General features: G+C 40.7%; 1 protein-coding gene and 1 long non-coding RNA gene across 3 annotated transcripts; one reads left to right on the forward strand and one right to left on the reverse strand.

The window, feature by feature from the left end:
* Positions 1 to 4,427: 4,427 nt before the first annotated feature.
* Positions 4,428 to 57,419, forward strand: Nup155 (nucleoporin 155). 2 transcript variants are annotated; one of them, NM_053952.2, is given in 35 exon segments: positions 5,859 to 6,080; positions 8,218 to 8,355; positions 9,265 to 9,361; positions 11,145 to 11,215; positions 11,969 to 12,061; positions 12,740 to 12,906; positions 13,536 to 13,641; positions 15,152 to 15,225; positions 16,715 to 16,806; positions 17,738 to 17,835; positions 18,402 to 18,554; positions 21,922 to 22,022; positions 25,364 to 25,534; positions 27,058 to 27,168; positions 28,165 to 28,259; positions 30,389 to 30,477; positions 31,054 to 31,116; positions 32,149 to 32,296; positions 35,144 to 35,210; positions 36,441 to 36,556; positions 38,383 to 38,480; positions 40,055 to 40,185; positions 41,846 to 42,037; positions 42,937 to 43,075; positions 43,892 to 44,027; positions 45,407 to 45,560; positions 45,763 to 45,867; positions 46,475 to 46,629; positions 48,294 to 48,423; positions 49,275 to 49,388; positions 50,512 to 50,632; positions 51,136 to 51,246; positions 54,728 to 54,864; positions 56,421 to 56,527; positions 57,218 to 57,419. In NM_053952.2, coding segments are annotated over 35 exon segments (4,173 nt in total). In that variant the 5' UTR covers positions 5,859 to 5,926; the 3' UTR covers positions 57,357 to 57,419.
* Positions 33,730 to 35,767, reverse strand: LOC120100734 (uncharacterized). The gene is made up of 2 exons (XR_005500725.2): positions 34,210 to 35,767; positions 33,730 to 33,992 (listed from the first exon to the last, which is right to left on the reverse strand). It is a non-coding gene; the product is annotated as an uncharacterized LOC120100734 (long non-coding RNA).
* Positions 57,420 to 72,089: the final 14,670 nt, after the last annotated feature.

The raw sequence follows: 72,089 nt of genomic DNA on the forward strand, positions 1-72,089 counted from the left end.
AATGCTAGATTCAGTTCTCTGATTCTTTTATCTTTCAGATTTATTTTATGTCTATGAGTGTGTTGCCTGCATGCATGTGTGGGCACCACATGTATGCCTGAGACCCTCAAAGGCTAGAAGATTGTACTGGATCTCCTAGAACTAGAGTTACAGGTGGTTGGGAGTCTCCATGAGGGTGTGGGAAGCAAACCAAGGTCCTCTAGAAGAGCAACAAGTGTTTAAAAAAAAAGTTATGTGTATGGGTGTTTTGCTTGCTTCTGTCTGTACCCCAGGAGCACGCTTGTATCTGTAGAGGACAGAAGAAAGCATTAGACGCCCTGAAAGTGGAGTTATAGACAGTTATAAGTCTATATGGGTGCTAGGAATCAAATTCAGGTCCTCGGGAAGAGAAATAAGTGCTCTAAACCATCTCTCTAGCTGGGTCATCTGTTTCTGATGGGTGGAAAAAAATAACCATTTATAACAGATCAGAATTTTGTGGAGTATATAGTGTCTGTGCAAATGTGTGTACCTATTCCTGTGTGGAGGTCAGAAGTCAGTGGCAGGTGGCCTCTATTCCTCCACCTTATTTCTTGGCCCAGGATCTCTTACAGAACCTGGAGCCCAAGACTAGTTGGCCAGCAAGACCCAGTAAGCCCCAGGATGCATCTGTCTAGTCACCACTTTCCCCGAGTGAGATTGTCCAGCTTCTTACATGGATACAGGGGGTCTCAACTCAAGTCCTTGCAGGTGACGGTAAGCGCTTTACCAACTGAGCCGTCTGCCCAGTCCCTGAAATGGGTTTTGATCTGCTCATGTAAGAACGCAGGGGTCCTGAGCTTCTGTGATCGATAGCCTTCCAACCAGTCAGTGGGTGAAGCTGAGCTAGAGCAAAAACCAAGGCACTGGCAAGCAAACCATTGTTGTAGCCACTATGTGTACTTCTGGCACAAATCTGCTACAAGGGAAACACTTTCCATTAAAAATGGCTGTAATGAAGTAGCATTCATTAGGTTGTGTCCCCTGAATATGGCTTTTTAGTACTTGGTCGCCGAAGTGAAAATTATACACCATGTACTTCTGATAAGAATAAAAAAATGACTGTAATTTATAAGAAAACGACTAGTAATTGGGTTGTTATATGTCTCATGAAATAACACTTGTATCTGCTAGACACTATATTCACACACATACACATAATTTTTAAAATGGAAATGGCTGAGTTTGACCATTGGGATCATTATTATGAGAAATATTAGAGCAACGATGTTAGATCATTCCATTTGTGTGGTGGAAATCACTGGAGCATCTATTTTATGTCAACTTACAAACAACCACCTGGGGACTGGAGAGGTGGCTGGGCTAATAAGAGCATTTGTTGTTCTTTTTTTTTTTTTTTTTTTTTTTGTTCTTTTTTTCGGAGCTGGGACCGAACCCAGGGCCTTGCGCTTCCTAGGCAAGCGCTCTACCACTGAGCTAAATCCCCAACCCCAAAGATTTATTTATTTCATGTATGTGAGTACACTGTCGCTGTCTTTAGACACACCAGAAGAGGGCATCAGATTTCATTACAGGTGGTTGTGAGCTACCATGTGGTTGCTGGGATTTGAACTCAGGACCTCTGGAAGAGCGGTCAGTGCTCTTAACCACTGAGCCATCTCTCCAGCCCCTTGTTGTTCTTGAGAAAAGATCGGAGCTAGGTTCCCAGCATCCACACAGTGGCCCCAAAACAGCTGTAACGCGGCTCCAATGTATCCAGTGCCTTCTTTTGACTTCTGAGGACACTAGAAACATGCATTGTGGTGCATAAACATACATGCAGGCAAAACACCCATACCCACTAAGTAAATGAATCTAAAAATAAATAAAAATAACTACCAGGCTATAGCTGTGACCTACAAAATAAAAGTAAACTAACAGGGGAGAACATAATGGCTTGGTTTCAAGTCAATCATAAAAGTTTGATTTTTTTTCTTAGTATCTTAAATCCTTTATTTTGCTTCATTTCCTCTAATACCACATTTCTGAAAGGGTGTATGGTACCTTGAGGTAGGCATTCAGTCGTGCTATCATAGAATCGGTACCCTATATAAATATGGGTAATATAAATGTCTTAAAATCAGACATGTTAAATTAAATGTTACCTTAATTATTCAGATTAAGGAGCTGCAGAGATTGCTCCATAGTTAAACCGCTCTCTGCTCTTTCAGAAGACCTGTCTGGTTTCTGAGACATTGAGCAGCCTACATCTCCTGTACCTCCAGGTCCAGGGTGTCAGTTGTCCTGTTTGTGTCTCCATGGGCATGCACACATGTACACATGCATGCACACACATACATAACTAAAAATAAATCCTTGTTTTCATCTTAAGCATAGGATCCAAAGGATCTCTCCTCAGCAGTCTGACGTCCTGAAAACATAGACAACTGGTAGGGATTAGCGGAGAGCTCAGGAACAGCAGTATTAAGAAAATAGCAAAATGTTGGGAAGTCCAAGAATTTTTTTTTTTAAAAAAAATTTGGCTGGGTGTGGCAGATGACAACTATAATCACAGCTACCCTGATCCTTGAGGTGGGATTGGGGTTGCAAATTTGTATCCTGTGCAGGCTACGTGGTGAGTTCAAGGTCAGCCTGACCAATGTAGTAAAACCTAGTCTCATTACAAAAAGAAAAAAGAAAAAAATATACAGATCTTAGCTGCTTTGGGCAGGTGATTACCCTGTCTACTAAAGTGTCCTTGTGTTGAAAACAAAGCCTCCCTTCTCATTGCTCCTATATGCTACTGAATTCTGTATATACCCTACTAGAAAATCTATAGCCAATCCCATTATTATAGTACTTTTCATTTTCTATTTCTGAAAAAGGGTTGATATCAAAGATGAAAGGAGAAAGATCATCATGGCCAAATTACTTAAAACAAGTGAAAGACCACCGGGGTGTGGAAGACCCCCACTCAAATCTCGAGATGACACAACCCCTAAGAACTCACGAGAGGGGCTGGGGATTTAGCTCAGTGGTAGAGCGCTTACCTAGGAAGCACAAGGCCCTGGGTTCGGTCCCCAGCTCCGAAAAAAAGAACCAAAAAAAAAAAAAAAAGAACTCACGAGAAACCAGTCTTGATGTAATAAACAAGAGGTGTATTTGAGGGACCAGAGCTCTGGGGACGACACGTATCTCACACAGGAGACAGAGGAGTCGACCCCAAGCCCAATTAGGGGAAGGGATTTATAGGGAAAATTACATAGGTAGTTGGCAACAGTCACACAAAGCAATTTCATTGGTTTGTAACTTGGGCTCAGTTCAACTCTAGGCCACCCTGCTTTTGGGGCAAGCTGCCGCTAGTTCTTGGTCTTCTCAGGACTGTTGAGTCAGGCCTTATTGAGGCCAGATGGTTTGTGGTGGCTATAGCCAGGCTACCTCCCCAAAACATGTTATGTTATTCTTTGCTGTGAGGTGCACTTGTCCTCACAGCAGGGTCAGTGGGGGATAGTTTAAAATCTTTATTCTTTCACAAGCAATTAATTAAAGCAAGCTATGTATTTGTATACTGTTTGCCTCCTCCTAAGGAGAGGTCAGCTTTGAATATGAGGAAGACAAGGCTTTTTAGAGCTCAGCGGGTAGGCTGTTGTTTTAGAACAAAATCTCATGTGTTTGATTTTACCAATGAAGACTTGGGAGTCAGATGCTGGGGTTTAAGCCTGCTGGCTCAGAGACAGAGAAAGCACCTAGCTGACTGTCTTCCTCAGCTGATAATCCAGAGCAATGCCCCCCCCACTCCCACTAAAAAAACAAAACAAACGAACAAAAAAAAAAAAAAAACCCTCCTGCCAACTGAATGTCCCTCCCTTCTACTCCCCCTGCCTCTCAATGGTTTTTCTGGACACTTGCTCTGCCTCTTGACCTATGGTTGACTTCATTTAATCCTATTTATAACATTCAAGCAGAAAGCTCTTGAATTAAAGGTATATCCTGGGGGTTGGGGATTTAGCTCAGTGGTAGAGCGCTTGCCTAGCAACCGCAAGGTCCTGAGTTCGGTCCCCAGCTCCGAAAAAAAGAAAAAAGAAAAAGAAAAAAAAAAGTATATCCTGAGGCTGAGCCACACCACAACTAAAAGCAGGCTTCCCCCAGACACTAACACAATATCAGGGTTCACAGTGTGATCAAATAGCCTGCAACGGTAGGGGGTCTGGTGGACAAAACAGGCGGTATTAGAGGAGTGGAATGTAAGCATAAGTCAGTTTCCTCCTGAAACAAAGACATGGTTGTAAGGTGGGCATGACAAGGTAATTATAACAAGGTAGGCATAGGTGGTCATAGAACCTTTGTTTGTTTGGTTTTTTGAGAAATGGTTTCTCTGTATAACAGTTCTGGCTGTCCTGGAACCTCCTTTGTAGACCAGGATGGCATTGAACTTAGAGATTCAGTCTGCATCTGCCTGCCAAGTGCTGGGATTAAAGGCACGCACCACCACCTCCTGGTCATTTAATAACCTTTTGAAACAAAGGTAGGGTTGCCAGATGATTACAAACAACTTTTTGGAACAAAGGCATGAGCTCCATTCCTGGAACAAGTGTTACAGAACCATTTGTAATTAAGGCTGGGAGTTGAGAAAGAGAGGTTTGATCATAAACAGGAACAAAGCTTGTTTGTTTTTATTATAGATGGCTTTTAAGCCTAAAATGAAGGCAGGCTGATTCTTCAAAAGGTCTCAGTACATAGCCCAGTCTGGCTTCCAATTACAGGAGTGTGCCTCTATGTCTGGACTTCATGATTCATTTACTTTGTCTCTGCAAAAGTGTCTTAGTTTGTTATTCCCAACAGTAGGCATGGTGCTCGACACAGTACCTATTCAGTTTCCTAGAATTATATGATCTGTTGAATGCATACATTATTTAATTATCAATCCTTGTACTTTGAGATGAGAACAGATGAATTAGATGAGTGCCCTCCCAAGGCAACCTGGGTAAAAGCATACAGCAACAGCAAATACTTCTTTTCTTCTTTTTCTTGAGACAGAGTCTCAAGTTTACTACAAACTTGCAACACAGCCGAGGATGATCTTTAACTCCTTATCCTCCTGCCTCCACTTCCCAAATTCCCGGCTCCACCTATCACACAATAATCTCCCTCCCTGACCCCGTTTTTGTTTTGTTCGAGATCAGGATCACATTCTGTACATGAACTCACCAAGTAAACTCACAGTAATCCTTTTGCCATAGCCCCCCAAGTACGAGTATTAACAGGCGTGAGACACTCCCCAATGGTGACCTCCAACACAAAAGATTTCACAGTGATTGACCACAAAGCCAATGACAGAGATATGCACATGGAAAAAAATCCAATGAACTTTTAATTCACCCTATTGTTTGAAATGCTGTGAATTTTTGGCTCAGAGGTAATCTGTTTCTAGAATCGGGACCAATTTCTAACTCTTGTTAGAAGTCATTAGGGAACCACGATAATGGATGGATGTGTGCACTCTTAAGCAGAGGCAGTCGCCGCATTCCAAAGTGGGGGTGGGGCTCAAGGCAAAGGATCAACACGCGCGAGGTCACCACCGCACAGCGGACTGCAAGCACCCACCAGCAGACTCCTGCCCTGGGAGTTCCTCCTTCCTTCCCCTTCCTACCCCGCCCAGCCCTCTCCTCCAGTCCCCTCCCCTCTCCTTTACCTCTCTCCCCTTCCCCTCCTCCCTACCCCAGGCAATCTACAAATTCAACTCTAGTCTGCTCTCTCGCTCCTTCCTCAAAGTCCAACCCTCAACCGCTTCCTTTTTCCGTCCCTGAAACGGCGTCTCAGGGACGAACCGGAAGTGCGTCATGATCTGGCGCCCAGTTATTCGTTTGGCGCGCGCGTCCGAGAGGAGGATTTTGGGTTCTCTTGGTTTTTCTCACGGCTCTTCGCGGCTTTGGAGTATTTTTGTAACGCGGTGACGACGATTGTCGACATGCCATCTATGCTGGGCTCGATGATGGTGGCCTCTACGTCGGCCCCCTCCCTGCAAGAAGCTTTGGAAAATGCGGGGAGGCTTATCGACCGACAGTTGCAAGAAGACCGCATGTACCCGGACCTTTCTGAGCTGCTCATGGTGTCGGCCCCAAGTGAGTGATCGGTCCATTGGATTGGACGCTCTGTTTCCCCGCTAAAGGATTCTAGTCCGATTCAGGGGTCTTAGTCCTTTTCTGTACACTGGTGCCCGCGTGGATATTCAAAGATTAGGGCTCGGTTTCTTGAAAATATGACGAACAGCAACCACCTTTATTGCTTATTTTGTCTTGTCTACACTTTGTTGACTGTAGATACTCGAAGAGGTAAAAGCAAGCTCATTAAATCCAAATGAGAATAATCTCCTGGTCCATATTCCATTTCTGTACATTTCTTGCTGCAATTATGAGCTACTCAGAAAAGCAAATGAGTTAAAATTTGGAAATCTGCCATGTTCTCTCAGTTATGTCACGTGAGATTCTGGAATTGACTAGTAAAGAAATATAGGAGTCAGAATTTGGCTGACAGAGAATAGAACAAAGTATATCCGCCAACAAAGGAGATAACTTGGAAGTATTTGCCTTAACTTTAAAACTTGTAACCAGCTAAAGCTTTGTGGAGTTGCATTAGTTGCTACAAAATGTTTCTAGTGAGATGAAAGTTGGAGAAAAATAGAGAAATATAAGATATAGATGAGACTTGTGAGCAAAAAATGGGGGTAACTTAAACAGAATAATCAATGGAAAGTAGACAAAAGTACAAGTGTAGGAACTTATAAAAATCTATTAAGAGTTTTTTTTTTTAATTAAACCAGAAATACTAGAAGCAGCCAGGCAGTGGTGGTTCATTCTTTTAATCTCAGCCCTTGGGAGGCAGAGGCAGGAGGATTTCTGTGAGTTCCAGGCCAGGCTGGTCTACATACAGAGGGAGCTCCACAGCAACTAAAGCTACACAGAAAAGCCCTGTCGTCAAAAACTGAAAAGAAAAATACCAGAAGCAAAGCTATTCTTTGAACTTGACAACTGCTAACAAATGAACTTGCCTTATGAGTTTGACCTATTAACTGCTGTTGTCTTGATTTGTGTGTCCGTGTGTCGTCATCACCCCTCCCACCATGCTTCACTTAAATGTGTGATCTCTTTAAATGTGTGATCTCTTTAGTATGCTTTCCTTCTCACACTAATCCCCTTCTAGCATTTTTTTCCCCTCTGCCTAACAGACTCCTCCTAGACAGGTTTTCTCTGTGTGGCCCTGGCTATCCTGGAACTCCAAGAGATCTGCCTGCCTTTGCCTGGGGAAGTGTTGTGTTAAAGGCATGGACATTGAAGCCTGGCTCCCAGTTCTTAGGGAAAGACTCTAGTTCTAAGTCAGGCATGGTGGTGAATGCCTTTCATTTCAGCACTTGGAGGGCAAAGGCAGGAAGATCTCTTTGAGTTTGAGGTCAGTCTTTACGTCTTAGTGAGTTCCAACCTGACCAGAACAAAAAAGTTAGACCCTGCTCCAAAAAAAGGAAGTCTTTAGTTTCTTTGACATTTTTCTGAACCATTCTGAGTCTCACCGTCAAAGAGGTTATTCTTCCCTTTTGTATTTTCACTGCAGTTCCTATGAGCATTGTTCTATTGAAATTGTATTTTGGATTAAGATTTATTTTTAGAAAGAACCCAGTGAAGAGGGAAACAGTTATGTAAGTGAACCATGTTGGGGCCAGCATACCCATGATTCAGTAATCAGTATTTTTTTTTTTTTTTGTTATTTTCTTTATTTACATTTCCAATGTTAGTATTGACATACCAGAAGAGGGCATCAAATCCCATTACAGATGGTTGTAAACCACCATGTGGTTTCTGGGAATTGAACTCAGGACCTCTGGAAGAGGAGTCAGTGCTCTTAACCGCTGAGCCATCTCTCCAGCCCTAACCTTGAATTTCTAATCCTCCCGATAGTTAAGAGTACAGGCATATGCCACTCTGCTCTGTTTTATGCTCAGCTGGGAGTCACACCCAGGGATTATTGTCTCTAGACAAAAGCTGCTGAGCTTCAGTCCCACTCTTGATAACTTTTTCTCGTTTTGAAACCAGTAACAGTCCCATCCTGTAACAGTGAGATTTCTTGGGTCCAGCTTGTGACAGGTCAGGACTCCTTCTTTTCAGAGACTTTAGAGGCACTGGGGTGACTTGACTTGCTTATCTATTTCTGGTTAATGAGTGGCATTTTATTGTTGTATATAAATGCTTGCTTTTATCATTTTTGTAGACAGTCCTACTGTTTCTGGAATGTCTGATATGGATTACCCTCTGCAAGGACCAGGTCTACTGTCAGTACCGAGCCTTCCAGAGATCAGCACCATCCGAAGAGTTCCCCTCCCGCCTGAGCTGGTTGAACAGTTTGGACGTATCCTACTGCTTTGGATTTAGCTAGTTGATAACTATTAGACTGTGCTCGCTTCGGCAGCACACGTACTGAATGAAGTTGGATAACTGTTAGGTTAGTCATTTTCATGATTATAATTCTTGCTCTATGTTTACATAATGTTTGTAAGTTATTTAAGAGTTATCTGGAACATAAGAGTGCCTGGGTACTTTGTTTTCTTTCTGTTAGATAAGCACTTGTGTGGTGGCGCACACCTTTAATCCTAGCACTTAGGAGGCAGAGACAGGTGGATCTTTATGAGTTCAGGTCCAGCCTGGTCTATATTAGTGAGTCTAGGACAGACAGACAGAACTACATAGTGAGACCCTGTCTCAAGAGTGAATGGATAGTGGAGTAGTTGGCATGAATAAATATGGTGGTACATGCCTGTCACCTCAGCAGTCAAGAAGATGAGGCAAAAGGATTGCAGCTTTCAGGCTAGCCTGAGCTAATAGTGAGACTGCCTCAAGAAAAAAGAAAACTGTTGGCAACTGAGAAGATTCAGCAGTTAGAGTACAGGCTGTTCTTATAGAGGACCCACATTATAGGCCCAGCACCTAAGTGGCTCACAACTGTCTGTAACTCCAGTTCCAGGGGCTCCAGTGCCCTCTTCTGGTCTCCATGGGCAGACAAATGGTACGTAGATAGACATGAGGACAAAACACATACATAGATGTGTGTGCGTGTGTGTGTGTGTGTGTTTTAAGGGGAGAGGGAAAGAGAAAAGATAGCAATGTGGACAGAAGCCTCATGGGTACCAGGCAAGCTCTATATCACTGAGTGGTAAATCTAAAAGATTGTTTTAAATCATAAGTTTTAGTCAAAAGCTATTGAACAGATTGAGAAAAACAATAGTTGAACTCTTTGCACCTTACATTCATGCTTCCTCAGACATGCAGTGTAACTGCATGATGGGTGTTTTCCCTCCTATCAGCAGAGCTTGGCTTACAATTGACAGTGACATATTCATGTGGAACTATGAAGACGGGTATGTATGGAAGGCCGGTTTGGGACCCTCCTAACCTCTACTGTCTGTTGCAGCTCATGTTGTGCTCATCTGAAGTCAGTGTTTGCCAGTGCACCGCAGTCACCTGGTGGTGGGGGTGGGCGTTGAAGTGTGGGCTGGGGCTGGGGAGCTGGCTCAGTGGCTCAGTGCTGGCTGTGTGAACAAAAGCCTGAGCTCTGATGCTGGGGTCTTACTGGCCAGCTGATGTAGCTAAAACACTGAACTCAGCTTCCGTGAGAGAGGTTGTCTCAGAAGTAAGGTAGAGAGTGAGAGAAGACACCCAACATTGACCAACCTCTGACTACACATGCACACACATGCACACTCATTCACACACGTGGATTCTGTTTGTAGCAATTTCTCGAACAAGGTTCTTGGTCTTAGTGCTGCCAGAGCCTACTCATGGCAAGCACTCCACAGAGCTACATTCCCCACTACAAAATACCACTCTTGTTTTTTTGTTTGTTTGCTATTTTTTGTTGGTTTGAGTGTTTGCAGTCCTGGGGATTAAACCTAGTGTCTCATGCATGCTAGGCAAGCCTTCTCTCATTGAGTAATGTTCCCAGCTTCTGAAGTACTTCTCTTGAGAAGCAAGCATTAATTCCAGGTTGGTAGTCTGTAGAAAAGACTATACACTGGTATTTTTGAGCCATTATTTGGTACTTTAATTTTTTATTATATTTTATTTCTTTTGTGTACATGTGAGGAGGAGGTTTAGGTGTGTGAATGTGTACCACAGTGTACATGTGGAGATCTGAAATTTTTTCTACCATGTAGGTCCTTGTGATGGTTCCTTAACTGACATTTTAAAGACTTTTTCCTTGCATTTCTATGGACTAGGATTCTGATAGGTATTGAAAAGATAATTTGATTGTTTCATGGTTTTTGACTTTGTGTCCAATTAAATATATAGAACATATAAAGGCCCAAGTCAGTGTTCCTTAAATAGAGCGGTTGCTCACTTGGCTTGAGAGGTAAATGTTGTTTTACTTACACTCCATACTTCAGTTATTCAGTTGCCTGTTTTGAGTCATATATATTATCCCTATTGAGATAGGAAACGTCATAAGGGCTCATGCAGCTGAGCTGTTACTCGCATTCACTAACTGACGCTCCTTCTAGAATCAAGCATGTGTACACGAACACACATCCACTCACATTCTATAGAAAACTTCCAGCTAAAACTATTTAGACGTTTCTGTGGGTGTTTTAGTCATAATAACAGTGATCTGTGGTTGTAATTGAACTAAAAGGTCTTCACATTAGTAGCATTTTTACTTTCAAATTTAACATGCACTCATTTAACAAATACGTATCTTGAGACGTGGCTATGCCTTGCCTCCCCTTTGACTAGCGTACAATGGGTAAGCATTTATTATAGCAAGAGTTGGCTTTTGGATTGTTTGTTGCTGTAGTGATCTCAGTAGCTTGTGCTTCTGAATTCCTTTGAATTTCCGTCTCAGGATAGAGAATTAACAGTAAGCTTTCTGAGTCCAGTCCCTGTCTTAGCAGATTGGTGGACTTGATGGTCATTGCTTGCAGCCCTGTTGGGCGGTTGTTTGGAGGCCGTATACCTTTACTTGTTTCTCTAGCTCAGCCTTACGCACGTCTGTATGCCTGGGTGTTAATATTAATTTTGCCCTAGTTCTGTTTGCTATTTTAGATTTTTAGTCTATATCTAAATTTATTTCAACTAATAAAGAGCATTGTAAGTATAATTTAGTATATGTATATATGTAAACATGTTTTCTTTACTTTTGGGCAGAGGTGATCTTGCCTATTTTGATGGACTCAGTGAGACAATTCTTGCTGTGGGGCTTGTGAAACCAAAAGCTGGTAAGAAGTAAAACTATCAGAATGAGATGATGACTGTACTGTCTCCCAGTGTTTTAGAGCTGAATCAGAAAAAATCCTATTTTTCTAATGCTTGGCAGCGACCACTCTACTTTTATCTATATGAATAAGTTTTTTCCAGTAGCATTTGTCATTTTGTGTCCAGCTCACTTTATTTAGTACGAGTCTTCACAGATAATATGTGTTGGGTGTATCTGAATTTCCTTTTTCAGCTAGGTATGGTGGCGCATGCCTTTAATCCCAGCTCTGTGTGGGGGTGGGGAAAGGGAAAGCAGCTCAGTGTCTTCAGCTAAAATACAATATTGAGGCTACCTCAGGCTACCTCATGTCCCCAAACCTTCCTCCTCCTGTACGGCATGCGTATGCTCATCTTGCTGTCTTATCTGTTGAAAGACACTTACATTGCTTCTATCTTTTAGACTTTTGTGAACAGGTGTTCCTGTTACTCTAGGCATACAGATACAGATGTTTATAGTTCTGTAAACCAAAATCTATTAAGACACTTTAAAATGACAGTAATTGTTGAACCAGTTATTTTCTGAGTTAGTTTTTCCTGCTGTCTATGTACTTTAATGCTTTAACATTGTAACGTTTAAACATCAGAATTTGCTGAACTGGATTCAGACTTGTACTGTTTAATTAGGAGCTCACTCTAATGATAAAGCCATATTTTTCTCATGTCTAAATGCTAGGTGTTTTTCAGAAGATAATTAGCCTATGTCTGCTTTGCCATAGGAATCTTTCAACCTCATGTAAGACATTTGTTGGTTTTGGCAACACCTGTGGATATAGTAATTCTTGGACTCAGCTATGCTAATGTTCAGACAGGTATGGCAACCCACTCATGTGCTAGGTTTTTAAAAATAACACCATGTTGAAGATTAACATTATAATGCTTACGATACCAGATCCTCACAGTAGTTTGAGTTGTTTTTTCTTGGATATTTTACTGTGTGTTATATATATATACTATAGGTCCGGTTTAAAATGAATTACCAAATTATCTTGAGTGAAGCTGTGTGTGCGTTGCTAGGAATTGAGTTCAGGGCCTTGCATTTAGAATGCAACCACTTTACTACTAAACAATATCCCTGGCCAATGAGTTAAACTTTTAAAAAATATTTATTTGTATGTTTTGTGTATGACTGTTTTGCCTGAGTGTGTGTGTGTGCACACATGCATGGGGATGTGTATGCATCCTGTGTGTTCCTGGAGCCTGAGGAGGCTGGAGGATGATGTTAGATCCCATAGAACTTAAGTTACGGGTGTTTGTGAACAGCCATAACTCTGCTGGGTGCTGGGAACTGAGGCTAGGTCCTCTACAATAGCATCAAGTGCGTTTTAACCACTGAGTCTGAGTCAGCTCAAGCCTCTCAAGCTTTTATGGTAACTTTGTAAAATATGTAATTTGGGATATTTTAGTAAAAATTACCAGTTTTCAACGTAACGTGAAAATCATTTTCAAAAAGCTAAGAAACTGTGGTTGCTCTTGTTGCACACACACAGGCTCTGGCATCCTTAATGACAGTGTGTGTGGTGGCCTGCAGCTGCTTCCAGATCCTTTGTACTCCCTTCCCACGGACAACACTTACCTTTTAACTATCACCTCCACGGATAATGGCAGGATTTTTTTGGCTGGAAAGGACGGCTGTTTGTATGAAGTAGCATACCAAGTAAGTCTTGACGTTTACAAACTTTTCTTTGACTTTGGTTTAGTAGCAAAAGCTTTTCTTTTAATTTTCTAATTGCATAGCATATATTACTAGAATGTTCACGCATAAGTTTAAGTATCGTCTCCCATCACTGCTTCACACCCACAGACCCGGTCCTTCCTAAGCAGAAGCTGTTTTTCTTGCTGGGACAGTTGTCAGTGTTGTGGAACTCAGCGCAGAGCGTTACAACTGTTAGACACACACTGTGTCTCTGAGCTGCACCATCAGCTCTGTCACATGACAACCCGACTGGTGCTTGTCTGTAACCGAGTCCTCAATGGCGTATGTGGATTTACACACATGTAAATTGCCTGTGTATGTGTGTTTGTGGATGTACAAGCAACAGTACACTTTCCTAATTGTATGTCCTTCCTTAGGCTATTGTTACTTGTTTTCACAATTAGCTTTTCATTAGATTATGTTGTGTTTAGTAGTTTTAATTACAAAATAAAACTCAGTAGGTAATTTTGAAAAGTATGTTTTAGTGTGTTCACAATCACTGGGCAAGCATGGAGACTGGCAGACTTTAATAAACAAACATGGGTGCCGTTGTTGTTACAGCTTTACAAGTGTGCTGTTTTTCCTCCAAGGCAGAAGCAGGCTGGTTCAGTCAAAGATGTAGGAAGATAAACCACTCCAAGAGCTCGCTCTCCTTCCTCGTGCCTTCCTTGCTGCAGTTCACCTTCTCAGAAGATGGTAAGTAGGAGACACAGTTGGCAAACAAGATTTTCATGCTTCAAGACTTAATGTTTTCTTCACAACTTTCCATCCTTATTTAAACTGATTGCCATTAAATTTCATTTGTTCTATGTCTATGAAGTCGCTTAAAGACCAGAGGCATTATAAAGCAGAAAAAACATGGATTTTATCCTCAAGTTAATTATTTCTTAAAAACTTTGGTTGTTCCTGGATCATATGACCAAAACAGCTCTCTACTTAAACCAAAACGTGTATGGGTGTCTGTCTATCTGTCTGCATACATGCAAGAGTAATGAAAGAGACTGATTTGCATATGTGATAAAGGATCCAGGACAAATTCCCTGTTAAACTCTATATTCCTGAGTCTTAGTGAATGTGAAAAGATAAAGATAAACTTGTGGGATTAAGGCCTGGGTCAGCACAGCCTGCCTAGAGTGTGCTCCTTACCTCTGACTTGTCCAACCTGGATGTCATGCTTCCTTTTTACTGAAAAATTAGGAGTGTAATAGTCTTTGTGTTTCTAGCATATGGTTAATTTGTTAAGTATTACTGAATGAAGGAATAGTCTAAACTGGGCATAGTGGCACATAGGTCTAATTTCCTATTGAGAGGTAGAGTCATGGTAGTTTTTGTACACTCAAGACTAGCCTGGGCTGCATAGCAAGTTTAAGGCAAGCCAGAAGTGTGTGGCGAGACTCTTGTCTCAAAAACAAAATTTTAAAGATTGATTGATTGATTGATTGATTGATTTTATGTATATGAGTACACTGTAGCTGTCTTCAGACACCAGAAGAGGGCATCAAATCACCCATTACAGATGGTTGTGAGCCACCATGTGGTTGCTGGGAATTGAACTCAGGATCTCTGGAAAAGCAATCAGTGTTCTTAACTGCTGAGCCATCTTTCCAGCCCAAAAGTCATAATTTTAAAGAGTTAAACTTCACTTAGAAGACAGAATAAGGGCTGGAGAGATGGCTCAGCGGTTAAGAGCACCCGACTGCTCTTCCAGAGGTCCTGAGTTCAATTCCCAGCAACCACATGGTGGCTCACAACCATCTGTAAAGAGATCCGATGCGGGGTTGGGGATTTAGCTCAGTGGTAGAGCGCTTGCCTAGGAAGCGCAAGGCCCTGGGTTCGGTCCCCAGCTCCAAAAAAAAGAACCAAAAAAAAAAAAAGAGATCCGATGCCCTCTTCTGGTGTATCTGAAGACAGCTACAGTGTACTTATATATAATAAATTAGTAAATCTTTATTAAAAAAAAAAAAGGAGACAGAAATAGTTGTTTTTTGTTTTAAGACAGAGTTTTGCGGGGCTGGAGAGATGGCTTAGTGGTTAAGAGCACTGACTGCTCTTGCAGAGGTCCTGAGTTCAATTCCCAGCAACCACATGGTGGCTCACAGCCATCTGTAACGGGATCTGTTGCCCTCTTCTGGTGAGTCTGAAGATAGAGACAGTAAACTCATATAAATAAAACAAATTAAGTTTCCTTCTCTTGTTTTACTTTTAGATCCTATTGTTCAAATTGAAATTGATAATTCCAGAAATATTTTGTATACCCGATCGGAGAAAGGAGTGATACAGGTAAATATGCATATTTGCTACCATTTAAGATTAGAAAAGCATTCCTGTTTTATTTTCTAAATTTTTTTATTATTTTTTTTTCTTTTTTCTTTTTTCCGGAGCTGGGGACCGAACCCAGGGCCTTGCACTTGCTAGGCAAGCGCTCTACCACTGAGCTAAGTCCCCAACCCCTATATTATTTTATTTATTTACATTTCAAGTATCATCCTCCTTCCAGGTTTCCCCTCTCTCTCTTCCCCCTGCTTCTAGGAGGGTGCCCCTCCCCCTGCTTCTAGGAGGGTGCCCCTCCCCCTGCTTCTAGGAAGGTGCCCCTCCCCCTGCTTCTAGGAGGGTGCCCCTTCCCTCTGCTTTTATGAGGGTACTCCCACACCCACTCCCATTATTTTTAATTTAAAAAAATTATTTGTGTGTGTGTGTACGACTGTGCGCATGCACACCTATGTGACCCAGCCCATATGTGACGGGAGAGGATTACTTAGAGTCGGTTCTCTCTTTCTGCTGTAAGATCCAGAGATGGATCAAGGTGTGAGGTGGTCGTGGCCTGTGCCTTTAGCTAGTGGGTTATGTTACCTGTGTACATCCTTGTGTTATGTAAGTGTTCAAACTTCCTGTGACTGTTGTTGACACAGGATTTCTTGTAACTCAGACTGGCCTTAAGTGTGTTCTGTAGCCAAGGGTGACCGTGAACTCTTCTCCTGCCTCTGCCTCCCAATTGTCTGGCATTGCTCTTGTGCATCACCATGCTTGGCTTCATCTGTGTGCTTTTCTGACACACACCTCAGACCATTTCCTAGGCCACTTTTTGTTGTTTGTTTATCATAGTGAGATTTCTTTTTTTTTTTTTTTTAAGATTTATTTATTCATTTATTATATATAAGTACACTGTAGCTGTCTTCAGACACACCAGAAGAGGGCATCAGATCTCTTTACAGATGATTGTGAGCCACCATGTGGTTGCTGGGAATTGAACTCAGGACCTCTGGAAGAGCAGTCGGGTGCTCTTAACCGCTGAGCCATCTCTCCAGCCCCCATAGTGAGATTTCAAATATTTACTGTTCAGTAAGTACCACCATAACTCTTCTTTTTTTTTTTTTTTTTTTTGATTCTTTTTTTTTTTTTTCGGAGCTGGGGACCAAACCCAGGGCCTTGCGCTTCCTAGGCAAGCGCTCTACCACTGAGCTAAATTCCCAACCCCATAACTCTTCTTAAGAAGATATGCTGGGCTGGAGAGATGGCTCAGCGGTTGAGAGCACCCGACTGCTCTTCCAGAGGTCGTGGGTTCAGTTCCCGGCGGCCACATGGTGGCTCACAGCCATCTGTGAGGAGATCTGATGCCCTCTTCTGGTGTATCTGAAGACAGCTGCAGTGTACTTATATATAATAAATAGATAAATCTTTAAAAAAAAAAAAAGAAGATATGCTAACTTAATATAATGTAGACGTTATATAATTGTGTCTAAAGGAGAATACTTTATTACTTTATTCCCAGGTTTATGATTTGGGCCATGATGGACAGGGGATGAGTAGAGTTGCTTCAGTTTCACAGAATGCCATTGTCTGTGCTGCTGGGAACATTGCTAGGTAAAGTGTACTTTACTGTCCGTATTTCATTTGCCAACATACTGATACTGTTCACATATAGTGCATATGTTATATGGTCACTATATAATGTATATGTATTATATACTGTTATTAGATTAAATTATTCAAACATCTCTAAAAGATTATGAATGGTTAAGGGGTATCACAATACATTGTATTTGGACCTTGTTGTTACAGACGGTTCTCATGTTGGTTTGAAACATAAGGTTTCTTACTGAGTGAAATACTTGTGTTTTATTCTCTTGGACTTTTTTTTTCAAAGGCACTGAGAATCAAAGCCCAGGTCTCCCTCAGACTAGGCAAGCATTCTACCATTTAGCTAGACCTCTAGCCTTTTCTCTTGAAACGTTAAGCTCAGGCTCTTTGCTGCAAATATTGTAGACATTATAACACGGGTCCCCCTACTTTCCCCTTACAGCAGGCCTACATGGTACAAGCTGGAATTTCATAGCTGTAATATCCTTATATAATTCGTGATAAAACTGAAGCTAAAGGATATAATGGATTCCTATGGCCTCTCAAGGACTAGAACCCAATGTGGGGTCTAAGGAATCTGTATGGATGCTGAACTGATTGTTGAAAACTTCTTAGTGATCTGCAGACATTCTCCTCACTGCATAACAGTGGTTTGTGAAGAGGGCTAGTCTTAAAACTATACATATGCTGGAATTTTACCATTTCCTGCTGTACTGTGTTGCTTTCTAAGGAATTAATCTTATTTTTTTATCGAGACGGGGCATATCTAGTTGGCCATCCTGGAACTCACTACATAATCAGGCTGGCCTCAAACTCGCAGAGATCTATTTGCCTCTGTCTCTCTGTACTAGGATCAAAGGCATGAGCCACCACACCTACCTCAGACTTGACTTTTTATAAATTAGAGATAAACTTCCGTTTTTGTTTCTTAAAGGACTATCGATCGTTCCGTTTTTAAGCCAATTGTTCAAATAGCTGTGATTGAGAACTCTGAATCATTGGACTGTCAGTTACTGGCTGTCACTCATGCAGGTATGCTTCTTTCTCTATATGCTCTTCTACCAGTTTTCATGCTTCTTGGATTGGAAATGTATGGTTGAAAATGTTTCACTCAGGGTTGGGGATTTAGCTCAGTGGTAGAGCACTTGCCTAGGAAGCGTAAGGCCCTGGGTTCGGTTCCCAACTCCGAAAAAAAGAACCAAAAAAAAAAAAAAAAGAAAGAAAGAAAATGTTTCACTCTTTCTTCAGTTACTGAGATGTCGAGAATTCTTTTTCAGTGGGAGATACTGTTTTCTCTCCTAATTTTGTGAGGCATAGCCAGGCATGTAAAGTGAAGTAGCTTGTGTTTAGTGACAGAACCTTGTCTGAGACACAGATTCCCTTGACTTGTCACAGGTTCCTGCTACAGAAATACACTGAGTCACTGCTCAATTATAGACATTTTGTAGAAGTTTAAGTGGCTAATCTATCATTTTAGGTCAATGAGGTCATTGATGTGTGCTTTCGCAGAAGTCTGTGTGTGTGTGGAATTTCTTCAGAACATGTGGACTTCTTCACATCCTTTCTTTCCCTAATGTGTATATTTACCTCCTCATCAGGTGTGAGGTTGTATTTCAGCACTTGTCCGTTTAGACAGCCATTAGCTCGGCCCAATACACTGACACTGGTTCACGTCCGGTTACCTCCTGGCTTCTCAGCGTCTTCAACAGTTGAAAAGCCTTCAAAAGTACATAAAGCACTTTATAGTAAAGGTAAGTTCTGCAATGCTGTAAGACCATATTTTTTAAATGTCTCTGAGTGCTTTGCATATATGTATATTCCCACCATGAGAGTGTCCAGTGCCGTCGGAGATCAGAAGAGCGTACCAGATCTGGAACTGAAGTGTTTACAGGTGGCTCTGAGCTGCCACATGGGAGCTGGGAATTGAACACAGGTTTTCTGCAAGAGCAACAAGTGCTCTTTTTTCTTTTTCTTTTTTTTTTTTTTTTTTTTGGAGCTGGGGACCGAACCCAGGGCCTTGCGCTTCCTAGGCAAGCGCTCTACCACTGAGCTAAATCCCCAACCCTGCAACAAGTGCTCTTAACTGCTGAGCTAACTTTCTGAGTACCACAGAGTCACACTGTGTACCCCTGGCTGGCCTGAACCCCTCTGTACAACAGACTGTACTTGAACTTTCGAGATGTACGTGTCTTTACCTCCTAAGTGTTAGCATTAAAGAGGTGCAACACCACACAGGTTCTTCCAACATGTGATGTTCAATAGCTAAACTTCCTTTGCGAGAAGAATTTTTTTCAAGTGACTAATACTGTGTATCATCACAGCACTCTTTAAATTATAACGTTATAGGCATTACTCGTGATTGAAATTTAACCTTCTAAAGTATAAAATCAGTGGGTGTTAGTTTTTTCAGGCTTGCACAGTGATCACCACTGTCCAACTTGAAAATATTTTCCTTACCCAACAAAAGGCCGTGCCCACTGACACTTGTTCTAGCCTTGGGAAACTTTGATGGCCATTTCTTAATAATTTGTCCATTTTGGACATATATCAATAGAAGAATATATGATTGGCATTGAGTTGCACTGAACACGGTGCTTTAAAGGTTAATGGTGGTGTAATTAGTGCTGTGTCTCCAGTTTAAAAGGATTACTGTGTGTATAGAGGTGGGGATAGTTGTTTGTGGGCATGTGAGGACAACTCTAGGGAGTGGGTTCTCTTGTTCAACCCAGTGGGTTCCAGAAATCAAGCCAGGTCGTCAGGCTTAACAGCCGGCGCCTTTGCCTGTTGAGCTCTCTCACCCTGGGGGCTGGGACTTCAGGCAAGAGCTAGCATACCCCGTGCTCCCTTTTATTGTTGAACGATGTTTATTTGTGGAAACCGTGCACTTGCATCCTTTCTACTTTGTATTGTGAATTACCCTGTTCCTGTAAATGTTTGTGTTTTCATAAGGACAATCTGTTTTCATTTCTTTTGGGATTGAAATTGTTGGGCCATGTGGTTTACCTATGAGATTCTCAGGCTGTCTTTCAAAGTAACTAGGACAGTTAACATTTTCCCCATTGTGTAAGGCATACCCACTTTGGCTGCATTCTAGCCAATACTGTTTCTGGTTTAGTCCATCTTAGTGGAAGTGAAATTGTTTTTATCTGATGGCTAAAGATGTTTTTTAGGTGCTTACCAGCCACTCACCTTTCCCCTCTGCAAAACCAAAAGAGACAGTTCCAAGCCTTTACCTTTATTTCTCTTATTGAATTGAGACTTCATTATAGATTCTAGATACAGGTCCCTTAATCATTTTACTGTTAACTTAGTAGGGGTTTGAATTTTTCCTTCCAATATTAAACATTTATTTTTGCATTGGTCTATGTATGTAGGCACATGTCTGTTACCTCCCCCAAGGAGGTTCTGGGATCAAACTCAGGCTCTGTCTTTGTGACAAGAGCTTTCCTTGATGAGCCATCTTACAAATTATGTTGTAACTTTTATATATCATCTAAAGAAAAGTATTTGTTGGCTTTTTTTTTTAAATGGTGCCTCAGGTTAAACCCAGAGCTTAGGGCTTGCCTCCAGCTACATGCTTAACCTCCAGGAAGGGTTTTATTTCATTCTTTTGCTTTGGATATTATTTTGTAAGTGGTTTGTTTGTTTGTTTGTTTGTTTGTTTGTTTAAATCTTTTACTATTGGATTGTTTGTGCCATTGTCTCAAATGAATTGCCTATAGATCTATGGTCTCTGGACTCAGTTCTGCCTGTTGACCTATATACTTCTGCTTAAGCTAGTCAGAGTTTTGATCGCTGTGGTTTTGTTTGTTACTAGACCTCACTGTTTCAGGCGGGCTACCCTTGATCATGATCCTCCTGAGGATGTACATTACAGCCCTATACCACCACACCTTCTGTTTTCTTTTTAAGATTCACTTTTAATTACCTCTCTCTTCCTGAATGTGTGTATATGGACCAGTGCTCTACAAATCGAGAGACATTGAAATTCCCTAAAGTTGTGGTTACAGGGTGTTAGGAACTGAATTCAGGTCTTGTACAAATCAGTATGAGCTTTTGATCTCTGAGTCATTTCTTAGTCCCTTGTTTTAGATTTTAAAGTTAGGTCACTCTTCCAACTTATGAAAATTGGCTTCTTTTTAAATTCATAATATGTGTATTCTCTTTGAATCCATGACAAATAAAGTTTCTGTGTTTTATTTTCCTCTTCTTCCCCCTCTCTAGAATTAAGTTTTAAATCCAGAAAAGATGTTCTGGAAAAGAATGATGTTGTTCTCAATTGTATACCATGCAATAAATCCTGGAACCTCTCCTTTTTAAAACTAATTTATTATTTTATATGTATTGGTAATTTGCCTGCATGCATGTCTGTGCATCATGTGCATGTCTAGTACTTAGAAGAGGGCGTCAGGTCCTCTGGAACTACAGGTACAAGTAGTTGTGAGCTGTCGTGTGGGTGCTGGAAATGGAGCCCAGGTCCTCTGCACAGCCAGTATGCATTACCACTGTGCCTCGCCTTTAGGCCCTGGATACTGCAGGTGTTCAGAGTGCCACAAACTAGAATTTAAGAATTATCTTCTGCCACTTTAATATAAATTAGTGGCACTGAATATTTTACTACCTAAACAACGTCCTGGCCTACACCAACAATGGATGCTGGATTGATGTCACTCAAGCCCATATTCATGGTGCAGTGTAGGTAGAGGAGCTGGACTCAAGCATAGGAAAGCATACCCTGGAACCCATGTCACCTTTCAGTCAGGATGCATTTGAATTCACTGCTACATAGACCTCTTTGCCAGCTGAAAAGTTAGTGACTTTAAGAAAAATTTATATTCTGAGTAAGTTTTTTTACGTTAATGAAATTGATAAAATAACCAATTACCAAATATATTCTAATCTCAGAAACTCTAAATTAAAAAAAGTGTTCAATATATTTGCAAGCATTTTTAGGTTGCTGATCTTTTCTAAGCACTTTATTTAAAGCAAGGTCCTTTTCTCTCCCCATCAGACTGTTTGTGCCATTGAATAGATTGTATATATGGCTGATAATTAAGGCTGTTGAGAATGCAGATTATTTAGCATCAGGTAATAATATTCTGTGTGTTTGACTTTTAGGAATTTTACTGATGACAGCCTCAGAAAATGAAGATAATGACATTTTATGGTGTGTCAACCATGATACATTTCCTTTCCAAAAGCCAATGATGGAAACTCAGGTCAGTTGCTGAGACTTTAGTAAAAGTTGTATGTGGTGCTGTGAATCAGGCCTAGAGTCTGTGCGTGTTAGTCAGGCACTCAACTGCTTACACACATCCCTACTCCAAGTATAAACAGTTTAAATGAGAAATGGAATGGTTAGTAACTGGCTTCCCAATTATGGCTACCTCCACAGTGGTGTATGATTAGAACTCTTCGAGTGGCTCTGGTGATATGGCTCCTAGGCTGAGAGCACTTGGTGCTCAATCAGGAAACTGAAATTCTGATCCTAGCATTCTCGTCAAGTGGCTTTCAAACACCTGTAGCTTTAGCTGAAAGGGAGCTGGTGCCCCCTTCTTGCTTCCTTGCACACTTACACACTAATGTGCACAAGCAAAGATTTCTTTAAAGAAAGAAAAATAAATTTTTTTAAAAGATTAATTTATTTTCTGCATATGGCTACAGTGTTGCTGTCTTCAGACACACCAGAAGAGGGCATCAGACCTCATTACAGATGGTTGTGAGCCACCATGTGATTGCTGGGAATTGAACTCAGGACCTCCGGAAGAGCGGTCAGGGTTAACAACTGCTGAACCATCTCTCCAGCCCCTAAATTTTTTTTTTTAAGGTTTTTAGATTTAATGTGCATATAGTGCTTTTCCTGCATGCATGCATGCATGTATGTATGTATATATGTATGTACATATGTATGTACGTACACACACTATGTGCATGCCTAATACCCACTAAGGTTATGAGAGGACAAAGAGTTCCCTGCAACTGGAATTGCGCCACCACCATATAAATGCTGGGAGTCAAAACTGGGTCCTCCCCAAGATTGGCAAGTGTCCTTAACTCAGCCATCTCTCCATCCCAAAGAAAGCAATCTTAGAGTGAAGAAATATCTCTTAATAATTCTTATTTTTGACTTTGTCAGACTAGAGATGATTACAGTAATAACTAAACAAGCAAAAATCTTTCTTTTTGGCAGTTCTCATTATGTAATCCTAGATGGCTAAACCAGACTAACCTTGAACTCACAGAGACCCACCGTCCTCTGCATCCCAAATGATAGGATTATCAGCATGCCATGCTTGGATTCTAAAAATGTCTTTAAAAGAGAACATTGGCGCTCTTGTTTTCCCCCTTGTATTCTGTATTTGTGGGAGCTGTATATGTTAGAGGATGGCTTTGTTGAGTTGCTTCTCTTTCTCCATCTTTACATGAGTTCTGGGGAGCAAACTCAGATCATTGTCTTATCTGAACCATCTTGCCGACCCCGGAACCATTTTAGAATGTTTTCTGTAAGATAGCTGAAAATAAATGTGATTTTTCTGAAATGATTTTCATCACATTTAAATCTAATTTTAGTTAGTGATGAGCTACTTAGGCTCTGAATTAGAATTCTGTATTACTAACCTGTGAAGTTCATCTCACTTGTAGTCTTTTTTTCCCTTCTGTTTGGTTTTATGAGACAAAGGTTCTCTTTGACAAAGTGCAGCTCTGAATGTCTTGGAACTCGCTCTGTAGACGCTCCTGCTTCTGCCTCAAGTGCTGGGGTTAAAGTAAAGTATTCTTATTAATCAGAAAAATCTTAGCACTCAGGATTAAAGTATTCAGATTCATTAGAAAACTTTAAAATGGTTTCAGTGCTAAACTGAACCTCACAAGAAAATTGCCAACATTTCATTACATATGTCTCTTCTACATATAAACACACACACACTGACTAGAGTTTTGAGGGGTTTTCTGTTTCGTTTTTGTTTTTGAGACAGGATCTGTCTACATAACCCTGGCTGTCCTGTAACTCGCTTTTTAGACTAGATTGGCCTTGAACTCAGAGATCTACTAGGAGTAAAGGTGTGCACCACTGTGTTGGGTGTGTGTGTGTGTGTGTGTGTGTGTGTGTGTGTGTGTGTGTGTGTAGCAGGTGGTGCTGATGGTGAGACAAGGTTTCTCTCTGAAAGAGAGCTCTGCCCTTGTAGACCAGGCTGCCCTTGTATTCAGACATCCTCCTGCCTCTGCCTCCCGGGCACTGGGATTAAAGATGTGGGCCATCGCGCCTGGTAAGCGTTAGCTTTAATGTATGCAGCCCTTGGAGCAGCACTACCGTGAGTCCACTGAGGCTGTCCTGGTCAGCTCCTGGTCAGCTCTTCTCCCCCTGGTGTCCTCTGCTTCTCCATGCTAGTCAGCTGCTCTGCTAACCAGGCCCAGCTAAACCAGCCACCTCCATTTAATGTGTTGTGTTCGCTCTGCTTTTGGGAGTTTGGGCCTTTCTTTGTTTGGATTTTGTTTTTTTGTTTGTCTATATCTGGTTTAGAACTAGATATCTTAGCCCATGTTGGCCTGGAATTCATGGTAATCCCCCTGCATCAATCTTGTGAATTCTGGAATTAGAAGCTTCACTATCACACCTAGCTGAAGGCTTTTAAGTCAGTCATTATTTTTACCCTCAGTTTGTTACTTTGTAGAAGTGAAGACACTAGTTACAGTAGTAAACCAGAAGGTGGTTATGAGAATCAGGACCAAATTCCTAGATAGAACCAAAGACCACTCAGTACAACCAAATTCCAAACCGAGGATCTGTACTGAAGTAGTCAGGAACTGTGTGGGGAAAAACTCTCCTCACAGAAAGCATTTTACAAGGAGGACAGGCAAAGAACAGAAAAACTATCCTGGTTGCCAGTTGCAGGAGTTTATAAGCAAGCAAGCAAGCAGTTTATCAGAGGACAAAAACATTTGGTTAGCTGGGGCATTTCAACCCTGTTTCTAGAACAGTGCAGGGTACTTCTCAGGACAGCATACTTCTCCCCAGGACGGTGGGTAGAAAAGGAAGGCTCAGTTTCAGGTTGAAACAAAGATGGCTCCAGCTGAGACAGGTGGGGAAACCCTTGTCCTGTCACAAGGGAGAGGTACTTTGAGCTCATAGTCCTTGGCTGCTCTTCCAGAGGTCCTGGGTTCAATTCCCAGCACACACATGGCAGCTCTCATCTTTCCAGCTCCAGGAGATCTGACACTGTCACACAGGCACCTGCAGGCAAAACACTAATGCACATAAAATGAAAATGAATAACTTCCCAGGAACGGTGTCGCACACCTTTAATCCCAGCACTGGGTAGGCTGGCAGGCAGATCTCTAAGTTTGAGGCCAGCCTGATCTACGACAGGACAGCCAGGGCTACACAGAGAAATCCTATTTCAAAAACCAAACAAAATAAAAGGTAAAAAGCCAAGTATATATTGAATATATTTATGTTGTTGAAACTAGGGAGGTTTGTTTTTTTTTTATTTTTTGTTTTCCAAAAGCTTTGACGTGTGTGATTTAAAGCAAATATGAAAACACTATATTTCTTTTTTTATAGATGACAACTCGTGTTGATGGCCATTCCTGGGCTCTTTCTGCAATAGATGAATTAAAAGTAGATAAAATAATCACGCCTTTAAATAAAGATCATATTCCAATAACTGACTCCCCAGTTGTTGTACAACAGCACATGTTGCCTCCAAAGAAATTCGTTCTCCTCTCAGCACAGGTATGTGCACATCTGTTTACCATGGTGGAAAGAAACTATATCAAATATGCCAAACTCTTTTCTTTCTCACTGTAGTGCTGACAGTTTAACTAAGGAACTGCAGCATGCTCGGCATCCATGACTGCTCAGCCGTTCCCCTGGTGTAGTTATTTAATGCTTTCGTCAGATACTCTCAGGTGTCATCTCAGTAATGCATTGACCTAGAAAGTGTATAAAATAACGTCTCCTATCCAGATACCTGTGTTGTCAATATCTATATATTTGTTTACAGATACATTAAGAGAATAATGTAAATATTTCTAAGTAAATGCTAGCATTCTATACGGTATCATATACCTTTTTAAATTTCAAAAATACCTTTTGTAGGTTTTTATGCCTATACTTCTAATTTGCATTTGGCAGTGGTTTTTTTTTTGTGTGTGTAAATGTGCCCTGTTAAACTAGTTTTCCTTATTTCATGTGCATCCCTAGTGCTGTGCTGTTAGTTTTCCTTATACGAGAGTATGCGTGTCTGTACTTTAGATAGACACTGCCAACCTCCTGTGTTTATTCACTAGGCATGTCTATGACTAGGTTTCACCATAACTTGCCCTGACACATTTACTCTCTGGTGAGAATGAGGTTAGTTGCCTTTGCAAGTGTTTATATATTGCTGTACACTGTCAGTCCCTGTTCTGTATAGTGATGCTTCCTTTTCTCTGGCTTTGCTTCCCAGAGTTTCCACATCAAATGTAGTCTGAAAATTAAGGGGGGAAACGTTTGTATGCCCTAAATTGCAAGATTCTCTGAGGAGCATAGTGCATGGTCCCTCTGACATTTTCATGTGATGTGTGATGCTTCTTTTTAACCACTTAGTGGCTGTCTTGTCACCTTTTGTCCTGGTATTGTAGTTGTTTATAGAATTTGGAAATGCAGTGTTGAGCAGGCGTCTAAAGGTGGAGGTGGTGCTCGCTTCGGCAGCACATATACTAAAAAAGGTGGAGGTGGTACTTCTAATCTGTGCCATAACCATAATGGTATCACCATTTCTTTAGAGTTGTTATTTATTATCTTAAGATTGCTAAGATTTATGTATCGTAGATATTAAGGTTTTTTCTTTATAATGTAATTTTGCCCTTTAAACCCTGCATCTGTTTGGAGTGTATCCTGTATTTTGGGTGTCTAAGGATCCAGCTTTATTTTTGTACAAATAGACATACATGTGCTAATATAACCAGTGAATAATGTAACTAATTCCCTGGATTTTGAATCAGCATGAGAAAGGCAAGGCTCTTTTTTACAGATATGGAAATTGAGGGTAGGCTGGCTGTTTTAATATAAATTGTTCTTGTCCACTTCATTGTGTTCTCGGAGCTGCTCGTTATTAAGTACGGTAGCAGTCAGCTATTACCACCAGGTTTTTTGTGTGTGTTCGTGGGGACAGAACTTAAAGGGCTGTGCATCTCTGAGCTACATCTCCAACCCCCTACCGGTCAGGCTCGGTAATCACTTTCTCATGTTATTTCTCTGTTTTGATCTCTTAGGGTAGTCTTATGTTTCACAAACTTAGACCCGTAGATCAGCTGAGACATCTGCTTGTGAGTAACGTGGGAGGGGATGGAGAAGAGATTGAGAGATTCTTCAAATTACATCAGGTAACTATGAACTGCAGGGAGGGATTTTAAATAAAGAAACTAAAATATTAAAATAGTTTGTAAACAAGAAGTAAAACAATGTAATACACAGAAATTATCTGTTCTCTTTTGTACTCGAATCAACACATATATATTGAGTTTGAAAGTAGTAATGTTATAAGACTCTTCCACATTTATTCTCTGATGTTGATATATTTTACTGAACTATAATAACGATATTGAAGTTGTATGATAAATAGGCTTTTTATTAAAAGCACCAGGCATTACCTTATGAACATGCACTTGTGTGTATGTTCCCCATCACATGGAATTACCTAAGGCAGGAACTTGAGGCAGAATGTGGAGACTTAGTACTTAATAGCAATATTAGAATTGATAGATTTAAAACTGAGAAGGCTTATGTAAAATTAGGACTTTCTCAATAAAGGTAAGTACAGATTCAGGACTCAGACTATCTGCTATGAAACCCTTTTCCAGTGGAGTGAGATACTTGTATTCACTACACTTTGGTTGTATGTAAACTGCATTATCCTGAAGCACTGTGTGCTACAAGGACTAATATATACTGAATTTGTTTGAGACAGGATTCTCTCTTTCCCTGGCTGTCCAGGAACTCTGTATGTTGACCAAGCTGGCCTCCAATTTGGAGATCCTCCTGCCTCTGCCTCCTGAGCGCTGGAATTGAAGGTATGTGCCACCACTGCCTAGCAATACTGGATTATTAAAATAGTGCCTACCACAAGATAGGTACTCAATGAGTGTTGGCTCTTGGTGATAATTTCTAAAAGATAGAAAGAGGAAGAATAAAATAGAGTAACAGTTGATGAAGATCTTAATAAAGAGAAAGTGTCTTAAACACTAGTGCCTGAGCTGAACTTCACCTCAGGCTGTTGGCTTTCTTCACGTCGGTTGATTTCATTCCATCAGCAAGTATTTATTGAGCACTTGTCGTGAGCTCTGGATTTGTCTTTAATGCCTGGGCTTTCGTCCTTTCAGGAAGACCAAGCTTGTGCGACGTGCCTTATTCTTGCTTGTTCCACCGCTGCCTGTGACAGAGAGGTGTCTGCCTGGGCTACGCGGGCATTCTTTAGGTATGTCAGGTGGAGAGAGAGAGAGAGTGTTATGTCCTGAGCTGCATTTCATTGAGGGGCATTCTGAGAGTTGAACGTAGGTTTGTTTTGTTGTTGTTGGGGTTTTTGTTTTTGTTGTTGTTGGGTGTTTTTTTTTTGTTTTTGTTTTTGCTCATGCTATATAAATACCAAGCAGTCTACCAATGAGCTACATCCTTAGTTCAAAACTATTCATCAAATACTTTAAAATATTATGAAATATTTATATATAAATAAAAGACCTGCTTTTTTCTTTGCTGGTTGGTTGGTTTATTGGTACCAGAAATTGAACACATGCTAAGCTCAATCTCCAAGGCCACTTAAAATTATTGTGTGTGTATAAATGTTTTCCCTGCTGCATCTGTGCAGTTCATGCATGCAGTTCTGTTGGGCCCCAGAAGAGTGCAGTGGGTTCCCCATGACTCCCAATTGTAGTCAGCTGTGAGCTTCCATGTGGGTGCTCACTACAGAACCCAGGTCTCCTTCAGGCCTACCCTGTGCTCAGAACTGCTGACTCTCTCTGCGCCCTCGGGTTTTGTTGTTAGTAGTGCTGTTGGTGCTTGCTTGTTTGTTTGTTTGTTTGTTTGTAGACAGGGACGCACCATGCATCCTGTGTTGGCTGAGTGCTGGGATTAAAGAGACACTGCTCTTGGGCCACTTTTTAGATGATACCAGTGTGATAATTAAGGCTTTGCCAAACAGAGGAGATAGGCAAATTATTAAACTTCATTAGTAAGAGTAAAATCTAGAAAGATAGGAATGCCTGTGGAATAGGCCGAAGAGCATAGTGCATGCATCACTGTTCTCTGGGTTTTCTTCGCTTCTTTTTGTCCTCTTGTTTTGCACTTTGCCATCGACTCTCCTCCATCTTCCTTACTTCTTCAAACAACCGGTTCTATAGCATGTGTATCAATGTATAGCATGTGTGTCAATGGTGCTGACAGATTCAGAGAGGAAATAGTGTCAGAGGTAGGTTTTAAAATCTGATTTCTTTGATTTTGTGTTTGCAGTACTGGGGATTAAACCAGGACTCCAGTAACCAAGCACTGTGTCATTAACTTATGCCCCAGCCTTCAGAGTTTCTTTGTCTAGGTGAAAACACGTGTGGCTGGTTCTTGACTCTAGTAGGTAGTATCTGTCATTCCTCAGTCACACTTTCTATAAAATACTTAATCAGAAATTTGAAGAATGCCTGTGCTGTATCTTTAAATTCGTGGGGGCCGAGTTAAGAACACTGGCTGCCCTCTTAGAGGACCAGGTTCAATTCACAGCACCCTCGTGGCAGCTGACAACTCTCTCTACTTCCAAGGGACCTGACGTTCTCCTGTGGCCTCCATATTCAATTGCACAGACATACATTCAGGCAAGACAACATTTACAGAAAGATAAATAAATCTTTAATTTTTTTCTTTAAATGTGACTAAGTGTATTCTATTAGAAAGACTGTTATTTCTACATTAAAAAAACTATTGATTACATGTCCTTTTTTTTAGACAGAGACAATTTTGGAAGTTTGGTTTCTTTAAAAAAAAGGCTACAGAAATGTTATATGAATGTGTTTTCATTTTAATCCCAAGTGTGGGATATGGCACTGCTTCAGACTGTCCACAGCAGCTAACTATGTGATTTGCTCCATGCTCCAGCTGAGGCATGGTTTTATCAGCTGCACAGTTTCTTCGATTGTGCAATGTTTGGGAGTCTGGGAACTTCGTAGAGAGGATATAAATTCCAGGTCCTCGAGAGTTGGGTTGGGTTGTTAGTTGTTGAGGGGGTAGGTCACAATTTGTTAGTACACATGCAAAAAAGAAGCAAGAAGAGCAAAGTAGATTCAGAGATCCTTTCCTCTCTTCCCATGGGGTCAAAGGGTGGAGAAGTCAGAAGAAAGAGCCAACAAAACCAGCTACACTTAGAGTGAGTCCCTTCTGATTTCCTCGTAGCAATTTGAGATCATCATTTATTGAAGGATTATGCTATATATATATTTATTTCACTGTGCGCACCATACAGCAAAGTCTCTACCCATTGTATAAAAGCTAAACAGGAGCAGAGATTATCCCAGTGTTTATAAGATTGTCATTTTCATTGAACTCATACTCTTGTCACACAAACAGGTATGGTGGTGAGGCACAGATGAGATTTCCAGCTACTCTTCCCACTCCGAGTAACGTTGGTCCCATCCTGGGCTCTCCTATGTATTCTAGTGAGTACGACATGATGTTTTATTAGTGCTTCTGTGTCACTAGTGAATGGTCTCTAGATAGTGACTGCTGACTCTTTGGGGATCTTTTACGGGGTGGGGGGATTGATTTTGTTTTGAGATTAAAGTCTTCCTATGCAGCTTTAGCTGGCCTGGAACTTTCTACTGGCTTTGAACTCAAAAATTAATTCCCCTGTCTCTGTCTCCTAATGTCATAATTAAAGGCGTGTGCTGTCATCACCCTGGCCATAATGAACCATTAATGAATACTAAAAAGCAAATTAATATGCAAGCAATAGTATTTACAGATGTCATTTAGCATTCAAAGGGAAAAGACTTTTTAAAAAAGAAAAGGACAGAGATGAGTAGTCAAGTGATAAGAACACCTGTATCTATATCTTCCAAATGGGAGAATGTCTAGTTGAATATATGTGTGTCTGGAACTTGACTCTAGTAGGTAGTGCCTGTCATTTCTCAGTCACATTGATACGTAGCTTCTTTAAATAATCTTGATCAGATTCAAAGCATTGGGAAGGTATTTTACATGTCACTGTTTTTTTGTTTTGTTTTCTTTTGCAGGTTCTCCTGTTCCTACTGGGAGTCCCTATCCAAATCCTTCCTCTTTGGGGACACCATCCCATGGTACCTTTTTTCTGTTCCATTTTGAAGAACTAACAATTATTGTTCCTGATGCTTAATGTTGAAAGAACTAATTTGCATGATCCCTTTTTTAAAAAAAAGTTGAGGAAATGATTCAGGTGGTAAAGTGCTTCACATACCATTAAGACCTGAGTTTGATCCTCACAGTCAATGTAAAACAGCTGAGAAAGCCCATCCATGTCTCTACCTCTTATAAACAAAACCAAATGGGTATCTATTCATTAACTTTACACACTTCCCTTTCATGTCAGGATACACCAAATGGAGTATTGAAATTTCTAAACACATACAATTTCTTTTTTCTTTTGTCTTTATTAATTTGAGAATTCCATACATGCATATAATGTGTTTGATCATATTTACCCACAACTCCTTCCACAACCATAGTCCCAAATCCCCAGCCCTTCTCAACCTTGTGTCCTGTTTGGTTTGGTTTGTTTGTTTGTTTAATAGCCCACCCAGTCCAATTTGTACTGTCCATACACCAGTGGACATGGGGCCATCCACTGGAGCATGCAAAGGCCATAACCACCCTTAGAACCCAGAAGCCCTCAACTGTTAATGGGTCCTCAGCTAGAGGCAGAGGCTTGGGAGCCCTTCTCTCTTCGGGCTAGAATATTGACTGAGGTCATGAGTGCAGCAGCCCTGTCACGTGCAGAAGACACTCTCTCCTGGGTCTTTCTGACCTCTGGTTCTTGTAGGCTTTTCATGCCCTTTCCCATGATGGTCCCTGTGCCTTCTGGTGCTGGGATGGGGTTGGGCTGTGCCATTTGGGACTAAAGCCTCTACAGATCCTCATTCTCTGCATTTCAGCTTCTTTGTTAGCCACCATTTATGGCACAAAGGAGCTTGTCTGATGAGGCTGAGAGCTGCACTGGCCCTGTATATGAGATGTGAATTTAGAAGGCTGTTTGCTAACTGTATTTAACAAAGTAGCAGTAGTAAGTTGGAGCTCCTGAGTCTTAGATGAGCCTAGAATATACTTCTAAGAGACTTTTTCTTATGTGTGCACAGGTGCTCAGCCTCCTACCATGTCAACCCCAATGTCTGCTGTTGGAAACCCAGCCATGCAGGCTGCAAGCCTGAGTGGTTTGACTGGACCAGAGATTGTGTACTCAGGAAAACACAACGGTATTTGCATTTACTTTTCTCGAATCATGGGGTAAGTACTTTGTACTACCTAATGATATTTATTTTGTCCTATTTGCAGTAGGACAAAATCCTACTCTATATTCCTAAATCTATATTTGGAACATTACTTACTGAATTTTACTTATAGTTCTTTGTGGGGTTTTTGTTTTTTTTTTTTGTTTTTTTTTGTTTGTTTGTTTGTTTGTTTTTTAATTCTCTTTACATCCCTCTCAAAGCCCTCCCCGTTTCTTTTTTTTTTTTTTTTTTTTTTTTTTTTTTGGTTCTTTTTTTCGGAGCTGGGGATTGAACCCAGGGCCTTGCGCTTCCTAGGCAAGCGCTCTACCACTGAGCTAAATCCCCAACCCCTACCCTCCCCGTTTCTTGATTCCCCCTCACACAGTCCCTTATTTCTTCTTTCCCTTCTCCACTGAGAAGGGGAAAAGGGGAAAGCCCCCTGGGTACCACCCCACCCTGACACAGCAAGTCACTGCAGGACAAGATGCATCCTCTTCTGACCAGACAGACTAGCTCAGTTAAGGGAATTGGATCCACAGGCAGGCAACAGATTAAGGGACAGCCCCTGTTCCAGTTGTTGGGGGGCTGGCATGAGACCATTTGCTATTTCTGTGGGCTAGGGGTTGGGGGGTTATGCTAAGTCCAGTCCGTCTGTGCTCTTTGATTGGTGGTTCAGTCAGTCTCTGGGAGCAGGTTAGTTGACTTGGTTGGTCTTATGAAGTTCCTGTCCCTTTCAGTTACCCGAGCTCCATTCAATGTTTGGCTGTGGGTCTCTGCATCTGTTTCAGTAAACTGCTGGGTGGAGCCCCCCAGAGGACAGTTATGCTTGACTCCTGTCTGCAAGCATAACAGCATATCATTAATAGTGTCAGGGACTAGTGCTTTCCCACGGGATGGGTCTCAGTGTTGGGTGGTCATTGGTTAGCCACTCCCTCAGGCTCTGCTTCATCTTTGTCCCTGCACATCTTGTAGGCAGGATAAATTTTGGGTTGAAGGTTTTGTGGCTAAGTTGATGTCCTTATCTCCCTGGTGTGGGTCCTGCCTGGCTACAGGAGGTGGCCACTTCATATCCCCATGCTAGGAGTCTCAGCTAGAGTCATCCCCAGAAACTCCATGGCGCCTCTCCCATTTACATTTAGTTTTAAGTAATTCATTGACAACATTTTTTGCATTGTTCAGCCCTTTACCTGTATTCATTGTTGTATTTCAGTGCATATAGCCTCAGATTATATCTACACGCACATTAATAACTAGACTTACCATCCTGTCCCTGAGTAGTATGTGTCTAGATTTCACTGGGCAGCTCTGGTCTTACTTGGCTAACTCATGCATATGCAATCATGCTACAGTAGAAAGAGGTTTATGTATCTTGACTAGACTGCTGTATGCTTCAAGGCTCATTTATACACTGGTGTGACTGGGCACAGTTCTGTTCTCTGTTTAGTCTCATTCTTTTTTTTTTTTTTTTTTTTTTTTTTTTTTTTTTTTTTTTTTGTTCTTTTTTTTGGAGCTGGGGACCGAACCCAGGGCCTTGCGCTTCCTAGGCAAGGGCTCTACCACTGAGCTAAATCCCCAACCCCGTTTAGTCTCATTCTTAATAGGACAGCCAACAATCTGTCTCTTGCTGGTGGTGGGTGTCTCTTGCTGCATGTGAAGGTTGAAACTTCCAAAGCCCTTCTATGCCTGTGTTCACAACAGTGACATTCTCTGACCTGTCTTTTTTTTTTTTTTTTTTTTTTTAAAGATTTATTTATTTATTATATATATAAGTACACACTGTAGCTGTCTTCAGACACACCAGAAGAGGGCATCGGATCTCTTTACAGATGGTTGTGAGCCACCATGTGGTTGCTGGGAATTGAACTCATAACCTCTGGAAGAGCAGTCAGTGCTCTTAACCGCTGAGCCATCTCTCCAGCCCTCTCTGACCTGTCTTATCTGTCCAACTTCTATTCAGACACTGGTGAGGAGACAGCATTGCTCTAAAGGACAGGTGTGGAAGTCCTGTACAGGAAGTGGTTAGAGGGAAGGATAAAGCATGGTTGCACTATTTGTAGTCCTCCCATTCTGTCTAATCAGCTGCCATGACTGTAGGGACTGATCTTATAGCCAGTTGGGATCAACACTTTCATCAATGGGGGGTGGGTGTATGTGTGTGTGTTGTGATTTTTTTAAAAAAATTTTATGTGTACAATATTTTTCCTGCATGAATGCATGTTCACTGCATGTATGCCTGGTGCCCATGAAGAGGTGACCAGATCTCCTGGAAGTAAGATACAGGACTGCTGTTGGCTGTCCTGTTAGTGCTGGGAACAGAACCTAGATCCCTAGAGCATTAAGTGCCCTTAACCACTGAGTTTTTCTTTAGTGTACTTTCATTTTCTGGAATAATGTTATGTTTGAAATGTTTCCAGTTTTTCCCTTCTTTTCTTAAAATTGTGTTTATATTGATGTGTGTGCACAGTGAGGCAGAGGTACATGTGCTGCAGTGTGGACGTGGTGCAGATGTGCATGTCGGGGACACTCGTAAAATCTCCCACTTTCTGGGCTTCTAGGGATGCCATTCAGGTCACAAGGCATCTACAAGTTTGTTTTCTTGCTGAACTGTCTCTAGCTTCATTTTTAAGAATGTTAAAAATAAGTCATTACTGCATTTGAAAAAATGAATAGGGGTTGGGGATTTAGCTCAGTGGTATAGAGCGCTTGTCTAGCAAGCGCAAGGCCCTGGGTTCGGTCCCCAGCTCTGAAAAAAAGAAAAGAAAAATGAATAAAGCCTTCATGTTCGTACAGACAAGACAGTAACTGCATATTGTAAGAGGTTGTATTTGTTTACAGTACAATAACCAAAACATTTTTGTTCCAGAAATATTTGGGATGCTAGCTTAGTTGTTGAAAGAGTATTCAAGAGTTCCAACAGGGAGATCACTGCAGTAAGTGTGTAAATTGTTACCTCCTTGATTGTGTGTAACCAGTTGATGATGTTATTCAGTCGGTAGTGTTTGTTTCTCATGTCCTAATTGCTCTATGAACATGTATTCTGTTCTCCTCTAATAAACTGTTCTTTCTCTAGTTTAGGGTTTGTCCCAGTCACTTTACCAAGTACAGTTTTTAATATTTCATAGCCTGGTGCTCCGGTGCAAAATGAACAGAATAGCCTGGCTCTTTCTGAAGGTTGCTGTGAGGTCAGAGAGCCAGCTCTGATCCTTAACCGCCCCATCTGCTCGCACTTGTACTTTACAGAAGCGTGATGCTCTCCCAGCCTCAGCAGAACTAATGCGAGCTCACACACTCCAGATCGCTTATCGCTTTACAAAGACACCCCAGAGCTCTGTTTTCACAGATCCAGTAGGCTGGCTTTAAGCGCTCGGGCCTTTTGTTTTATCTTATTTGTCTTTCCTTTACTCTTCTTTGTTTTCTTTGCTGTTCTGTTTTTCATTTTTTTTTTCTTTTTCACAAGAGGGTCTTGCTATGTATGTAAAACTGGCTCCGATCATGTGATCTTCCTTCCACACCCTCCAAGTACTGGGATTATACACATGCACTGACATGCACACACACTGATGTACACATGCTCTAACACACACACACACACACACACACACACACACACACAGGCATTCACACGCAGTGACATGCACTGATATACACAGGTCAACCCAAATTTTGATGCTCTTTTTAGACTTCACATTTCTAATAATAAGAATGCATTTTATCTGACATAGTATTTGTATGCTCTTCAGAATGGGTATGAATTAATCCATGATAGTAAAGAAAAGTTCCCTTGAACTGATTGATTAATTGGCAGATAAGGACATGAGGATGTAGGTGTTATCCACGTTGAACTATCTGAATGATAACCATGGAACTATGGAAAGTAATTAAGATGTTCACTTTGTATTTGTGTTTTACTGCATATAAATTTTATGTCAGTCATAGAAGGACAGGAAGGGAAGGATATGGCTAACCTTTAGTGCCCTTTATTTGGGCTAATTGGATGTTGAATGGACTTAAAATAGCTTTACATATTAATTATAAAGATAGCATAGCTCAAAAGTAAAATTGTATATATTCACTGTTGACTCTAAGGAGTACTTTTTTTATACATACATTTTTTTCTGTGTCTTTAAATGTTTGAGAACCTTTTGTTTCCGATCTTGCAGATTGAAAGCAGTGTGCCTATCCAGCTGCTGGAGTCAGTGCTACAGGAACTGAAGGGTTTGCAGGAATTTCTAGACAGAAATTCTCAGTTTTCAGGAGGACCACTAGGAAATCCAAAGTGAGAACCAGATCTCGGAATTTTACTTGCTCCTTACTTACTTACCTTTTCCTGTGTATGGAGGGTCTTTTCTTATTCTTTGAGGTATGGGAAGAAAACCCAGGACTCACACATTGTAGGCGAGTACGCTACACTGAGCCACAGGGCTAGCTATCCAGTTTTCCTCTCCATTGCTCTTTGTTACCACATTAGACCTATACCATACAGTTCTTTGTTTAGGGTTCATTGGGGTTTGGACAGCATGTGTATCTGTGGAAGTGTGTCAGAAACCTTGGAACTGGAGTTATAGTCAGGTATGGTCTGCTATGTGGTTGCTGGGAATTGAACTGGGGTCTTCTGGAGGAGTAGCCAGTCTTCCTAACTGCTGAGCCATCTCTTCAGCCCCCAGTTGTAATTGTTTTAAGACAGGGTCTCACGGTATAGCCTTGGTTATCCTAGAACTCAAACTTCATAGACCAGGCCAGCCTCAACATCATGATTTTTCTGCTTCCATCTCCTGAGTGCTGGGATTAAAGGCTTGTGCCACCACACCCAGGCAACGAGCTAACCTCGTAACCAGCCCTTTCCTGTAGATGTACTGTAATTCTCAGGTTATCATTATCACTTGTATCCAGTCCTGGGATATTTTCCTTGTGCCAATCATAAGCACATTCAGTCCCTCTCCATTGACTCTCCCAATTCCTGCAACCCTGGTGGATTTTCTACCACAGTGGATCTGCCTGTTCTCTTACCTCAGTGAAAATACGGAATATTATGCTTTTGTACATAAATTTATTTCTTTCTATAATGTTAGGAAAGAACCTATAACATTTTTGTTTTATTCTGTTTTTCAAAATTACATTTATTTGGGGTTGTTTGGGTGAGAGGCATGTGTGCTGTGGTGTCTGTGTGGAGGTCAAAGTATAAATTGCCTCAGTTGGCTTTTTCCTCTACCATGTGGGTTCTGGGGACCAACTCTGGTCATCAGACTTGGCAACAACCACTGTTGGCTAGGCTACTAAGCCATCTCACCTGCCCCAATGTGTTTTTGGTTCTTTTTTTCGGAGCTGGGGACCGAACCCAGGGCCTTACGCTTCCTAGGCAAGTGCTCTACCACTGAGCTAAATCCCCAACCCCCAATGTGTTATTTTTTAAAAGCATCCATTCAGTCTTAAAATTTTCTTTCTAGCCATATTATAAATCCACACACTGTTTTTTTCTTTTTTCATGGTGACCATCACTTGTGATATGGTCTCACAATCCTATGAAGAAACTCTTGAGTTAATTAGCCAGACCCAGCGCTGGTGGAGTATTCATCACTGTCTTATGGTTGTCAAGTCAGAATGACAACCTGACACTAAATCGTGCCAAGGTTCTGACAAATTTGTCTTAAATATTAATGAGATACTTCAAAAGACTATTGTGAAGTGTTCAGGTTCTTAGTGCTTGAGGTGAATCCTGCTTGCTGGCTTTTATTATTTTCAGTTAATTTCTGGAGCATTGCAGTCTTCAAACACATGCTTTTCTCTATTGTATTGGCATATTTGATGATCTGTGCATCCAGCCACAGCACTTAAGAAAGTTTTGTCAGCAAGCAATATTTTCAGATAATGTTTTAGAAATAAAATGTGTTTAAACTTGCTGAATGTATAGTTTGACTTCAAGTCACAGAAGCTTAGTAATTGCCCATATCTCATTTAAGTACCAGTGCATGGGCTGTGTGTCTTCTTGTCTTACTAAAGTAAGAAATTTAATTGCAAGAAAACACAGTGCTGTGTGCACCTGCACTTTGTAGCGTCTGCTCTGAGCCCCAGTAAACCTCCCGCTCACTGTTGTCTCTGCTTCAGTACCACTGCCAAAGTGCAGCAGAGGCTGCTTGGAGTCATGCGTCCCGAGAATGGAAACACCCAGCAAATGCAACAGGAGCTGCAGAGGAAGTTTCATGGTAACTGCTTTCTTGTGACTGCCTACACATATGTGACGGGCTCCACCAATGGAGAGTTTGAAAACACAGGGGTTTTTGTTTGTTTGTTTTTCTTTTTCCTTTTAATTAAAGTGCCATCTTTATGATTGGGAAAATCGAGCGGCATGGAAATTGTTTCTTTCCATATTTTTTCAACCTAAGATTTTTGCCCCTTTGCCTCCAGAAAGCATGATGCACTCTTTTTAAAGATTTATTCATTTATTATATATAAGTACACTGTAGCTGTCTTCAGACACACCAGAAGAGGGCATCAGATCCCATTACAGATGGTTGTGAGCCACCATGTGGTTGCTGGGAATTGAACTCAGGACCTCTGGAAGAGCAGTCGGTGCTCTTAACCACTGAGCCATCTCTCCAGCCCCCATGTTGCACTCTTATTTGATTTTTTTCTTCATCGTGGTAATTTATCTATACCTTACAGTTGACTTTTAGTTTTTAACATTCATATACATTCTGGTTACTCTCTTCCTCAATCCTGTCTCCCTCATCCCTACAACAGTCCAACCTCCCACACACACCCATGCCTTTCTCAACTTTGTGACTTGACTTTTCTGGTGTAATCCTTTAGTCCATGTGGGTGATTATTGGGGTGGGCCCGTCCACTGAACTTTGTGGGGTCACCAGTGGGTACCCAGGTGAGGAACTGATGTCCCTATCTCTGAATCTATCACTAGGTAATACTCGGGTTTGGGCCCCCAAGCTCCTTAAGTATACAATTCATTATATTCACGTTGTGTGACTATTGCCAGCATCTGTTTATTGAACTTTTTCATTATTCCGTAGTGAAGCTCTGTATAACCTTAACACAGAACTCCTATTTCCCCTGTTATCAGCTCACAGCACCCACTGGCCTACTTTTCATCTTCTATTTAACTCTGGTTACTTGGCATAAGCACTGCGTTTTCATTGTGTTACTGGCTTACTTCATTAGCATACTGTTTTCCTCATCTAACCATGCTGTAGCATATGTTAGAATTTCTAGTCTAAGATTGAATAACAGTCTTTTGTGTGTGTGTGTGTGTATATACACACACTGTATAATATTTATCCATCTTTATCCCTTTTGATGTATTCTGCTTACTTATAAGATAAGGCCAGTTATTATGACTGACTGAATTGATTTAATAATGTTCTAGGATATGTTATGCAAGGTTTGAGAAACTCAGTCCTGGGAAATTAGGGGGTGCCTTCTACAAGGCCCTCTAAGCTATTGTTTTAGTGGCACTGCTGGGTGCAGTCTGAATGTCCATTGGGTGGGACTGTTGGATGTGGCATTCTTAAGAAATGAGACACAGGCACTACAGTGTTTTTATTTTCCTTGTCAAATGCAAATGAATTTGCATATGCAAATGTTTTCATGTGTATTCATGCTAGTGTATTTCATGGGAATGAAAACATGAATGAATGCCCCCATTGTCTGTAGTGGAGGCAGGGGAGACGTGGGGATGTCACTCTTAGCTATGCTGTATTTGACGTGAAGAAGCAGTTTGCCTTGTGTCATTTGATAAAATATCATAATTGTATTTTGTCATTAGAGGCTCAACTGAGTGAGAAGATTTCACTTCAGGCAATCCAGCAGCTAGTTAGAAAATCGTACCAAGCTCTGGCTTTGTGGAAACTCCTTTGTGAACATCAGTTTACTGTCATTGTAGGAGAACTTCAAAAGGTGAGGTGGCTTTTTGTCCTTCAGGGTTATTTAATACTCAAAATGCTTATTTCTTTTTTAAGTTTATGTGTGTTGTATGTATGTTGTGGCACATGCCTTTGAGGCGGCGGATCTTTCTAAATTGTAGGCCAGCTTGGTATACATAATGAATTAGCTCCGGGTCCGCCAGAGCTGTGTAGGGATAACTCCATCTCAAACTAAATAAATAAATGAAATACAATATTGATGCATGTGTGTGTTCTGCCTATATTTTTGTAAGAGCATGAAATGCCTGCCTGGTGGTGCCCAAAGAAGCCATCAGGTCCCCTTGTGCTGTCATCTTCCATGTGCATGCTGGGAATTGAGCCTGGGTCCTCTGTAAGAGCAGCTCTACTGACTGCTGAGCGGCCTACCCAGTCCCCACAGTTGCAAAGTGAAAAACTGATCTCCAGTTCTCTTTCCCAGTGGCCAGAGAGTGGCTAGGGATGTTGTTTAGTCTTCCTTGATTTTTTTTTTTTACATAAACTTTTGTTTTCCCCTTTTTAAAATGTGAAGCTCTTCTATTTAGTTGATGAAAGCCATCTTATTTTTTATTCCAGGTAAGATGTTTTGGTTTTTATTGGATTATAAACTTAGGATAGGAACTTCATAGCCTCTGTGTCGTTTGTGATCTGTCTTCAAACCTTCCTTGCCTTCCATTACTAATTATGTGCTCAAGGAATGCAAATTAGATATTTCCTCCAAAACTTGCACTATTTTGTAGATATTTTTGTTGAAATTTAAGAAAAACATCTATCACTATAAAAATACGTACTGGACTATAAATGACCCTACACTTTAGAGCTATACCTTAGCAAGAGCATTTATGTAAAATGCAGGTCAAATTCATGCATCTAATTCTGGAATTGCAACATTATTTAGGAAAAACAAAGCGGGGTTGGGGATTTAGCTCAGTGGTAGAGCGCTTGCCTCGCAAGCGCAAGGCTCTGGGTTCAGTCCCCAGCTCCGAAAAAAAAAAAAAAGAAAAAAGAAGAAGGAAAAACAAAGCACAAGATTCTTTTTGTCTGATCATGAGACAGGATCTCACTATGTCGCTCTGACTATCCCGGAACTGAAGGGTGTTCTCCAGGCTGGCCTCCGTCTCACAGAGGTCTGCCTGCCTGAACCTCCAGGTGCTGACACATGGCCGGCCAGAGGTTTACATGTAGCCTAGTGAAGGTTCTTCCCAATGACCAAAGTGTCCTGATACTAGTGCTGACTCTGCCTTGATCTAACTTTTCTCATACATAAAGCCAGAGGTTTGAATTAAACCTTCTAGAGGCTAACTGCATCCTTATATGATTTTATTGCAGCTTTTTTGCAGAGCTATGTCAGTGTTTGGTGTATTTTCTTTGTCAGTGCTAGGAAGCAAACCCCAGCCCTATTCTTATTTAAATTAGAGTCTATTGATAGAGTCTTTTATTACAAATGAAATTTCGGCATGCTGGCTCATAACTTTAATGCTAACATTTGGGATTCTAGGCAGGTAGATTTATGTTTAAGGCCAGCCATATCTACATAGTAAGTTCTAGGCCACAAGTGCTACCTCATGAGGCCCTGTCCCAAAAAACAAACAAATTTTACTTTGTGAGGAAATAAAGTATTCTTTGATTTTGATGAAAGGTTTTCTCTCTCTTTCTAGGAATTTCAAGAGCAGCTGAAGATCACTACCTTTAAGGATCTGGTAATCAGGGACAAAGAGGTCACTGGAGCACTAATTGCTTCTCTCATCAACTGCTACATCAGAGACAATGCTGCTGTAGATGGCATTAGTTTACATCTGCAGGACACCTGTCCGCTTCTGTATAGCACAGATGATGCAGTTTGTTCCAAGGTTTGTGTCACTGCTTCTTCAGTGTTTTTATATGTGTGGTTTCATAATGATGAGTGGGAATGGAGAATCATAATGATCTTTCCTCATATCACCTCAGGATCAGTTCTTAATGTGTTACAGTGTCAGAATCCTCAACTGAGACATGGGTTGAAGGACATGGTTTCTTAAACATACATGCATACTCCTTTAAGTGTTACATTTTGACTCTTTGGCAGTATGTGTTGGCCATGGTTTAAGACAAAGCATATAGGACTGGACAGTAGTGATTTGGGTTCTGTGGTTAAGAGCACAGACTGTTTATCCAGAGGACCCAGGTTCAACTACCACCACCCATATGGCAGCTAGTATTGTCTGTAAAACCAGTCCCAAGGGTTCTGCTGCCCTGCCCTGACATCCATGGGCATCAGGATCGTGCTACACAGACATACATGCAAGCAAAACACCCACACACATAAAGTCTAAAAAGGTCAAAGTTAGCAATTTAGGAAAAATCACTTAATTTAGTAATTAAGAAAATTGGAGTTTGTTTCCTTCCTTAAAAAGTAAGGAAAGTCACTAAAACGTTAAGTAAAATTTGGAGTGAATCAAAGTTAATGAGGCAATTCTTATTGATCCTTTCCTACAGGTGAAAAAAAATTAAGTGTCACATGATGATCTGCCTGCTGACCAATAATGTATTGACTAGGCAAGAACATTCCCAGACAAGGCTCTCTGGGAAAGACTAGCTAGGATTATTTTGGTCAAAATCTTTTCTGCCTAAAAGTAAGAAGTAAGTTTGTAGAATTTTTATTTATAATGATGATAAGCACATGTACATTTAGTCAGATCCGCTAAGCATACGGACAGCACCGTCTGCCTGCTTGGCTTTGCCTCTGTTTACACTTGTGTCCTCTCTTTAGGCAAATGAACTTCTTCAGCGTTCCCGGCAAGTTCAGAGTAAGAGCGAGAGAGAGAGGATGTTGAGGGAGTCTCTGAAGGAGTACCAGAAAATCAGCAACCAAGTAGACCTCCCCAGTGTGTGTGCTCAGTATCGGCAAGGTGAGAACCAAATCCTTTTGTCTTTTTTTTTTTTTTTTTTTTGGTTCTTTTTTTCGGAGCTGGGGACCGAACCCAGGGCCTTGCGCTTCCTAGGCAAGCGCTCTACCACTGAGCTAAATCCCCAACCCCCTTCTTTGTCTTCTTTAAGTGAGAGGACACAAGGCCATGTGTGAACACAGCACAGTGATCTAGAGACTACTCAGAGGCCAGTTTTCTAGCGTCTGTGACCACAGTGACACTTTAAATTGTGAGGTTGCTTTCATTTATTTTTTCCTTTTCATCCTGAAGAGTAAACTAGCCTCTGTACATGTGAGACAGTGCTCGTTTATTTTTTTGAGACAGTCTTCCATGTACCTCAGGCTGGCCCTGAACTGATCTCCTTGTAGTCACAGATAGCCTTCAGCCTCTGATCTTTCTGCCTCCCCCTCCAAAGCCTGAGATTGTATACATGTTCCTGTTTCTGGCTAATATAGTTTGAGTTTCAGTTCTTTTTAAGCCACACTACTAAAGTATACTTAATTTTTAAATGCCTAACATTTTTGTCTAACTTTAAAAGTAAAAACTATAACTATCAGCACAGATTTAAATTACAAGTTTTTTCTCTGATACTTGTTTGTTATTTTATATATAAAGGTTTTTTCCAAGAAAAATATGTGCTTTCTAGCCAGATTAGACCCTTCTTTCCATAATCACATCAGAAATATTTTCTAATAGAAATACAGCATTCCATTCTTGGTTCCTTTCTATGTCTGCTAAGGAAAACATGTGCAGCTTAGTAGTCAGCTCTGAGCCCTTGGCCTTTGTCTTTCCCATCAGTGCGCTTTTATGAGGGTGTGGTGGAACTGTCTCTTACTGCTGCGGAGAAGAAAGATCCTCAGGGTCTTGGACTCCATTTCTATAAGCATGGGGAACCGGAAGAGGATGTGGTTGGTCTTCAGACTTTCCAAGAGAGGTGAGTCCTCAACCCTGGGCTGATTGTTGGGATTTTAAGAGACAGATCTCTCTTTGTATAAAATCTTTATCGATAATATAGGAAAAGAACTTTTCAAGTACAACTTTTATAAAATTTAACTCTGTTCTCAGTTAAAGGGAACTGGGTTTTTAGGGGAGGGGGAAAAAAAGAACTGGGTTTTTATCAAGTCCTGGATCCAGGTTATAATTTCTAGCCTATATGTAAGATTTTAGCCTTCTGAAAATTGAGAAAGCACTTACAAGTGTGTTGTGTGTGTATACATGTGCTATGTGCACATGTGTACTTACATGCATGCTTGGACGTCAGGTGAAGACACGAGGTGACCTGTGTTCTGTCACTCTCCGACCTGCTCCTTTACAGGGATTCTCACTAAAGCTGCATTCAGGCTGGCACTCAGCAGGTCCTTAGTCCTTGGTCCCCGCAGTTCTGGAGCTGCTAGCACAGACAGAGATGGCCACCCCGTTCTTTCTGCATGGGTCCTGGAAAACTGAACCCAGGTCCTCATGCTTGCAGGGCAGCCAGTTTCCTCTTCTGAACTGCCATCTCAACCTTAAAAATGGTTTGGTTAGTTTTTGTTTTTTTGAAATGTGTATCCTTGCTCAGTCTAGAAATCTTTGTAAACCAATCTGACCTCAAACTCAGTGATCAGTTTCTCCGTTCCTCACAAATCCTGGGATTAAAAGCATGTATCACCACACCTGTCCCGTATAAATGATTTTGGTTCAGTACCTGTGGGATTGTCTTCCTTTTATCTATTTATTTATTTTACTTATTGTAGTTTTTGAGATCTCTGTTTTGAGAGCAAAACTGGCTCCCCTCACACCTGTTCCAGGTGAAAATAAGTTTGTTGGGTTTTGTTTTTGTTTTTTTCAAAATGAAAAGTCTTTTAAATGGCCAAAAATCTGTAGAGATTTAAAGAAATATACTAATTTTACAAATTCTTGTTGTTTAACCAAATGGTTTTCAGATCTTTGGAAAAAATACTGGATTTTTTTTTTTTTTTTGAGGGAGGGATAGAGGATATATGGTGATTTGATTTAAATTTTATCACCACCATCATTATTTTATGTATATAGGTGTTTTACCTGCATATGTGTGCATCATTTTTTGTGTCTAATATCTTTTACTCTGCCTCAGAGGTGCTGGAAATTGAACCCTAGTCATGTGGGAGTGTAGTGGGGCCTGAGCTCCAAGTCCAAACTCCAAACTCAGTGCTGCCTTGGCCTCTGAGTGTTAGATTTAGAGGCAGATATCATAATGAGTATCTGTTTGTCAGCTTGATTGTTGTTTCCTGCCTGATAGAAGGTGAGAAAGATATGTTCTAGTTAAACAGTGTGATTGACCCTTTTCTGTTTCAGATTAAACAGTTACAAGTGCATCACAGACACTCTTCAAGAACTGGTAAATCAAAGTAAGGCAGCTCCTCAGTCTCCTAGTGTACCCAAAAAGCCTGGTCCTCCAGTGTTGTCATCCGATCCCAACATGCTGAGCAATGAAGAGGCAGGACATCACGTAAGGAACAGGCATGCTTCCACTCTGGAGGCGTGCTGGGCTTGAAAGTGCTGCAGGAAGTGGAGGCGAGATCACTGGGAATGGCAGCTGCTCTAATTACTGATACACTTGTTTCCTTGCCCTAAGGTGGGGGAGGGAGTGGGGTTTATGTCAAGCAAGTAAGCCTTTAGCCATGCTAATTTCACTGTTTTCTTTATTTTAGTTTGAACAAATGCTTAAACTGGCTCAGCGATCCAAGGATGAGCTCTTCAGTATTGCTCTCTATAACTGGCTAATCCAAGCTGACCTTGCAGATAAACTGCTACAGGTAAAAATAGTGTTTGTGCAATATAGTTCATGTCAATTTATATTTCCAAATTGTATAACAATAATTTTTGTAGATATACGAAATTAGTTTTTTATCCTGTATAACATTAGGTGTTAGCATATGGCTAACTATATAATTTTCTTTTCTAAGAAGCAGAATACACTGTTTTAATGTTGTTTAGAGGCTGCTTTGAATAGTAGCATTATTGGGTAGAAATCTTTGGATTAGGAATTAGGCTCTGTCTTTAAGTCATTGGGTGCTGGAACTCGATCTAGCTTCACTCAAACTCACAGAGATCCACAAGCCTTTGCTCCCTGAGTGCTGAGATTAAAGTCATGTTCCATCACACCCGGCCAAAGATTTTTTTTTTCTATTAGAATTTTACAGCAAATCTATCTTTTATTGGTGTGTTACAGAAAGTTCTTCATTAATTATTGTAACAAAAATCACTTGTGTGAGTAAATTTTCTACTTTACCTATTGATGTTGGATTCGGTTTTCCGTATTTTCAAAAAGCAAGGCTCACTCACAAACACATAAAAACACTGGTTTCTACTTTAAAAGCACCAAGGTGATGGCAAACATTTTCTGTGTGACTGCATTTCTAGATTGCATCTCCATTTCTTGAGCCACATCTTGTCCGAATGGCCAAAGTGGATCAAAACCGAGTTCGCTATATGGATTTACTCTGGAGGTATTATGAGAAGAACAGGAGTTTCAGCAGTGCTGCTCGGGTCCTGTCCAAGCTGGCCGACATGCACAGGTGAGGGAGGACGGTCTCAAAGAGTCCTGTGTGTGCGTGTGCGTGCATGCGTGCATTAGCTGTGGGTCTTTGTGAGCCATCTGACTTGGATGCTGAGACATCTCTTTAGGCCTTTATTTATTTACTTTAAAAATGTTTAGTTTAGGGGGCTGGAGAGATGGCTCAGCGGTTAAGAGCACTGGCTGCTCTTCTAGAAGTCCTGAGATCAGTTTCCAACAACCACATAGTGGCTTACAACCATCCGTAATGGCGTCTGATGCCCTCTACTGAAAAATGTTTAGTTTAATTGGGGAGTAGATAGTGACTACAGGCGGAGAAAAGAAAATCTTTTTTAGCAACAGAGTTCCTAAATGCACAGAGAACTTTATGTGTAACTTCTAAGGATGAGCAATTAAAGGAGTGCAGCACCCCTGGCAGTAAGGCCTTGAAAAGAAAGGAGACTAGTTTTTCTCTGATGCAGATTAGAGCTGGGTTTGCCGTCTATTTTCTTTTGTATTCATTTGTGTGTCAGCTTGGGTGCATAGGTGCCACACACCTCGAGTGAAGGTCAGACAACCTGAGTGGTCAGTCTCTCTTTCCACCCTGAGTCAGACTTGAGTTATGAGGTGGGAAGTGTCTGTGTCTGCTGAGCTATCTTGTCAGCACCCTGAAAGGGTGATTTAACACTGGTTGATCGGAGAGGTTCCCAGTTGAGTCAGCTTGTTTGTTTCTCACGGAGACAGTTTCATGCATCTGCAGTTCCATCCTGTCTCCTGGAGGACTCTTGGATCCCAGCTGCTTAGGGCGTGTTAAAGAAGTCCTGGGAGACCTCTGAAGATGGTGTCAGGACTCTGTTGGGTCCCATTGAGGAAAAGTTGTTTCTTTCTCTGGCCAAGAAAGTCATGACATTCTGACCTGCTCCTAAGATTAAATATTACACACTAGTGTGTGACAGGAAATGTCCTCTATTAAGAGTTAATCCGGGGGTTGGGGATTTAGCTCAGTGGTAGAGCGCTTGCCTAGCAAGCACAAGGCCCTGGGTTCGGTCCCCAGCTCCGAAAAGAAGAAAAGGAAAAAAGAAAAAAAAAAAAAAGAGTTAATCCATGTGAGTGGATGCTAGACAAAGTGTGGGGGAGTCCAAGGGCTGCGCTCCTCAGTCTTACTTCACACCTGCAACATGGTTTTCATCTAGTTGGTCTGTCAGTCATCTGTCCATGAGTGTAGCCTACAGGAAAGCTCATTCACCTGAAGACATGCTAGGGACAGCATTACCTCCTTTATGAGATTGTGCACTTCTTAATGAAGAAATCACTGCCCTGCTGCAGCTACTTTTCTCGGTTGCTATTTGTCAAAGCCCTGAATCCCTCACTGCCTTTGCCTCTGACTCTCCTACCTCCTCACGTGACCACTAATAATAATAATGATAATAATAATAGCTTACATTTCTTTTTTTTTTTTTTTTTTTTTTTTTTTTTTTTTTTTTTTTGGTCTTTTTTTCGGAGCTGGGGACCGAACCCAGGGCCTTGTGCTTCCTAGGCAAGCGCTCTACCACTGAGCTAAATCCCCAACCCCTTACATTTCTTTAAAAGTCTTTTGTGTTCTCGTCTTAAAATAGTAGTCTTTCTTGATATATTTGAATTTTAAGATCTTAAACTGCAGCTAAAATTACAGATTTTCCTTCCTAGCACAGAAATTTCACTGCAGCAGCGACTAGAATACATTGCTCGAGCCATTCTTAGTGCAAAAAGTTCCACTGCCATTTCATCCATAGCTGCAGATGGTGAATTCCTACATGAACTAGAAGAGAAAATGGAAGTAAGTACTAGGTACTTAAGCCTTGTCACAGTTACACTACTGTCTTCTCATACCCATGACTCGCGTTCTGCTGAAGTCGTTATTAATTCTAAATGAGTGAATATGCTTATGAACGTGCGCTCATTGCTATGCTAGGAGGTAAATGTTAAAGGAACAGTGTTTGGGACATCCAGGCGTAATTTGGAAGATTCTTCTTTAGCTTATCCACAATTTTTGTTTTTCATTTTCTCAACTGATTAGCCGCAGTTGGATGGTGTGGCATTTATGTACCCTGGGATCTGAGTAAATGTAAGGAGTAGACTGAGCCGCTTTAACTGAGATTTTAAAATTCTTCTCAATGAAAGAGCTTTTTTATTACAAAAATTAGGCAAATGTCCTGCTGGCTTTCCTTCTCCTGTTCATGTTAGGAACACAGACTCTGTTTTCTGATGCTACAATTCCCAAGCAGGTTTGCTTTGTCTCGAGGAAAAAGAAAGGATAAACCTTACAAGATGACCATTACTCTTAGCAAACTACAGCCCTGACATAAAATGTTTGACTTCTTTTCTCACTTCTGGCGTGACTCAGGTCCAATGGCATTGTCAGCTGGAGATCCAGCCTAGACATTTGTCTGTCTGTGATCACTGAGTTACTAATGGCAGTGACTTTAGGGAGCAGTGTTCCTTGTCACAGCTCATATCCTATGGCATTCGTTACCTTAGGAGGATAGTCTCTTGCAATATAAGTCTGGAGTATTTATATACTCTCCCACTTTAGCAAACTTAAACTTTCAGACGAGGGATTATTGTTTCAAGTACCTGTTGAGTATTATAAAGATATTAATACATTGTATTATTTTCTGTTGAAACTAGGTTGCTAGGATCCAACTTCAGATACAAGAGACACTACAAAGGCAGTACTCCCATCATTCTTCAGTGCAGGATGCAATTTCTCAGCTGGATTCTGAGCTCATGGACATTACTAAGGTAATAGAAATCCGTGGAAATTCCTGTGATAGAAAGTGTGTGTGTGTGTGTGTGTGTGTGTGTGTGTGTGTGTGTGAGAGAGAGAGAGAGAGAGAGAGAGAGAGAGAGAGAGAGAGAGAGATTGAGATTTGCTTGCTGCATGGGACAGTAAAGTTCTCTTTGACAGCCTGTCCCTGGCCTGATAGGTCCCAACTGCTGCACATGACTGTAGTATGACTCCTAGAAAAGGCCGAGCTGCTCCTGCCAGACCAGTCACCACAGCCACGTGTTAGCCTCATATGAGCCCCGTTACAACCAGTAGGCTTTTCTGTTGTTGCAGTTGTTTTTATAGATAAAGTTTTGCTTCGGTATTTTGAGACAAACAAGGTCTCACTATGTAACTTTGCTGGTGTTGAACTTGTGGCATTCCTGCCCCTGCTGGCATTTGAGGCAAGTGCCATCAAACCAAGATTAACACCAGAGGATTGATAGCCTTATTACTATATTTGCTTATCTAATTGAACATCTTTCACTCTGCATGGTTCTTACAGTGTCTTCTGTAGACACTCTTGTACATGGTTCCAAGTGCTTTGTATATGATTTCTCTATGTAGTGTTGGTTGTACTGGAACTTGCCTTGTAGACCACGTTGGCCTCAAATTCCCAGATCTGCCTGCCTGAGCCTTCCAAGTGCTGGGATTAAAGGCATGAGCCACTGTCACCCAGTATTTCCCGCTAATTCTAGGACATGAAGCAGCTTCCTAAAGTTCCAAAACCAAAACTTTGAGTACTGGTACAACACTTCAAGTGGAAAATTCCACATAATGATCTTCTGTGATGAGTTACTATCAGAATACCTGGTGTTGCTAGTAATTGTGTATAAAATTTCCCTTGGACTACATGTATAGTATATGTGAAACATGCAGATTTTACATGTAAACTGGGGTCCCATCCCCAATGTATCTTATGTGTGTGTACTCATATTTTAAAATGCTTCTTTCTAAATATTCTGTAAATGGCTACTCAACTTGTAACATATACTTTATACTTTAGATAAAAGATTTAATTGTTTTTAAAGGTATACTTCACTGTTAATCTCTAAACACTGAATGTTGAATATTTAATTTTGGAATTTCTTCCCACAGCTTTATGGAGAATTTGCTGACCCATTTAAACTTGCAGAATGTAAACTTGCAATCATTCATTGTGCTGGTTATTCAGATCCCATATTGGTACACACACTTTGGCAAGATATCATAGAGAAAGGTAAGTGTTCAGTTATAGATACGTTACTATATAGTTTTTAGGAATCCAGAATACAAGTTGGTGGCAGTCGCTGATACATGTAGGGCTTATGGCAATGGGCTATATATACCTACTAGAAAGGATATGGTTCGGTCCCCAGCTCCGAAAAAAAAAAAGAACCAAAAAAAAAAAAAAAGAAAGGATATGGAGGCCGTGTGCATACAGTGGACAGGTGATTGTACAGTGTGACCCTGGAGAATGTTTGTGATAGCGTATATAGTTTATTTGATGTATGCCACATCATAATTAACTTATACACCTCACTCAAAATCTTGTAACCAGTGCCAATAACCATTACCAGTAACCAGTGACATGTGTGTCAGAAACTCAAAAGCACAGAATCTGCTAATTACATCGATGCAGATATTGGTCCTGAAATATTTTGCATCTTTAACAATTAAGTAGCCAATGTAAACATTTCACATTTAAAATAATTATGATTTCCATTGAAACCTCTCTTCCAGAATTGAGTGATAGCGTAACATTGAGTTCATCAGATCGAATGCATGCTCTTAGCCTCAAGCTTGTTCTCCTTGGCAAAATCTATGCTGGCACACCTCGATTTTTCCCTCTGGGTAAGTAGTGACCTTGCTGTCTTAGTTTTGTTTAATAGTTTTTCTCAGTGGGAAAACTTCATTGGCCTGTAGAGTTTCTCTTTCCTAATTCATCTATTTACTGTTTAGTCAGTAGTTTGAGTCCTGACTCTCCGGGAAGAAATCCCTGAAGGATGACAGAATTTGTTAATGAACACTTGGTTATGAAATTTTCCCATAAGTAGTTTTTCAAGTTTCTGTATCATTTTTTGGAATTATGTTTACTGATAAACAATATAGTTTAAGTGATTATCCTGTTAGAAAACCGATGCAAGTATCAAATAAAAAATAAAAATGGGAGCTGGAGAAATGGCTCAGCAGTTAAGAGCACTGACTGCTCTTCCAGAGGTCCTGAGTTCAATTCCCAGCAACCACATGGTGGCTCACAACCATCTGTAATGGGATCTGATGCCCTCTTCTGGTATCTGAAGACAGCCACAGTGTACTCTAATATAATAAATAAATGTCTTTTAAAAATTAAAAAAAAAAATAAAAATGGCTGGTGGTTTTGTGTGTCAGTAGTAATTTGAGCTGTTCTCTGTTGCATTAAAGTGACAATGGTGGGAGGTGTGTCTGTGTGTGTCTATCTCTGTGTGGCAGCATTTTGCTCTGAAGCCCATATTGACACAAACCCAGGATGTTCTTGCCCCAGCCTATGAGTACCTGATCTTCCTTCACCTTACCCCCTTTCTTGGCCTATTCCTCACTCTTCCCTCTTTCCTTTCCTTTTCCTTTTCCTTTTCCTTTTCCTTTTCCTTTCCATGTATGTGAGTCTTGGATGTGAATCCAGGTTCTTTTATGTGCACATATTTATGTGCTTTTTGAAATAGGTTCTAGCTATGTAGGTCAAGCTGGACTTAAACATGGGTTCTTCAACCTCACCTTCTTGGGGTCTGGGTTCACAGATGTGTATTAGCTTGCTGGCTTTTATTTTTTTTAAAGGAACATGTAAGCTAAAATTTTAATTATATGAGCTTGCTTCTAGACCAAATATGCTGAGTTCCGTGATTGTTATAGCCTATTGATAACTCATAGTTTTCTCTGCTATGAAACAGTAACTGCAACAAAAGTGTCACTATGGGTAGGATACTGAATGCATATATTATTAAAAAATATGGAGAAATGGAAAAAAATTACCTTTTTAAAGATTTATGTATTATGTATAATACACTGTAGCTGTCTTCAGACACACCAGAAGAAGGCATCATATCTCATTACAGATGGTTGTCAGCCACCACGTGGTTGCTGGGATTTGAACTCTGGAAGAACAGTCAGTGCTCTTAACCACCGAGCCATCTCTGCAGCCTGGAAAAATATTTATAATTGCACATTAAGTCACCTATTTAGTCTGTCTTCCCTTACTTGGTGTTCAGCCCAAGGCCTTGTACATGTTAAGGTAGCAACACTAAATTATATATCATCCCTAAATCTTTTGCTGTTTTTGAAATGAACATTCAGACTTAGACCATCCCAAATATTGTCAGAGGTGTTTAAAACTGCATTGTATCCACGCCACTTCAGTGTGGAGAAATGAGGGACAGTGGCTGCGCAGGAGAGCTTGATGCTCTTTCAGAGGACACAGCTTTGGTTCCCAACACCCACATAATAAATATTCATAAAGAGCTGTAACTCCAGTTGCAGGGGAACAAAGCCCTCTTCCAGCCTGTGTGAGCTCCTAAACAAACATGGTACACATAAACTCATGCATATTATATACAGGTAACATTAACAAGTGGGTTTATATATTCTTTGGATTTTTTGATGAGTATGTGAAAATAGTTACATTGGGACTACTTAAGGGACATTGGCTTTGATTTAGATTCTTAATTTTTATAAACCCATGGAGTTTAGGGTAGTAGAGGTTCAATGATTTAACAAATCCCACAAGACTTCACACAGATCCAAGAAGTAGAGATGGGCAACATTCTAATAGTTAAAGGTCAGCCTGGTTTATATAACAAGTTCTGGTCCAGCCAAGGTCTCATAGTGAGACCCCCAACTTTAAAAGAAAAGAGAGGAAATCTTAATATTTGCTCTAACATGTAGCACACACTTTTAATCCCAGAACGTGGGAGGCAGGGGCAGACTGGTCTAAACAGTTTCAGGACAGCCGTATAGAGACCCTACCTCAAAGATAGGCAGGCAGGCAGGCAGCAGGCAGGCATTCTACAGTAAGCATAAGTTTGGGTGTTCTTTTGTTATTTTTTTCATTGACATCACTTGTCTGTGGATATTTACATGGTTTTCAAATTTCAAGTATCATAATTATAAATTTATTCTATAATTATTATAGATTTATATTTATAAAACTATAAAGTAACAAATATAAAGAACTAAACCACATCCCCTAGAACTGCAGTTACACATCTTTTTGAGCACCCATATGGATGCTGGGAACTGAACTCAGGTCCTTGGCAAAAACAATTGTTCTTACTGCTAAGCCAGCTATCAAGTACCAGAAATTTAGACTCAACTCTTGATGCAGCAAACTGTCCAATTGCTTTACTAATAGATGAGTAGTGTCAATGGCTATCTGAAAATGAATTTCAAACATATTTGAAGGCCATATGTTTGACATCTGCCCGTAATCCCAGCAAGCAAGAGGACGTGACAAGACGATCAAGCATTTGAGGTTCTATCGAGATTTTTGAGGCCTACCTGTGTATGGCTTTATGTAGACCCTGCCTCAAAAAACATTAAGTACATGAAGGATAGAATATTAAAAATGTATTTTAAAATTGGGGTGGAATAGTCCTTTACAGCAGACTGTTGAATATATAGATACTCCTTAAGTAGAGATATTACTCTTATCAAGTCTTCTCCAGTAGTGAAATTACTCTCCACATTTTTCAGATTTCATTATTTTCTCTTAATATCTGTACATAACCTGACCCAATATAAATGCAGGAGATTTTCATATCTAGAATTTTTTTTATGGTGTCAAATCATGTTTCGATGCTTTAAAGAGAAACATTTTCCCAAATGACCTACCTCACTGGCCTTCAAATATGTTTGAAATTCATTTTCAGATAGCCATTGACACTACTCATCTATTAGTAAAGCAATTGGACAGTTTGCTGTATCAAGAGTTGAGTCCAAATTTCTGGAACTTGATAGCTGGCTTAGCAGTAAGAACAACTGTTTTTGCCAAGGACCTGATTCAGTTCCCAGCACCATATGGGTGCTCAAAAAGATGTGTAACTGCAGTTCTGGGAGATGCGATGCCCTTTTCTGGCCTCCACTAACACCAAGTATACATATAGTATATATATGTGCATGCAGGTAAAGCAAGCACTCGTATCATTCAGCAATAAAAATGAATCTTTTAATAATTCTTGTTTCTGGTTGGGGATTTAGCTCAGTGGTAGAGCGCTTGCCTAGGAAGCGCAAGGCCCTGGGTTCGGTCCCCAGCTCCGAAAAAAAAAAAAAATAATAATTCTTGTTTCTGACTTTTCCCCACCAGATTTCATTGTGCAGTTCTTGGAGCAGCAAGTTTGTACTTTAAACTGGGATGTGGGATTTGTGATACAGACCATGAATGAAATCGGTGTGCCTTTACCTAGGCTACTAGAAGTTTATGATCAGCTCTTCAAATCAAGGGTAAGGAAAACAAAATGATCTTCTGTAACTAATTTTTCCAAGATACAGAGTGAGGTCTTTGTGTGTATAGGTATCCTAGCATTCAGGTTAATGTTTCCAGTGGAGACATGCTTCAACGGTGCAAGGAAAATAAACTTTGGACTCTTAGCTGAGAGTTGTTTTTACAGTATATAATAACTAAAATGAAGTGCTAATATTTTATGTTGGTAAACATAATTATTTATGTCTTCATAGATAATCCAAAGTAGGGACTTTTTCTGGAGATCAAATCCCTCGGACTTGTACATTTGACAAGTGCTGTAAGACCAGACCATAATTCTCAGCTACTTGCTTTAAGCACACAAAATAACAGCACATTTATACATGTAACCTCATTTTTAAAAATCTTCTGTACGGGATAGGAAGATACTCAGCCAATAAAGTGCTTCTTATCCCAGTGTCAGTCCCCGGACCTTATAAAGACTAAATGCAATGGTGTGTGTTTATGTGAGGTGCGTCCTGGGGCTGTCTGACTGCGTTCAGTGAGACAGCCTGTCTCACTGTGCTGTATGATATGAGAGAGGTGGTCAGTGAGGACTTGCAACAATAATGGTAGCTGTCAGTGCCTTTTGGTTCCTGGAGACAGGCTCTTTCCTTTTATTGTCCAAGTTGACCTTGAACTTGGGGTCCTCCTACCTAATCTTCCTAAGCGCATGGTGTGACACAACACTGCCTTGTAACAGTGTCCTCCAGGGCATCTTGCCGTGTTCAGTGATAACTCAGCTGAGCCTCGTAATTAGACCATAGTGAAAACAGTGCTTACATTACTAAGACAAGGCTGGAGATACTCATCAGCATGTTCTATCATGTGGGTAAGAACAGATTAAGGTTCTGTAACTTTTTTTGCTTTATATCCGTACTGCATACATTCAAAGGAAAGTGGCCCACAGTTGATAGAAATAGTGTAATGATAAATCAATTCTTTTTTTTTTAAGTATAGTATAGTGTTTTGGTTTTTTTTTTCAACTTTTGGGGGTTTTTTGTTTGTTTTTTGTTGTTGTTGTTGTTGTTTTCTCGATACAGGGTCTTGCTATGCAGCCCTACCTTAGCTCTAGCAGTCCTAGAACTCACTTTATAGATCAGACTGGCCTCGCTCTCACAGAGATCTGCCTGCTTCTGCCTCTGCCTCCCAAGTGTTGGGATTAAAGGTGTGCACCACTAAGCCCATCTCACAAATCTGGTCTTTGTTTCAAATATTGACCTTAATCTAGTATATAATTTAGAAACTACATATCTGGGGTTTTGGGGGGGATTTTTGAAATAGGGTCTCTCTATGTAGCTTTGGCTGATCTAGAAGTTGGAGTGATCTCACAGAGGTCTGCTTGTCTCTGCTTCCAGGGTGTAGGGATTAAGGACATGCACCACCACCACCACATTCAGTTTCTAATGCTGAGTATGTGGACTCCAAAGACTTTAGTCAACATAACTAATTAGGAAAAATACACACACACATTTGATAAGTTGTAAGAGAAACTGTGTTGATGGATACATATATACATTTTTTTTTTCTTTCCTAGGATCCATTCTGGAACAGAGTGAAAAGTCCACTGCACCTTTTGGATTGTATCCATGTACTGTTGACAAGATATGTTGAGAATCCTAGCCTAGTTTTAAATTGTGAGAGGTAACTATAATTAAATATTGCATGTGAAAACATGGCAATCATTTCTAGTAAGCACCTGGTGAAGGGTTGGGAATGGATACGGAACGCTGTAGACATTATGGAGGAGCATTAGGGAATGAGTGTCGTACATTAGCAGTAACCGTTTGAGAGATAACCTAACTGTTAGCATTCGTGAAAGGGCAGAAGTTTTCAGCCGTGATGCTAGATTTTCTAAAGTGAAAACAATTTATACTGTGTGTTCCTTTGCTTTTGGTATTATGACATAGGACTGAGACGTTTCAGTTCTGCATTTGTGGTATGATTTCAAGGTAGTCTTTAAAAATCTGAGCAAATGTAGCCATTTTTAACATGAATGCTCCTATGCTGCCCCCTGGGCTAACAGTCTTCAGATGGAGAATGGTGCTTAGGAGGTAGCTGACCTTGCCAAGTTCCCTTTCTGTTTGCAAGCAGACTCAGTGATTACGAACACTTTCTGCTTTTGCAGAGTTGCTGAGTTCACGTCCCAGCAACCATATAGCAGCTCAGGAATTCCTAACAACAGTTGCAGGGTATCTGGTGTCCTCTTCTAGCTTCTGCGGGTACTGAACAGGTACATGGTGCACATACATACATGCAAGCAAAGCACTCACACACATACATGAATAAATACTGAACAAGTAAACGAGTGACGTGGCGTCTTTCTCATTACAGGAGAAGGTTTACAAATCTCTGCCTGGATGCCGTCTGTGGTTATCTGGTTGAACTTCAGTCAATGAGCTCTTCGGTGGCAGTACAAGCCATCACTGGGAATTTTAAATCTCTCCAAGCGAAGTTGGAACGGCTCCATTAATTACTGTAGTATATTTTCTTGCTTGCGTTTTGGTCTGTAAAATAAAAGCTCGGATGGGTCCAGAAATCAGGTGTTGTATCTAAGAATTTTGGTAGGCATTTTTTTTTTTAATGAATGGTAGTTATCTACAAATAGTGCATTTGCTGAATGATTTGTTTTTTATTACTAGTTGTTTTTTTTTTTTTAATTGATAACTTGGGCCCAGATATGTAGCTCAGTGGTAAAATGTTTGTTAATATGTAAAAAGTCAGTACTACACACAAACACATCAGTTTATAAAAATCTGAAATAAGATTATGTATGATTCTAACACACAAAAGATTTTTAATTTTACTAATGGTAACAATTTTGCATTTGTATTATTTATCTCCAGGTTTATGTTAGTATTAAAACTTGTAGGCCATGCCAGGTTCGATGACACTTGCCTTTGAATCTAGTACTTGGGGAAGCAGTAGCAGGTGGATCTCTAGAACTCACTGAAATTTCCAGGCCAAGGGCTACATAGTGAAGCCTTGTCTTAAAAAATAAAAACACCTTATAGGCTGGTCTTCTCCCATAGTGTTAGATTCTATAACAGTCCTTAATTACTCATTTTAAGTTATTTTTTAAGAAATCTCCTGGGGTTCGGAATTTAGCTCAGTGGTAGAGCGCTTGCCTAGCAAGCTCAAGGCCCTGGGCTCAGTCCTCAGCTCAGAAAAAAAAAAAAAGAAAGAAAGAAAGAAATCTTCTGAACCACTAATTTTATCAATTACGGCCCTTTCTGTTCTCTCATCCTTTTTTTCTCTCCCTCTTACCATAAATATGTACATTAAATTTTATGTATGCATTTATATATGTGTGTGCAGGATGTGTATGTATATCCAAGATTGTTTGAGCATGTGATAAACTTGTAACACTTGTTTGTACTTAAAAACCTTCATGATCATCTAGCTGTGGTGGGGCTCACCTTTAATCAATTGGGGCACCCAGGGGGGCGGAGGTGCCTCAGAGTTCACAGCCAGTCTGGTCTACATATTGAGTTACAGTTCAACCATGGCTATACAGTGACCGTTTCCTTAGAATCCTCACTGTCAAACTGTATGACTCAAACCCGCGACAGCAGCAGCATCCAAAATGTGTTACAAAATAAATCCTGGGTCTCGCATATCTTCTGTTTTCTATATGGATGGGTTCCCTCCATACAGAAGGAAAAAGCATGATTTGCTTTTTTCAACCTCCTTTTTTACCAATAACCACAACACAAGTTTTATTCAAGACTTGCTGTATAAAGCAACATTGTTAGTAATGAGTTTTTTTTGTGAGTTGAATACAGAGTTTTCTGCTAAGCAGGTAAGTGCACTTCCACTGAAGATATAGCCTCAACCCATGGATTATCTTTAAAATGTCAGAAGAGCTAAGTAAACTTAAATGTTCCACATTATTATCAAAGACAAAAGGAAAGACTGAGAATTACTAAGGCTAACCAAAAAGGAAAAGAAACTGCTTTATTTTTGCAACAGATGTTGACATAGCCTAGGCTATTGTCAAACTCTTAACTGCCTAGAGTAGTTGAATTTCAGTCTCTGGCCTTTACCACTGAGTGCTGAGACTGTAGCATGCTTCCCAGTGCCCACTTCTTGTGGTGCAGTGTTAGAGCTAGAGCTCCCTACGGTGAGCACCTCATCCACTGAGCTCTATTCCCAGTCCTCAGACGCCACCCCTTTGTTTGGCCAGGTCTCACCACATAGCCCAGGCTAGCTGCAAACATAGTCTGATCCTCCTGCCTCAGACTCTGAAGTACTGGAAATCGAAGCGTGTGCCTCTGTGCCCTGCTTCCACTCTTCTCTTCTGTTGGTTTCAATGATAGAAATTGGGCGGTTCTGTAAATATATCGTGAATATATTTCTACTTTACCTTTCCTGAGATTACGGATTTCTTTTCCACGATACCTTAGAATTCAGCTCCACTTTCACTTAGTCTTTGAATGTGTATTTTATAAATGGTCAAAATAACGCTGATTGGGTGTCACTACCTCATATTTTTCAGTTTTTCATCTTAAGCAACTTTGTAGTCTATAAAATGAATGAATTTGTTATATTAATGGTTTTATGCATTTAAAATTTTGCCCTGCTTATTTTAAATGAAGGTCTTGTTTAAATGCTTTAATTTAGATGTGGATCCATTTGTGCTAGAAATAGATGACACTGTCTCCAGTTCTGTTGTAAGCGCATTTACGTATTTATATGTGTGTTACATATACTTAGTCATCTGGGTGAGGTAGCTCTTGCATCTAATCACTGTATTTAGGATGTTTAGGCAGGAGTACTGAAAATAGAGATATGGCTATACATACATATATGCACAGTGTCTTAATAGATCCGCAGGATACTGTGTCAACAAAGATGTAATTGACAGACATCCGAACACACTCCCCTTTATTCTTATAGCACACTTAAGAATTTTAGTTCCACAGCTAATGTTTGCAATGGCCTTCCTAAAAGAAAAGACACTGCTAGTTCATTGTTGCTGAAACTTGAACATTCATCTAATGAAATCGTCTAAATAGCCTATCCATTCAGATGTCTGATTTGAAACTCCAAAGGGAGCTAAACCTGGAAGTCAGTGGTCAGATGTAACAATGGCAGCATTCTAGCATATTATCCACTATGTAAGTGTACATTGTTCAGCTTTGGTCAGTACACTCTCTTTATGCTGTAAGTATTGCATACATACAGGCAATGCATGATTCATTGGTAGAACACCTTAGAAGAGTGCATTTATTGTGGACAGGTGGGCCACCGAAGGTGTTGATCATGATGTGTTTTTAGATAGTTTCAGTATGGAGGAATGGTTAGGGAAGAGACAAACTTTGTTTATGCAAGATACACAATATTAGCCTGATTTGCATTTAATATGTGTTTGACAGGTTGTTAACTAGTCACTTCTTCATTGAACATGGAATTACATAAGCTTCTCTTTATGTTTTATAGTTTAATCTCAGAAGTCTATCACAGATTGTTTATTCTCTTCCTTAGGATATTTTGTATCTCCATGTTGCCCCCCTCCTTCACTAGTGATGATATAGTTATAACAAATAAATTAACCAAAACCCCAAATCTGAGGTTTTAAAAGAGATTAGTGTTTTCTTTAATAGTTTCTATTAATACCTTTTCTTAAATTAGCTTTATAATAAAACTTTTTGTACTTTTGAGTTCTCTACTAAAACTCTTCAGAGTTTGGTTTTCCCTATCTATTAAGTGAAGTGGTTGAAGCTAATTATAAGTCTCTTAAAACTAATTTTGTAAGAACTAACACGGTTTCTAAGTCGCTGTATTTTTCTTCAGGTAGTAGATGTTAACTGGCATTGGTTTTACTTTCTCATTTTAAATCATTACTATAACACAATACAGCATATTTGAAATTAAATATCTCACAGTTGCCATGATTTTTATATTTTAAATTAATCCTACTATGTAGGATCCAGGATCCTGATAATAACACTCCAGCCAACACTTGATTGAATTCTGAAGCTCTCTGGAGGCCTAACCAGGCCTGAATGTGTATTTCTTTCTCTCTGTGCTCTGCCCTCTGTTTTGCTCCTTTATTCTACCTCAGTCCTTACTATCTGGTTTTGTAAATTAGGAATATGATATCATCTTGAACATCTTCCCTCCTTCAAAATATATTAGTCATCAACTTCTAAACGAGTCTGTTTCCTGTTATCCCCATATATGTCCAATTATTTCACTGTTTCAAAGCTTGAGTGTTTATTCTGGTGTCATTTCGAAACCTAGTTCTTCCATACATTAGTTATTTATTATGCCCTTAGAAGAAATAATAGAGTGGCATGTGAGGATTAGAGGATTAACAATAAATGTAACGAAAATCTTGACTTAAGCACAAAACTGAAAAGCTGGCTGGGCAGCGGTAACACACACCTTTAGTCCCAGCACTCAGGAGGCAGAGGCAGGCACATATATCCCTGTGAGTCTGAGGCCAACCCAGTCTACAGAATGAGCCCTAGGACAGTCAGGGCTACACAGAGAAACACCTTCCCAAAAACCAAACCAAGCAAACCCTGAAAAGTTGAAGTCTGGCTTTCCTCATGCTTAGACCTCATTCATTCAGATATCTGACACAAAACTTCCTTAGTGTTCCACATGCTAGGATTACTAGCATAAACATCATGAGCTGTACTTTTTTTGTTTATTCTTTGTCTCTTTGTCCTATAACTCCTGGAAGAATGTGGGTACTGTTACTGTGTTAGCAATTCTCTAGAAGTGTAATTAACAGAAAATGATCTACGAAGGGCTCTCAGATTTACCTATTTCTAGTCATGGACTCAGAATTTTCACACAACCATATGTTGCTAGAAAAAATTTACTTTGCCAAAAAACAGGATGCCAGGAATGTAAGATCTGTCTATTCACCTGCAAGACCACTTCCTATGTTTTATGAAAACTGCAAGCCTACAGACTCAAGAAATATAAACCAGACCTGGATGTACAAGACCACCCCAAGAAGCATAATCAAATTCTCAGCAAGCTGAGGAGGAAATAATGGAACTTAGCCCTATAAATTTATGACATCTGTAACAGATAAAATCACAAGGAAGAAAAATTTAGTGATATAACAACATAAGAATGTCTTTGCCTTGCCAACACTTAGATTCTGGATAATGAATTCTCAACCAGTGCAAATAATGGCAGATGAAATGTAAGATAGGGGAATAAGAAAAATGCTGCTGGTGTCTATCCAGAAAGTCCATTTCATCTAGATTTTCCAGTTGTGTTGAGTATAGATGTTCCTCAACAGAAGAATGGATGCATGTGGTCCATTTACATGATTAAGTACTACTCAGCTATTAAAAGTAATGACTTCATGAAGTTTACAGGCAAATAGATGGAACTAGAAAATATCCTGAGTGAGGTAACCCAGACACAAAAGAACACATGGTATGTACTCACTGATAAGTGGATATTAGCCCTAAAGCTCAGAATACCCATGATACAACAACACGAACCATGTGGAGCTTAAGAAGAAGGAAGGCTAAAGTGTAGATGCTTCAATCCTAAATAGAACAGGGAACAAAACAATCACAAAGGTGGAGGGAGGGAGAGGAGGAGAGGAAGGGGGGCAGGATGGGGTATTGGAAGGGACAGAAGTACAAAGGGTCAGGAAATTGAATAGAAATATGTAGCAAGCTGGAGGTAGCCACTAGAGAGTACCAGATGCCAGGGAATTGAGACTCCCAGGACCCAACAAGGATGACTTTAGCTGAAATATCCAACAAATGGGAGGCACAACCTATAGGAAACACCTTCAGTAGATAGTGAAGGATGGGGCCACCCACGCATCTCTAAAATTTTAACCCTGAAATGTTCCTGACTTCAGCCTTCTGGCTAAGAACCGTCTGACAGACCTTTAAGTGAAGCAGGAATTATGAAGACTAGCTAACTCTGTCTTGGCAGAGCTAAGCTGTCAGCTATCCCGCATTGTGTCTTTTTCCTAGACAGTATATTTTGTCTGTAGATGAATTAGGGCAGTTCTTGCCCAGAGGCTACCTTGCCACAACTGGAGCAACTGTTTATGGAGGTTGTGATGCTCGATATCTTCTTTGAACCATGAAGGGGGTGAGGGTACTGTCAGGAGTAGACATATCTCTTAGCCAAAAATTTATTAATGAAATTATTTTAAATGTCATCTGTGGATTTCTGATGCTTTTGAAGACTATAGTATATCTGAACTGTTAAACCTTGACTATTAGTAGCTATTTCTAGCTGAATAATAATAATGAAAGCACCTTATAACTAAACCAGAATCTAATATAACCGTGAGTTTACTATCTGGCCCTTAACAATCCTATTCCAACCCCAAATGTTTATAACATCCTATCTATAAGGAATAAGATGTACAAGCTATTTAACTAAAGAGTGTCTGAGAGTGCCTATCATATTGCACTCTAATACTTCAGGGAAGAGTTTTCACTCCCAAAGCTTTCATTGCTGGAACCCAAACTGTCCCAACCAGCCAAGTGTGCTTGCTTAACTACAGCAACTCCCTGCTTGGTGGCACCAAGTTTGGCCCCTAGTTGCCCTTGCATCTCATGCCACCAACTCAGGGGCAGTAGCTGTTGCAGAGGAGGACCCCCAGCCTACCTTTCTCTGGTTTCCCCTCAACATTAACAGTTTGGTTGTTCTGGCCATGCCCAATCCCCTCAAGACATTTTGCTCCTGCCAACTGGGACAAAGGATTCCCTGCTGGCTGTGCCCAGTATGCAGACCATAGATAAGTTGTAGTTTTTCCCTGTCATCAAAGAAGTGTCTGTCTCTGCAGCAGAGAACATTTCTGAAAGCCACAGCTAGTCACAATTCAGAAACCAAACTGACGATGAAGCACCAATGATCTACATCATAATTCCTGCACTGAAGGCTCAAAGAACATCACAGAAGAGGGAACAAAAAAGAAAACAAGAACCAGAGAAGTGTTCTGTGAGAATATGTTAAGTACAGATGACAGGGAAGCTATACTTAGGACACCTCCATAGTATATAAGGGCACTATGCCAAAGTGGATCAGAGACATCGTAGAGCTGTGCTCCTAGGCAACTATAGGCAATTAAGTGATGCTCACAGAGGGAGAATTATCTTTTTCAGGAATGAGCCCCCTAGTTAGTTGCTTATCTAATACCAAGTGGCCAGCCCTAAGATCATATGCACACAAGCAACACTAAACAAACCCATCAGGTTGTATTTATGCATATGTATAACAATAAAGAAAAGGGACTGTGAATGGGGAAAGTGCGTGGGAGAGGTTGAAGGGAGAAACAGGGAGAAAATGGTGTGATGTTAATTTAAGTCAAATTTTAAAATTGAAAATGTAAATTAATATATAGAAATAATAATAGAATGACCAAAAGTGAAAATATACTTGAGTGTTGGGATAGTTGCTTTCGTACACTGTGAAAATGTTTCTCTGTTCTTCCCCCACCTGCCTAAGGCACTTTCTGGTTGGATTAATAAAGAGCTGAATGAGGGGCTGGGGATTTAGCTCAGTGGTAGAGCGCTTACCTAGGAAGCGCAAGGCCCTGGGTTCGGTCCCCAGCTCCAGAAAAAAAAAAAAAAAAAAAGAACCAAAAATAAAGAGCTGAATGGCCAATAGCTAGGCAGGAGAGGCTAGGCAGGACTCCTGGGTAGAGATAGTAACTCTGGGAAAGAATCAGGCATGTGAGATTCGCCAGCCAGACTTGGAGGAAGTCATATGTATGAGACTGAGGAGAGGTAATGAGCCATGTGGCAGAATATAGATTAGAATAAGCCATCTAATTTGAGAGTGAAAGGACTAGGTTAGCTAGTGCCAGGCTGACTCCATGACAGGCTACAAACTGGCAGTTTGGGAGACTAGGCCTAAGTTTCTGTTTCCCAGAAATGAAAACCCAGATTCAGAAATCCATGGTCAGCCAATCCGAGGACACCTTGTCTACTGGCTTGAAGTAAGAATAGGAAGCTAGAATGAGTAAGCACCCCCCCCCCCGGGAAGTCTCCAGAGCATAGCCATTGTAGAATTAGCCAGATCCCTAGAGATAGAACTGACCAACCAAATGGGGGAGACCCCTGCATGCTGAATAAATGCTTTTTGCTTTTATGTACTGTTTGAGTCTGGGATATCATTATTTAGCAAATCTTGGACCCTAGCATTGCTAGGGAAGAAGCGTAAGCTAAGGCCTAAAGCATTCATATTAATAAAAGATCTCTGTGACATTATTTGGGAGCTGGTGCTTCAAAGACAGTCCAGCAGTAGTTGGGGTCTGGAGAGATGTTTCAGTAGGTAAGCCTGCATACTGCTTGCACCAAAGACCCAGGTTCAGTTTCTAGCACCCAAATTTCATGACTCACAAATGCTGGCAACCCCAGGTTCTAGGGATCCAATGCCCTTTCTGACCTTGCAGATATATGGCATGCAAACCCGTATGCATGTACATGAACAATAAGTAAACTTGAACATATACCAATTTTAGTATTTTCTTACACAGATACATCGATTTGTTTGTTAGGTGGTGGAAGCACACGCCTTTAATCCCAACACTCAGGAGTCAGAGGCAGGCAGATCTCTGAGCCATGGCTACACCGAGAAGCCATATCTTGAAAAAATAAACAACAACAACAAAAAAAGTACCTATGTTGAGGTAGTGTTGTAAGAACAGATGGAGCGGAATAGATACATACATGAACAGTTGATTTGCAGGGACAGTGCCACGTTCAGTGGGGGAGGAATAGTCAACAAACAGTACTACAGCAATGGTGATAAAAACTGCATGGCACTAACATAAAACAGGTTGATCAATGGAATTGAACTGAAGATCCAGAAGTGAAACTACATGCCTGCGGACAGATTGTAGGAGCCAAAGGGGTCAAGGACACCATAAGAAAACCTACAGAATCAACTAACCTGGTCTCAGGGGCTCACAGAGACAGAACTGACAACCAAGGAGCCTGCATGGGACTGGCTTGGCCCTCTGCATAGATGTTATAATGGTGCAGTTTCGTGATCCTGTGGGACTCCTACCAGTGGGAGCAAGAGCTATCTCTGACTCTGTTGCCTACTTTTGGAACCCTTCCCCCCTGAGCTGCCTTGTCCAACCTTAATAGAAAAGGAGGATTTCCATGGGAGACCTGCCCTTTTCTGAAGTGAAACTGGGGAGGGGTGAATGGGTGGGAGGCAGAGAAAAGGGAGGGGAAACTGTGGCTGGATGTAAACATACATACATACATACATACATACATACATACATACATACATAACAATTGCCCATTTTACTCATTTGCCCGTCATTGATTGGATGACTTAGTTATATTTAGGTTTGTTTTTTTTTTGTTTTTTGTTTTTTGTTTTTCATTCTTTAGTTCCTTATAGGTTCTAGATATCTGCCCCTGTTGTATGTATTTGGCAAATATTTTCACTCATTTCTTTTAAAGATTTATTTATTTTATTTACATGAATACATAGTAGCTGTCTTCAGACACACCAGAAGAGGGCATCAGATCCCATTACAGATGATTGTGGGCCACCATGTGGTTGCTGGGAATTGAACTCAGGACCTCTGGAAGAGCAGTCAGTGCTCTTAACCCTTTGAGCCATCTCTCCAGCCCATTCACTCATTCTTTAGGCTGTCTTTTCACTCTACAAGTTATTTTCTTTGCTGTGCAGTTTTCAACTTAGGACACCCATTTGTCCAGTCCTGCAATTTGGAGCTCTGTCCTCCCCGTTATTTGGCAATTTCATTTGTATCACCTTCATTTATGTATACAATTTAGGAAACATCTTCTGTCGTAGGGTTTCAGATGATCCTTCAAATTGCCATTAATTTTAGTCTTCCCCATATCCCCTCTGGCTGTCCATCGATCCTTCTGTTCCAGTCTGTCTATTTGCCCATCTGCATCCCCACCCTTCCATAACTATATTCTGTTTACCCTTTCCAGGAAGCTCTGTCCCTTCCCTCCAGTCCCTTACTCTATCTAACCTCTGGTTCTATGGATTGAGCTACCTATCTTTCTGTGTTGGTTCTGTATTCTGCTACCTTGCCAAAAACATTTATCAGATCTAAGAGTTTTCTGATAGGGTCTTTAGAGTTTTTTTTGTTTTTGTTTTTGTTTTTTTTTTTGGTTCTTTTTTTTGGAGCTGGGGACCGAACCCAGGGCCTTGCGCTTCCTAGGCAAGCACTCTACCACTGAGCTAAATCCCCAACCCCTAGAGTTTTTAAAATATAGGATCATTCTGTATGTTAATAGGGCTAATTTGATCTATTAGTCAGGGTTTTCTAGAGAAGCAGAACTGAATGAATGAATTTATGTATATGAAAATGAAATTTATTACAGTGGTTTAAATGCTGTGGTCCAACTATTCCAACAATGGTTGACTCCAGACAGAGTTCAAGAATCCAATTGTTCAATCCATGAGGCTGAGACCTCTCAGCTAGTCTTCAGTATATGCCAGAATCATGAAGAAGAAGGTTCCAATACCAGTGAATGAATCAACTTGCCATGAATCAACTGTCCATTGCCTGAGGGCAAGATAGCAAAGAGCAAATGTTTCCTTCTTCCTTGTCTTTTATAGACTGCCACCAGACAGTCTGGCCCAAATGTATCATAGATCTTCAAATGATCTGGATTCAGGGAGACAGTCCAACCTCAAAGATCCAATCAAGAAAAATCCATCACAGGTTTAACCCAGCAGCTTCGGTATGGGTTAGTTGAGATGTAATCAAGAAAGAATAGACTCCTTTTCTATCTCTTTCCTTTCTCTTGGTTTGTTGCTCTAGCTGAGACTTTGAGCATTACGTCAAAGAACAGAGACAGTGGGTACATTTGTCTCATTTCTCACTGTTAAGAAAAAGATCTTTTTTATATCTAATACAATGTTAGATATATGTTAGTCCAACTATAACCTTCACTATATTAAGATACATTCCTCCTATTCTTAAATTTCTTAGACTTTATCATGAAGGGATAATGAACTTTGTTCTTTTTGCCCCTTCTGTATGTCTTAGAATAATTGTATTATTTCCATCTCCCAACTCTACTTACATACTGTGTTTGAGAAAGTTGAATGCTAAACCATCTCCAGTTGGCCTCATTCATGTTTGTCCCTGGTATAAAAATGAACAGGTGACTGGAAGCTCATCTTTAATCAGGAGCTCCAGATGGCTTCTCACTGCACTTCCCTAGCCAAATTCCTGTTGAGTGATTGTAAGAGTCCAGTTTAATAGGGCCTATTCCTACCCTCTCTGCTGCATATTGCAAGCTTCTAATTTGGTGATGTTTTCTTATCTAATGATATCTATCTGCTACTTGTTATTGGTTCACCTGACTTCCTCTTACTCTCTGTTTTTTGCCTATCAACTTCCTATCAACTGGTTGCTTACTCCACTTCTTTCTTTTGGTTCTTTTTTTTTTTTTCCCCGGAGCTGGGGACCGAACCCAGGGCCTTGCGCTTCCTAGGCAAGCGCTCTACCACTGAGCTAAATCCCCAACCCCTGCTTACTCCACTTCTTGACCTATGATGACTTTATTTAATCCTGTTTACAATAAACAGAGAGGTCCTGGAATAAAGGTGTGTGTATTAGGCCTGAGCCACACCACAGTTAGAAACAGGTTTCTCCAGTAAATAACATAATGTTGGTGTTCACAATGTGATCAAATATCCTGCAACATGTATGACAGGAAATATTAATTAAAAAATTTTTTAAATTTACATTGTCAATTGACATCACTTACAGAAAAGTACTCAAAATACAGGATACATTGTCTCTGAGTGGTGGTTTGAATAAGAATGGCCCCCATAGGTTTATATATTTGAATGCTTTTTCACTAGGAAATGGACCTTTTTTGAAAGGATTAGAGGATTAGGAAGTGTGACCTTGTTGGAGTAGGTACAGCCTTGTTGAGTAAAGTGTGTCACTGGAGGGTGGGCTTTCAGGTTTCAAAAGCCTATGCCGGGTCTAGGCAAGCTTAGGCAAGCTCTTTTTCTCCCTCTGCTTATAGATCAGGATGTAGCTCTTAGATACTTCTCTAGTACCAGCCTAGCATGACACTATGCTCTCTGCCATGATGATAATGGATTAAGCCTCTGAAACTATAATTAACCACCTAATTAAATGCTTTTTGGTAAGAGTTGCTTTGGGCATGGTGTCTCTTTATAGCACTAGAACAGGGACTAAGACACTGAGTGGACACACCTAGTAACCACTGTTGGAGAATTTTGCTTTTTAAGATCACAGTCACCCATTTCCAAATGACTCTCCAAGCCCTGCACAAAATGCCTGCATGCCACCATGCTTCCTTACTTAAACTGTAAGCCGGCCCCAATGAAATGTTTTCCTTTATTTAAAAAAGAAAATGGAGAACTTTCTCAGCAGGGCTTTGCACAGCTCAACACACAAATTCCTTTCTGGCTTCCTGCCCTTGTGATAATTAGGTACTGTGTTATGACCAATTAACCTTTCCACCTGTACACCCAAAAGTCCTCATATACCCAATTCCTGGAACAATAAGAGTTGTCTCACTGTAGGGGTCTGCGGAAGTCCTCTAGTCATACAGCCATCCCACCCACTGCTAGGTGCTTGTGCTCCCTTTGTCCTTGAGGAACCAACTCTGAGAAGAAAGGAGACCCACAAACCACTCATTAAAATGTAAAACTAGAGACTAGAGAGATGGCTCAGCAGTTAAGAGCACTGACTATTCTTCCAGAAGACTTGGATTGTACTCCCTGCACCCTCATGGAGGCTCATAACTGTCTATAATTTGAGTTCTAAGGGGTACCATGTCTTCTTCTGGCCTTCATGGGCATCAGGCGTGCACACTATGCAGACATACCATATAGAGCAAAACAACCATACAGAAGAAAAAATTGTGTGTGTGTGTGTGTGTGTGTGTGTGTGTGTGTGTGTGTGTGTGTGTGTATGTGTGTGTGATTTATCTATGAGGCTGGAGGCATACGGGTCAGTCAGAAAAGGTCTTTGCAAGCATGAGGATATGAATTCAATCTCTTAACACTGACATAAAAGGGTGGCCATGGTGATTCTTTTTTATTCCTAGAGTGGGGAAGCTACAGACAGGATTCCTTAGGCTCATTGGCCATCCAGTCAGGCTTCATAGTTGACCCCCAGGCCAATGAGAGAGTTTGAAGAATTCATATTATTAAAAAGTTGAACTACCCACATAAAATCAGATACACTGAATCTAATAGAAGAGAAAGTGAGGAAGAGACTTGAACACATATGCACAGGGGAAATTTTCCTGAACAGAACACCAGTGCCTTCTGTTCTAAGATCAACATTAGATAAATGGGGCCTCATAAAATTGAAAAGCTTCTGTAAGGCAAAGGACACTGTGGTTAGAACAAAATGGCAACCAACAGATTTGGAAAAGATCTTTACCAATCCTACATCTGATAGAGGGGTAATATCCAATATATACAAAGAACTCAAGAAGTTAGACCCCATAGAATCAAATAACCATATTAAAAATGGGGTACAGAGCTAAACAAAGAATTCACAGCTGAGGAATATCGAATGGCTGAGAAATACCTAAAGAAATGTTCAACATCTTTAGTCATCAGGGGAATGCAAATCAAAACAACCCTGATATTCCATCTCACACCAGTGCGATTGGCTAAGATCAAAAACTCAGGTGACAGCAGATGCTGGAGAGGATGTGGAGAAAGAGGAACACTCACTCCTCCAATGTTGGTGGGATTGCAAGCTGGTACAACCACTCTGGAAATCAGTCTGGCAGTTCCTCAGAAAATTGGACATAGTACTACCTGAGGACTCAGCTATACCACTCTACAGGCATAAACCCAAAAGATGCCCCAACATGTAACAATGACACATGCTCCACTATGTTCATAGCAGCTTTATTTTCCAGAAGCTGGAAAGAACCCAGATGCCCTTCAACAAAGGAATGGATATGAAAATGTGGTACATCTACACAATGGAGTACTACTCAGCTATCAAAAACAATGACTTCATGAAATTCATAGGCAAATGGATGTAACTAGGAAACATCATCCTGAGTGAGGTAACACAATCACAGAAGAACACACACAGTATGCACTCACTGATAAATGGATATTAGCCCAAAAGTTTGTAATACCCAAGATACAATTCATAGACCACATGAAGCTCAAGAAGAAGGATCACCAAGGTGTGGATGCTTCAGTCCTTCTTAGAAGGGGGAACAAAATACTCACAGGAGGAAATACGGAGACAAATTGTGGAGCAGAGACTGAAGGAAAGGCATCCAGAGACAGACCCACCTGGGGATCCAGCCCATATACATATAGCTACCAAACCCAGTCACTATTATGGATGCCAAGAAGTTCATGCTGACAGGAGCCTGATAGCTGTCTCCTGAGAGACTCTGCTAGAGCCTGACAAATACAGAGGTGGATGCTCGCAGGCAACCAACCATTGGGTCACCAATGGAGGAATTAGAGAAAGATCTGAAGGATCTGAACAGGTTTGCAACCTCATAGGAAGAACAACAATACCAACCAACCAGACACCTCCCCCTTTCCCCCAGAGCTCCAGGGACTAAACCAAAGAGTACACATGGAAGGACCCATGGCTCCAGCCGCATATGTAGCAGAGGATGGTCTTGTTGAGCATGAATGAGAGGAGAGGTCTTTGGTTCTGTGAAGGCTCGATGCCCCAGTGTAGGGGAATGCCAGGGTGGGAAGGCAGGAGGGAGTGGATGGGTGGTTGGGTGGGTAAGGGAGCACCCTCATAGAAGCAGGGGCAAAGGGGATGGGATGGGGGTTTATGGAGGGGGACCCGGTAAAGGGGATAACATTTGAAATGTAAATAAAATATCCAAGAAAAGAAAAGAAAAAAAAAGTCCAACTAACCAAAGCCATCTAAAGATTTAATGCAACCTTACTAAAATGCTAACTACATTCCTTGCACAACTAGAGAAATAATTCTAAAATTTATGGGTTCAAAAGAAATTCCAAATTGACAAATTATTGCTCTCCTAATCGACAAATTATTGTTGTCGAGCAAAAAGAGCAAAGCTCAAGGTCCCAAGATCCCGAATTTCAAGACATACACAGAGCCATAGTAACAAAATAGCAGGGTACTGGCATAACGAGAAACACACAGAGCCATGGGACACACTGGAGGGCTCAGAAATAACCCCATGCATTTCCAGTCAATTGATTCTTGACAAAAGGGCCAAAACCATACAAAAGACAGACT

The sequence above is a fragment of the Rattus norvegicus genome, chromosome 2 (assembly GCF_036323735.1).
Source record: "Rattus norvegicus strain BN/NHsdMcwi chromosome 2, GRCr8, whole genome shotgun sequence".
Lineage (NCBI taxonomy): Eukaryota > Metazoa > Chordata > Mammalia > Rodentia > Muridae > Rattus > Rattus norvegicus.